Source organism: Arachis hypogaea, chromosome 14 (assembly GCF_003086295.3).
Source record: "Arachis hypogaea cultivar Tifrunner chromosome 14, arahy.Tifrunner.gnm2.J5K5, whole genome shotgun sequence".
Lineage (NCBI taxonomy): Eukaryota > Viridiplantae > Streptophyta > Magnoliopsida > Fabales > Fabaceae > Arachis > Arachis hypogaea.
In genome coordinates, this window is record NC_092049.1 from 24,057,998 (window position 1) to 24,130,086 (window position 72,089).

At 39.9% G+C, this 72,089-nt stretch overlaps 2 non-coding genes across 2 annotated transcripts; one reads left to right on the forward strand and one right to left on the reverse strand.

The window, feature by feature from the left end:
- The first annotated feature begins 45,864 nt into the window (after positions 1 to 45,864).
- Positions 45,865 to 45,972, forward strand: LOC112746701 (small nucleolar RNA R71). The gene has a single exon (XR_003174571.1). It is a non-coding gene; the product is annotated as a small nucleolar RNA R71 (small nucleolar RNA).
- An 8,264-nt stretch (positions 45,973 to 54,236) lies between these two features.
- Positions 54,237 to 54,340, reverse strand: LOC112746121 (small nucleolar RNA R71). The gene has a single exon (XR_003174019.1). It is a non-coding gene; the product is annotated as a small nucleolar RNA R71 (small nucleolar RNA).
- Positions 54,341 to 72,089: the final 17,749 nt, after the last annotated feature.

Genomic DNA, 72,089 nt, shown 5'->3' on the forward strand with positions numbered 1-72,089 from the left:
CTTGATCTGGTGGGTACATAGAGATTTGGTTGTATCCGGAATATGCGTCTATAAACGAGAGGTATCTATATCCGGAGAAAGCATCTACCAGAGCGTCGATACTTGGGAGTGGGTAAGGATCTTTTGGGCAGGCTTTGTTGATATCGGTGTAGTCAGTGCACATTCGCCACTTCCCATTTGATTTTTTCACCAAGACGACGTTATCTAGCCATAATGGGTACTTGACTTCTCTTATGAATCCTGCCTCTAGTAGTGCTTGTACCTATTCTTCCACAGCTTGGGATCGCTCTGGCCCGAGCATTCTTTGCCTCTGCTGTACCGCCGAGATCCTGGATAGACTGCCAACTTGTGACACATTAGCTCGGGGTCTATGCCTGGCATGTCTGCAGCCTTCCATGCGAAGAGATCGACATTATCTCGCAAGAACTGTACTAGTAATTCCTTTGCATCTCCTTTCAGGATCGTGACAATATTAGTCATTTTGTCCGAGGTATCTCCGATCTGAACTTTCTCTATTCCACCTTCGGGCTATGGACGGAGTTTTGCTCGTCTCTGAACTCTACCAAGCTCAATTGTATGGAACTCTTCTCCTCTGCCTCTGAGGTTTAGACTTTCGTTATAACAGCAGCGTGCCATCTTTTGATCTACTTTTATTGTAGCTATCCCTTCTGTAGTTGGGAATTTCATCCATAGATGTGAAGTTGAGACTATTACGCCGAGTTGGTTTAGTGTTGTCCGACCTATTAAGGCATTGTAGGCTGAACTCACGTCGACCACGATGTAGTCTATCTTGAGTGTTCTGGATTGGTTCCCTTTTCCGAAGGTTGTATGTAGTGACACATATCCCAGTGGTTGTACTGGGGTATCTCCCAGTCCGAATAGGCTATTCGGGTATGCTCTAAGCTCCTTTTCTTCTAAGCCGAGCTTGTCGAAGGCAGTTTTGAATAAGATGTCGGTGGAGCTCCCTTGGTCTATTAATGTGCGGTGGAGATTGGCGTTTGCTAGTATGATGGTGATTACCATGGGATCGTCGTGTCCTGAGATGATACCGGATGCGTCTTCTTTGGTGAATGTGATTGCAGGGATGTCGGGTGCTTCCTCCTTCCCCTCGACATGATATACTTCTTTGAGGTATCTTTTGCGGGATGATTTGGAGATTCCACCTCCTGTAAATCCTCCGTGTATCATGTGGACATGTCTTTCTGGCGTACGAGATAATCGCTCAGCTCGTCCGACATCTTCATCTCTTCGTCTTTTTCTTTGCTCATCATCTCGGGTGGCCAGATACCGATTTAGTTTTCCTTATCTAACTAATTTTTCTATGATGTTTTTTAAGTCGAAGCATTCGTTGGTAGAATGTCCTCGGACCCAATGATATTCACAGTATTCATTCCGATTTCCTCCTCCTCTTTTGCCTTTGAGTGGTCGAGCTGGGGGTATCTTTTCTGTATTACAGACTTCTTTGAAAATATCCACAAGGGACACCCGAAGAGGGGTGTAATTATGATACTTTTTGATTTTTTCCCCCGTTTGATCTTCCTTCTTCTTGGATTCTTTATCTCGGTAGGTGAAACTGGATTTCGAGGCTTCTCCGAGTCGGGAATTTTCTTCCATGTTGATGTACTTCTCTACCCGCTCTTGCACCTCATCTAGAGATGTGGGGTATTTCTTTGATATAGATTGGCTGAAAGGTCCCTCTTGTAGGCCGTTGATGATGCCCATGACGGCAGCCTCTGTTGGCAAGCTTTGTATGTCTAGGCATATTTTGTTGACTCTTTCCATGTAGTTGCGAAGACTTTCCCGATCTCCTTGCTTGATACCTAGTAGACTGGGGGCGTGCTTAGCCTTGTCTTCTTGGATGGAGAATCTGGCCAGGAACTTTTTAGCCAGGTCATCAAAGTTTGAGATGGACTTCGGAGGTAGGTTGTCGAACCATCTAATTGCTGCCTTTGTGAGAGTCGTTGGAAAATCTTTGCAGCGAATGGCATCTGGGGCGTCGGTGAGATACATTCTGCTTCTGAAGTTGCTGAGGTGATGGTTGGGATCTGTAGTGCCATCATAAAAAGTCATGTCCGGAAGTTTGAAGTCCTTAGGGATTTTAGTCTTCATGATTTCCCTAGTGAATGGATCTTGATCCTTGCGAGAGTTGTCCTCACGAGTGGTCCGGGTAGCTTTTGCTTTGAGATCGGCTTCAAGTTGTAGGAGTTTATCTTCTAATTCTCGACGTCGCCTTACCTCCCTTTGTAGATCCTTGCCGACTTCTTGCTGGTACTGGCTTTCTTTTTCGAGTTGTTTTAGGCGATCTTGAAGTGCTTCTATTACTCCCGGATGTGATGAGTTTTTGTCTCCGTTAGATTCCGGAGTATCCTTTGGTGTGGCATCCGTGTTTTTATGCGGCGTTCTGTCCTCTAGATCTGAATTGTGGTCGTTGTCATGGTCTTCTGCCATGGTGATGGGATGACTTCCAGGTTCCCCGGCAATGGCGCCAATGTTCCGTGGGTTACCTGAAACTGGAGGTCGATCTCGGTTGAGATCTTCTGTACGGGTCGGTACCGACGAGTTCGGCCGACGAGTTGCGACCGGAGTTGTTGTGTCCGACTTGTTGGACTGACTGCACTGCTGATCCTTGGTCATCGGACGGTGGGGGGTATGATAAACCACTATTTTATGGTTTGTCTTGTGCTCAATTGAGTGATTTTTATCAAATCTTTACCCACTTATTCATACTATTTGCATGGTTTTACATTTGCCTTCCTAATTATGTGCTTTGATTGAAAACATGCTTCTTTGGCCTTAAGTTCCCTATCTTTAATCCTCTCTTATTACCATTAGATGCCTTGATATGTGTGTTATGTGATTTCAGAGATTACAGGGTAGGAATGGCTCAGAGGATGGAAAGGAAGCATGCAAAAGTGGAAGGAATACAAGAAGTTGGAGAAACTGCTAAGCTGTCCAGCCTGACCTCTTCGCACTTAAACAGCTATAACTTTAGCTACAGAGGTCCAAACGATGCGGTTTTAGTTGCGTTGGAAAGCTAACGTCCGGGGCTTCGATTTGATATATAATTTGCCATAGCTGCTCTGAAGTTACGTGACGCGAACGCGTGAATGACGCGCCCGCGTTGCATCTACGAACTTCAATCCACGCCACTGCGTGGACGATGCCTCCGCGTCACCTTCCCGCGACCTGAACATAACAGAAATTACTGGGAGTGATTTCTGGGCTGTTTCTGACCCAGTTCTTGGCCCAGAAAGCACATATTAGAGGCTATAAAGTGGGGGAATGCATCCATTCATGATCATGCTCTCATAATTCACAATTTTAGGATTAGATGTGGTTTTTAGAGAAAGAGGTTCTCTCCTCTCTCTTAGGATTAAATTTAGGATTAGGATTAGGATTTCATCTTTTACAATCACAGGTTCAATATTCCTTTTATTTATTTTCTCAATTTAGTTTATGAACTCTTTATGTTTGGATTGATTTTCTTAATTAATGTTACTTGAGGTATTTCAGATTTAAGATTGCTTTGCTTATATTGATGCTTTTAATTCAATTTAGATATTTTTCCTTTTGGCTTTGGTTAAATAATTGGAGACACTTGAGTTATCAAACTCATTGTTGATTGAAAATTGGAAATCTTCAAGAATTAATTCAAGTTCCAATAACTCTAACTTTTCCTAAGGAAAGACTAGGATCTGAGGAATAAAAATTAATTCATCCACTAAAATTACCTTCATAGTTAGAGGTTAACAAAGTGGGAGAAAAATCCAATTCTTATTACAATTGATAAGGATAACCAGGATAGAACTTCCAGTTCTTATACCTTGCCAAAAGTTTATTTTACAGTTATTTATTTATTTTACTTGCCATTTAAATATACCTGTGCCCATTGCCCAAACTCCATAACCCCCAATTTACAACTCATAACCAATAATAAGAACATACCTCCCTGCAATTCCTTGAGAAGACGACCCAAGGTTTAAATACTCAGTTATCAATTTAAAAAGGGGTTTGTTACTTGTGACAACCAAAACGTTTGTAAGAAAGGTTGATTGCTTGGTTTAGTAACTATACTTGCAACGAGAGTTTACTATAACCTCTAAACCATCAATCTTCCGCTCTTTCAGGGTACCTGCAAGAGACTCCGATGCTTAAGTTAGCATGGGTATTTTTGTTACTTGTGACAACCAAAACGTTTGTAAGAAAGGTTGATTGCTTGGTTTAATAACTATACTTGCAACGAGAGTTTACTATAACCTCTAAACCATCAATCTTCCGCTCTTTCAGGGTACCTGCAAGAGACTCCGATGCTTAAGTTAGCATGTGTATTAAACAGGTTTTATGTATAATCAGAGTATGAGTTATACATGGGTGCTCCAGTGTATTTATAATGGTTGTAGAGTGACATTTCTAGATAAGATAAGTTAGTTATCTTATCTTATCTTATCTTTGGGTGAGGTTAGCTTATCTTCAATGGAACCGCCCTTCTCTCTGTAGGCTTGGGCTGCCTTTGGATTGGGCTGTGTTCCTTTGTTTGGGCCTTCTTGGGCCTTCCTGTCGATTTGGCCGACCTCTTTTGTAAAGAGGTCGGATAGTCTGACCTGAAGAGGTCGGTCGCTTTGTCTCCAATCATCCCAGGTCGGATAGCTCGACCCAGAGTATGAACACTATCCTATTAAGGTTAGGAGCTCTATCTATTTGTATGGATTGATTTTATTACTTTTTCTATTTTAATTCATGTATGGATTTATAATTTAAGAATTGTTTTCGTTCTTTATTTTATGAATTTGGGTGGAACGGAAGTATGACCCTCTTTCTAAATGCGTTCTTGTATAACTTAGAAAAGCTCTTTACTTGAACAATAGCTTGAAAACATATTCTCCTAAATTTTAATTATCTGTATTTAACGGGATATGTGACATATAATCCTTTTATTCTTGGGTAATTAGAGTTTTTGTGGCATATAAACTGGAATTCGATCATCACCCTCTAATTGGAATTAATTGACCAAGAAATTGGCAGTTGATGAAAATTAGATGAGACTAGAAAGGTCTAAGGAATTAGGGTCTAGTCACATATAGTTTGCCATAAATTAAATCTTACATGATTAAAATGGTTAGTAAGAAAAGTTAATCCGGAAAAATAGATAACTCTGGACCTTAACTGCCTTCTCCATATTTTATTCCCAAATTAATCATTTCCCTATCTTCTGTTTAATGCTCTTTGAATATTCAAACACTCTTTTCTGTTTGACTAACTAAGTAAATCATGTAACCATTGTTTCTTAGTCCTTCAATTCTCGTAGGATCGACCCTCACTCACCTGAGGTATTACTTGGTACGACCCGGTGCACTTGCCCGTTAGTTTGTGGGTTATAAATTTCCGCACCAGGGCTCACCAACATTAACACCAAAATCCCATGGGCACCCTTTGGAGGCAACAGAGCAGATTGCAGAAAAAGAAATGACGCAAAAAATCATCGCCCTAAAAAAAATTACGAAGAGGCAAACAGAAACCCAGACAGTAACACTTCTTCACAAAGATAGCAAAGCAAAAAGAACGCAACTTTGAAGAAACCAAGGCATACAATAAAGAAAGCTTCGACCTTTTCAAAGTAAGAGGCTCAGCAAAATCAAGACATTGTACAAAAAGAAAGCATGCAACAGTAAGGTACAAAGAACGACGACAAATAAAAGCATGAAAGAGAAAAAGAAAAGGGTATGTAGCAAAGCACCAACCTGAAAAAGAGAATGAGGAGTAACAACGGACATGTATCGAAAGCACGAACGATCCAATGAAAGCTTCGAAAACTCCAGGGAAAGAAGAAAAGCTTGGGGCAAGTGATAGTGGAGAAAGAAGATGTTCTTTTCAGAAGAAAGGAAACGAGGCAAACAAAAGAAGAAGAAAGAACTAAAGTTCAAATTCTTTTTGGTTTCAAAGCAAAGAGGAAAACGAAACGGTAAAAGATCAAAAACCTAATCAATGGGCTTTTAAAACAATCGCGCGTTCCCAAAGGAAGTTAAAACGCACCCCAACAGCACGCCGCAATTAAAGAAGCTGAAAACGCTTCGCATTAAAAGGCAATACCAGATCCGTACAAGAGCTACTCGAGGCCAACCAAGTCAATGCTTGAGCACGACTTCCTCAAAGGGGTCGAAGTTCAAAAAACACGACCTCAAGGGAAGATCGAAGCTCAAGCAGGGGCACTGTTCATACCCTGGGACCGAGCTATATGGTCCGGGTTGGACGAAGACAAAGCGACCGACTTCTTGCTGAGTCTGTCATCACCAACCTCTTCCTAAAGAGCTCGGCCAAATCGCCATAGAGGCCCAAAAAGGCCCAAAGCAGAGGATTACAGCCCACCTTCTAAAAGGCGGCTGGCCAGAAGATAGGCGACCTCACCCAAAGATAAGATAAGATAACTAACTCATCTCAAGGAAGGTCACTCAACACTACTATAAATACACTGGAACACACAGGTATAACTCATACTCAAATTCTACAAAAAAACCTGCTTAAAGACCGTGCTAACTTAAGCATCGGAGTCTCTTGCAGGTACCACAACCCTCCGGTGAACAAGGAGTAGCAACACCTCATACACCGACAAGTCAGACACAGCAGCTCCACTCACATCAAAAGATCTCATCCGAGATCAACCTTCAGTTTCAGGTAACCCTTGGAACAGATATGAAGTTCTAGGATTGCCTCTGGCATCCCGGAGTCTTATATCTTACATCACTGGGCACTGTTACCATACTAAGAACCTCCGGTTCTCATACCATATTCTGTTGTTATTTTTCAGATGCAGGTCGCAACCCACCTCGGTGAGTTGCTTTGATGGTGACAGAGCGGAGGATCCTGGATATGTTTTGGGAGTCTTTTTGATTATTTTGTATTAATCTCTCACTTTTGTATTTACTTTTTTCTAGAGGCTTACTTTGAGAGAAAAGCTTGTATAAGGTGTTTTAACTTTCAGAATTTTGTATTGTCTGTATATAGCTAGCTGGCTTAAACTCCGCGAGCCGTGGCTAGATCTTTATACTATTCTACTCTTGTATTTTGTTATATTATATCTATTTCTTGTGCGTTAAGTTTGTTGTTTTGTGTGTACGTTTTACATTTTTTGAACTCTATTTTTGAGCTGTATCCTTCATCGGACTTCTAGAATATATTAATTCTTTCTATATTATATGTATAAGCTTTAGAATTGTCGAAACCTTTGATTAACCTTCACTTTACGACGTGAGGTAAGGCTTAGGGTAGTTAGGGTGTTACATTTAGTGATATCAGAGCGATTCGTCCTCGTGAGCCTGAGGGATGGACCAATTTTGCTTTAATGCATACTCTGTGTGTGTCTTTTTCTTTGATGCTATTTAGGTTATCTCATTGATATTGCATAGCATGCTTGTTTGTGAATGCCTATTTGGGATAATTGAAGCACTAGGCTTTTGATATTGAGACTGATCACCTTGATATCGATTATTTGGTGTAGACAAGAACCCTAATGGCTACTCGCAGATGAGGTCGTACACGTTCACAAGGAGAGAGTAGAAATGAGAAACTGGCCAATAACCATGGTGAATTCATGGCGGCAACGGCTAACCTTGCAAATACCGTGGAGGCGAATGCTGTTGTGACTCTGCAAGCTGTGCAGAGGTTAGGCCAACTAGCTGGAAATGGAAATGGTGATGGAAACGCAAATGATAATGCGGAAGGAAATGATGATAACATGGGAGGTGCTCCGATGACCTTAGCTACTTTTCTCAAGGTTCATCCACCAAGTTTCAGAGGTTCAACCAATCACACGGAAGCGGACAATTGGTTTTAGGCCATGGAGCGTGCATTACAAGCACAGCATGTTCAACAACTAGTATGTAGAGTTTGCTGTGCATCAGCTTTTGCGAAAGACTCAGCATTGGTGGCAAGGAGAATGCCGTTTACTACAGCTTCAGAATGCCGATATCCCTTGGGATGTATTCCAGACGGCTTTTTATAAGAAGTACTTTCTTGAATCTGCTAGGGAAGCGAAGGAGATGGAGCTTATGCAACTGAAGCAAGGTTCTTTGTCTGTGGCGGACTATACTAGCCGATTTGAGGAGTTCTATAGGTTCTCTAGGATGTGTCAGTGCTCTAGAGACCTATCAAAGTTGGAAGTGCATTAAGTATCAAAGGGGCTTGAAGGATAACATCATGACTGTTGTGGCTCTGATGTATGGCAGAAGTTAACCAATTAAGAGATTCCAAATAAAAGAATAGCGTTGCACGTATAGCTCTTAACCAGCTAAGATCTGCCTCACCAATTTAAAAAGGGTTGTCACAAATTTTAGAAATAAAAATACTCGGAGTATGAGTCACAGGTCGTCTCCCAACGAGTTGCAGGAAAGAGTGCTAATTTATTAATCAGAAAAATTCCAGAAAGTTTAAGTTGGATGATGAGTAATTAAAAGTAATTGTAAATTAAAGCAATTAACTAAGAATTATTATTAATATTAAAAGGTCTTGACTAGGGGAATAATTAATTGAAAGTTCTATCCTTGTTGGAATCTTCTCAAGTATAGTGTAAAGAGGTTGTTGTTTCACTTGGTTAATGGTGCACGAATTGTAAATCACACTTTTCACAACTCGTAGCACTAACCAGCAAGTGCACTGGGTCGTCCAAGTAATACCTTACGTGAGTAAGGGTCGATCCCACGGAGATTGTCGGCTTGAAGCAAGCTATGGTTATTTTGTAATTCTTGGTCAGGAAATTAATAATAAAAGTGATTAGGTTTATGAAGAGTAAATAGCATAAATTAAATAATACTTGTTATGCAGTAATGGAGAACAGATTGAGGTTTTGGAGATGCTCTGTCTTCTGAATCTCTACTTTCCTACTGTCTTCTTCTTCACGAACGCAAGGCTCCTTCTATGGCAAGCTGTATGTTGGTGGGTCACCGTTGTCAATGGCTACCATCCATTCTCTCAGTGAAAATGGTCTAAATGTGCTGTCACCGCACGGCTAATCATCTGTCGGTTCTCACTCATGTTAGAATAGGATCCATTGATCCTTTTGCGTCTGTCACTACGCCCAGCACTCGTGAGTTTGAAGCTCGTCACAGTTATCCCATCCCAGATCCTACTCGGAATACCACAGACAAGGTTTAGTCTTTCCAGATCTCAGGAATGGCCGCCAATAGTCCTAGCCTATACCACGAAGACTATGATCATGAACCAAGAGGCTAAGAGATATACACTCAATCTAAGGTAGAACGGAAGTGGTTGTCAGGCACGCGTTTATAGGTTGAGAATAGTGATGAGTATCACGGATCATCACATTCATCACGGTTAAGTGCGAGTGAATATCTTAGAATAGAGACAAGCGTGAGTGAATGGAAAACAGAAGTAATTGCATTAATTCATCGAAACACAGCAGAGCTCCTCACCCCCAACCAGGGGGTTTAGAGACTCATGCTGTCAGAAATACAATATGGAACGTGTAAAATGTCATGAGGTACATAGTAAGTCTCTAAAAGTAGTATTTATACTAACTAGTAGCTAGGGTTACAGAAAATAAGTAACGAAGTGCAGATAGTGCAGAAATCCACTTCCGGGGCCCACTTGGTGTGTGCTTGGGCTAAGCATTGAGCCTTACACATGTAGAGGCTTTTCTTGGAGTTAAACGCCAAGTTGCAGCCTATTTGTGGCGTTTAACTCTGGTTTGTAACCTATTTCTGGCGTTTAACTTCAGAATAGGGCAGGAAGTTGATGTTTGAATGCCAGTTTGCATCATCAAAACTCGGGCAAAGTATGGACTATTATATAATTCTGGAAAGCCCTGGATGTCTACTTTCTAACGCAATTAAAAGCGTGCCAATTGGGTTTCTGTAGCTCCAGAAAATCCATTTCGAGTGCAGGGAGGTCAGAATCCAACAGCATCTGCAGTCCTTTTTCAACCTCTGAATCAGATTTTTGCTCAGGTCCCTCAATTTCAGCCAGAAAATACCTGAAATCATAGAAGAACATACAAACTCATAGTAAAGTCCAGAAATGTGATTTTTGTATAAAAACTAATAAAAGTATACTAAAAAGTAGCTAAATCCTACTAAAAACTATATGAAAATACCCCCAAAAAGCGTATAAATTATCCGCTCATCACAACACCAAACTTAAACTGTTGCTTGTCCTCAAGCAACTAGATAAATAAAATAGGATAGAAAGAAAATCGAGAGGCAATAACATCTCAGAGTTTTATATGAAGCTCAAATTCTCATTAGATGAGCGAGGCTAGTAGCTTTTTGCTTCTGAATAGTTTTGGCACCTCTATTTATCCTTTGAGGTTCAGAATGATTGGCATCTATAGGAATTCAGAATTCAGATAGTGTTATTAATTTTCCTATTTCAATATGTTGATTCTTGAAAACAGCTACTTTATGAGTCTTGGCCGTGGCCCTAAGCACTTTGTTTTCCAGTATTACCACCAGATACATAAATGCCACAGACACATAACTGGGTGAACCTTTTCAGAGTGTGACTTAGCTTTGCTAAAGCCCCCAGTTAGAGGTGTCTAGAGTTCTTAAGCACACTCGTTTTGCTTTGGATCACGACTTTAACCGCTCAGTCTCAAGATTTTCACTTGACACCTTCACGCCACAAGCACATGGTTAGGGACAGCTTGGTTTTAGCCGCTTAGGCCAAGATTTTATTCCTTTGGGCCCTCCTATCCACTGATGCTCAAAGCCTTGGATCCTTATTACCTTTTCCTTTTGGTTTAAAGGGCTATTGGCTTTTTGCTCTTGCCTTTTGGTTTAAAGAGCTTTTGGCTTTTTCTGCTTGCTTCTCTTTTTTTTTTTTTTAGGCCTTGTGCTTCATTGCTTTTTCTTGCTTCAAGAATCAATTTTATGATTTTTCAGATCATCAATAACATTTCTCCTTTTTCATTATTCTTTCAAGAGCCAACAATTTTAACATTCATGAACAACAATATCAAAAATTGTGCACTGTTTAAGCATTCATTCAGAAGACAAAAAGTATTGCCACCACATATAAATAATGCGAATTTTTCTTATTAAGAACTCGAAAATAAAACTGCCTCCTTATTCTAAAAATATGCTATTTTATTCATGTTTAATGATGATGATAAAAATAAATTATAACTTACTTGGAGATAATAAAATAAATACTAAAAAAAAAGAAAGATAAAAATAAAGGTACTAATTACTATTACTCATATAACTTCTAAGGCAGATTTCTAATAGTAAAAGTTATCACAGAGTTAAGACTAAGATTAGGACTCAACAACCTTTATTTTGGGAGATGGATACTCCTTTAGTCTGTGGGGTGCTTGGCCCTTCAAGAGACAGCTTCTGGCGCTTCAGCTCCTGTAGCTCATGCCCTTGCTTCTCATATTCCTTCAGCAGTTTGCAGAGCATGCTATTTTGAACTTGCTATTCTCCTTTCAGTTGATCCACAGCTTCTTACATCTTGGTGATAGAGGCTTCTAGCATGTCCAGTAGTCAATATGAGGGATTTCTAGGAGGAACTCCTATGCCCTCCTTTTGATGGAGTTATCTTGCACTTGTTGTCCCTCCATTGACTTTTTGGTGATTGGGTGCTCGACTGAGATATACTCATCCACCCCCCATCTTTACCCCAGCATCCTTGCATAGCAGAGATATTAAGCTTGGGTAAGCCAATTGGCTTCTTTGGAGTTCTTGTTTGCAATTGTGTAGAGCTCACACGAAATCAGATCTTGAAGCTCCACTTCGTTTCCCTGCATAATACAATGGATCATTATTGCTCTTTTGAGAGTAACCTCAGAGCGGTTACTGGTGGGAAATATGGAACGCCCAATGAAATCCAGCCAGCCCCTAGCGACTGGTTTGAGATCCCCTCTCTTGAGTTGATTTGAGACACCATTTGTGTTGGTTGTCCACTTGGTTCCAGGGATGCATATGTCCTTCCGAACTTAGTCCAAGCGCTTATCTGATCTCACCATTTTCTTACTGAAGGAGTCCGGGTCATCTTGTAGTTGTTGCAGCTTAAAGATCTCTCTTATTTTGTCAATGTGGAAGTAAATAGCTTTCCCTCTGACCATGGTTCGAAAGGTGTAAAAGGCGATTCCAGCCCTTCTCTGCCTATCTGTTTGCCACACATTTGCGTAGAATTCCTGAACCATGTTTCTTCCCACCTTTGTCTCAGGATTAGCTAGGATTTTCCAGCCCTTTTTTCGAATTTGCTCTTGGATCTCTGGATATTCGTCTTCTTTCAGATCGAATTTAACTTCCGGGATCACTGATCTTAGACCCATTATTTTATAGTAATGGTCTTCATGTTCTTTTGTTAAGAACTTCTCTTGATTCCAAAGTGGTTTTGGATTATTCTCTTTCTTCCCTCTAGGAGTGGTTCATTTTCCCTTGGGGGTCATGATCTTAGTGAGTCTTGGCTTAGTGATCACGGAAAAACACACCAAACTTAGAGGTTTGCTTGTCCTCAAGCTAAAGAAAGGAAAGGATAGGAATAGAAGGAGAGCCAAATTCGAATGGTGGAGGAGAGGGGGTGGCCGAATGGCAATTTAAAAGGGAGGGGGGTGGGCACGAAAATTTTGAAAAAGATATGATAGAAGATATGATTTGTAAAAGATAAGTATGATATTCAAAAGATGCACTTTTAAAATTGAAAAGAGATGAGAGATTTGAAAAAGATAAATTTGAATTTGAAAAGATAAGGAGTTAGAAAAGATTTTGAAATTGATTTTGAAAAAGATATGATTGAAAATCATTTTGAAAAAGATTTGAAAAGGAAATTGAAAAGAATTGATTTTTGAAATTAAAGTTGATTACTTGAATAACAAGAGACTAAAAGATATGATTTTAAAATTTAAAAATGCAACCGTTCTTAATAGGCAAGTAACAACTTGAGATCTTTGAATTAAAACATTAATTGTTAGTAAGTTTTCGAAAATCATGAAGCAAAATAAGAAAAATATTTTGAAAATCATCAAATTTTTTTTTTTTGAAATTGAAATTGAAGAATGATAATTTGAAACCTGTTTATGCAAGAAATTGTGGATGGAACCATGAAAATTTGAAAAAAATAGATTTGGAAAACAAAACTTCCTCTCCTCCACAATCCTGGCGTTAAACGCCCAACTGCTGCATGTTTTGGGCGTTTAACGCCCCTCTGTAGCCTCTTTTGGGCGTTTAACGCCCAGCTGTTGCTTCTGGCTGGCGTTAAACGCCAGAATTCCTTTGTCACTGGGCGTTTTTCTGAACGCCCAGAATGGTACCTATTCTGGCGTTTAACGCCCAGAAAGGTATCATTACTGGCGTTAAACGCCCAGTATATGCTTCTTTTGGGCGTTTAACGCCCAAATATACCTCTTACTGGTGTTTTCTTGCCAGTGAGCTCCTTTTCCCTGTTTTGTACTCTGAATTCTTCTATAACTCTGTGAACCTATGCAATTGATTCTTTACCTTGAACATTATTTATATTAAACTCATATAATTATTATTTAAATAACAAATAAGCTTTGCTAATGGCTGGGTTGCCTCCCAGCAAGCGCTTCTTTATTGTCTTTAGATGGACCTTGCTGAGCTTTTAATCTAGCCTCAGCTTTGAGCATTCTTGCTCAACATTGCCTTCAAGATAATGCTTGATTCTCTGTCCATTAACAATGAACTTCTTATTAGAATCAATGTCTTGAAGCTCCACAAAGTCATATGGTGACACACTTGTAATCACATATGGTCCCCTCCACCGGGATTTCAGTTTCCCGGGGAATAATCTGAGCCTAGAGTTAAGCAGCAGAACCTTCTATCCTGGGTCAAAGACTCTAGATGACAGCTTTCTGTCATGCCACCTTTTTGCTTTCTCTTTGTAAAGCTTGGCATTTTCCAAAGTAGTGAGTCTGAATTCCTCTAGCTCATTCAGCTGGAGCAATCATTTTTCTCCAGCTAATTTGGCAGCAAAGTTTAGGAATCTGGTTGCCCAGTAGGCCTTATGCTCCAGTTCCACGGGCTGATGACAGGCCTTACCATACACTAGCTGGTATGGAGAGGTCCCTATAGGAGTCTTGAATGCTGTTCTGTATGTCAACAGAGCGTCATCCAAGCTTCTTGCCCAATCCTTTCTACGGGTACTTACAGTCCATTCCAGGATTCTTTTTAGTTCTCTATTAGAGACTTCAACTTGCCCATTTGTCTGTGGATGATATGGAGTTGTCACCTTGTGGCTAATTTCATACCGGACCATAGCAGAGTAAAGCTGTTTGTTGCAGAAGTGAGTGCCCCCATCACTGATTAGTGCTCTAGGGACACCAAACCTGCTGAAGATATATTTCTGGAGGAACTTCAGCACTGTCTTAGTATCATTAGTGGGTGTTGCAATGGCCTCTACCCATTTGGATACATAGTCAACTGCCACCAGAATATAAGTGTTTGAGTATGATGGTGGGAAAGGCCCCATGAAGTCAATACCCCCATACGTCAAACAACTCAATCTCTAAGATCCCTTGCTGAGGCATGGCGTAACTATGAGGCAGATTACCAGCTCTCTGGCAACTATCACAGTTACGCACAAACTCTCGGGAGTCTTTATAGAGAGTGGGCCAGTAGAAGCCACATTGGAGGACTTTTGTGGCTGTTCGCTCACCTCCGAAATGTCCTCCATACTGGGATCCATGACAATGCCATAGGATCTTTTGTGCTTCTTTTCTAGGCACGCACCTACGGATTATTCCGTCTGTACATCTCTTAAAGAGATATGGTTCATCCCACAAGTAGTACTTTGCATCTGTAATTAATTTTTTCGTTTGTTGCCTGCTGTACTCCTTGGGTATGAATCTTGCAGCTTTATAGTTTGCAATGTCTGCAAACCATGGTGTTTTCTGAATAGCAAATAATTGCTCATCCGGAAAGGTTTCAGAGATCTCAATAGAGGGAAAGGACGCCCCTTCTACTGGTTCTATTCGGGACAGATGATCAGCCACTTGGTTCTCTGTCCCTTTTCTGTCTCTTATTTCTATATCGAACTCTTGCAGAAGCAACACCCATCTTATGAGCCTGGGTTTTTGAATCCTGCTTTGTGAGTAGATATTTAGGAGCAGCATGGTCAGTGTACACAATCACTTTTGATCCTACTAAGTATGATCTAAACTTGTCAATGGCATAGACCACTGCAAGCAACTCCTTTTCTGTGGTTGTGTAATTTTTCTGTGCATCATTTAAAATAAGGCTAGCGTAATAAATAACATGCAGAAGCTTGTTATGCCTCTATCCCAGTACTGCACCAATGGCATGGTCACTGGCATCACACATTAGTTCGAATGGTAATATCCAGTCTGGTGCAGAGATAACTGGTGCTGTGACCAGCTTAGCTTTCAGAGTTTCAAACGCCTGCAGACACTCTATGTCAAACACAAATGGCGTGTCAGCAGCCAGCAGATTGCTCAGAGGTTTTGTGATTTTTGAAAAATGATTTATAAACCTCCTATAGAATCCTGCATGCCCCAGAAAGCTTTTGATTGCCTTAACATTGGCAAGTGGTGATAATTTTTCAATTACCTCTACTTTAGCTTGATCCACCTCTATTCCCTTGTTTGAAATTTTATGCCCAAGGACAATTCCTTCAGTCACCATAAAGTGACATTTTTCCCAGTTTAAAATCAGGTTGCTGCCATCTTTTCAGAACAAGTGCTAAATGGTCAAGGCAGGAGCTGAATGAGTCTCCAAATACTGAAAAGTCATCCATGAAGACTTCCAAAAATTTCTTTACCATATCAGAGAAGATAGAGAGCATACACCTCTGAAAGGTTGCAGGTGCATTGCACAGACCAAAAGGCATCCTTCTATAGGCAAACACTCCAGAAGGACATGTGAATGCTGTTTTCTCTTGGTCCTGAGGATCTACTGCAATTTGGTTGTAACCTGATTAGCCATCCAAAAAGCAGTAGTATTCATGACCCGCTAGTCTTTCTAGCATCTGGTCTATGGATGGCAAAGGAAAGTGATCTTTCCTGGTGGCTGTATTGAGCCTTCTGTAATCAATACACATACGCCACCCTCTAACTGTTCTTGTAGGAACTAGTTCATTTTTTTCATTATGAACCACTGTCATGCCTCCCTTTTTGGGGACAACTTGGACAAGGCTCACCCAGGGGCTATCAGAAATAGGATAAATAATCCCAGCCTCCAGTAACTTGGTGACCTCTTTCTGCACCACCTCCTTCATGGCTGGATTTAGCCGCCTTTGTGGTTGAACCACTAGCTTAGCATCGTCCTTCAATAGGATCTTGTGCATGCATCTCGCTGGGCTGATGCACTTAAGATCACTTATGGACCACCCAAGAGCTGCTTTGTGTGTCCTTAGCACTTGAAGTAGTGCTTTCTCTTCCTGTGGATTTAAAGCAGAGCTTATGATCACCGAAAAAGTGTCACCTTATCCCAGAAATGCATATTTCAGGGATGGTGGTAGTGGTTTGAGCTCGGGTTTAGGAGGTTTCTAGTTACGCGAAATTATAATCTCTTGCAACGGCGCTAAAAACTTGGTGTGCGTGAATATGATCTCAATACTTCTTCACAACTACGTGTAACTAACCAGCAAGTGCACTGGTCGTCCAAGTAATAAAACTTACGTGAGTAAGGGTCGATCCCACGGAGATTGTTGGCTTGAAGTAAGCTATGGTCATCTTGCAAATCTCAGTCAGGCGGATTCAAATGGTTATGGTGAATTGATAATTAAAATATAAATAAAATATAAACTAGAATAGGGATACTTATGTAATTCATTGGTGAGAATTTCAGATAAGCGTATGGAGATGCTTTGTTCCTTGATGATTCTCTGCTTTCCTATTGTCTTCATCCAATCCTTCATACTCCTTTCAATGGAAAGCTGTATGTTGGGCATCACCGTTGTCAATGGCTACTTCCTGTCCTCTCAGTGATAATGGTCGAAGATGCGCTGTCACCGCACGGCTAATCATCTGTCGGTTCTCGATCCTGATGGAATAGGATTCAGTAATCCTTTTGCGTCTGTCACTACGCCCAGCACTCGCGAGTTTGAAGCTCGTCACAGCCATTCCTTCCCAGATCCTACTCGGAATACCACAGACAAGGTTTAGACTTTCTGGATCTCAAGAATGGCCGCCAATAATGCTAGCTTATACCACGAAGACTCTGATCGTAGATCAGGAGGCTAAGAGATACACATTCAAGCTTGTTTGCATGCAGAACGGAAGTGGTTGTCAGGCACGCGTTCATAGGTGAGAATGATGATGAGCGTCACATAATTATCACATTCATCATGTTCTTGTGTGCGAATGAATATCTTAGAGAAGAAATAGGCTTGAATTGAATAGAAAAACAATAGTACTTTGCATTAATTCATGAGGAACAGCAGAGCTCCACACCTTAATCTATGGTGTGTAGAAACTCTACCGTTGAAAATACATAAGAATAAGGTCCAGGCATGGCCGAATGGCCAGCCTCCCTAAAAGGCATCTGAATTCAAAAATAGGGAAAAAGGGACTCCGAATACAATAGTAAAAAGTTCTATTTATGCTAAACTAGTTACTAGGGTTTACAGAAATGAGTAAATGATGCAGAAATTCACTTCTGGGCCCACTTTGTGTGTGCTTGGGCTGAGAATTGAAGCTTTCATGTGTACAGGTCTTCCTTGGAGTTGAACGCCAGTTTGTAACCTGTTTCTGGCGTTTAACTCTGCTTTGCAACCTGTTTCTGGCGTTTGACTCCAGAATAGGGCAGAGAGCTGGCGTTGAATGCCAGTTTGCGTCATCTAAACTCGGACAAAGAATGGACTATTATATATTTCTGGAAAGCCCTGGATGTCTACTTTCCAACGCAATTGAGAACGCACCATTTGGACTTCTGTAGCTCCAGAAAATCTACTTTGAGTGCAGGGAGGTCAGAATCCAACAGCATCAGCAGTCCTTTGTCAGCCTCTGAATCAGATTTTTGCTCAAGTCCCTCAATTTCAGTCAAAAATTACCTGAAATCACAGAAAAATACACAAACTCATAGTAAAGTCTAGAAATGTGATTTTTAATTAAAAACTAATAAAAATATAATAAAAACTAACTAAATCATACTAAAACATACTAAAACTAATGCCAAAAAGTGTATAAATTATCCGCTCATCACAACACCAAACTTAAATTGTTACTTGTCCCCAAGCAACTGAAAATCAATTAGGATAAAAAGAAGAGAATATACTATAAATTTCAAAATATCAATGAAACTTAGCTCCAATCAGATGAGCGGGACTAGTAGCTTTTTGCCTCTTGAATAGTTTTGGCATCTCACTTTATCCTTTGAAGTTCAGAATGATTGGCCTCTATAGGAACTTAGAATTTAGATAGTTTTATTGATTCTCCTAGTTCAGTACATTGATTCTTGAACACAACTACTTTATGAGTCTTGGCTGTGGCCCTAAGCACTCTGTTTTTCAGTATTACCACCGGATACATACATGCCACAGACACATAACTGGGTGAACCTTTTCAGATTGTGACTCAGCTTTCCTAAAGTCCCCAATTAGAGGTGTCCAAGGTTCTTAAGCACACTCTTTTTTTTTGCTTTGGACCTTGACTTTAACCGCTCAGTCTCAAGTTTTCACTTGATACCTTCACGCCACAAGCACATGGTTAGGGATAGCTTGGTTTAGTCGCTTAGGCTAGGATTTTATTCCTTTAGGCCCTCCTATCCACTGATGCTCAAAGCCTTGGATCCTTTTTATTACCCTTGCCTTTTGGTTTTAAGGGCTATTGACTTTTTGCTCTTGCCTTTTGGTTTAAAGAGCTTTTGGCTTTTTCTGCTTGCTTTTTCTTTTTCTCTTTTTTTTTCGCAAAATTTTTTTTTTCTGCAAGCTTTTGTATTCACTGCTTTTTCTTGCTTCAAGAATCAATTTTATGATTTTTCAGTTTATCAATAACATTTCTCCTTTTCATCATTCTTTCAAGAGCCAACATATTTAACATTTATAAACAACAATATCAAAAGACATAAGCACTGTTCAAGTATTCATTCAGAAAACAAAAAGTATTGTCACCACATCAATATAAATAAACTAATTTCAAGGATGAATTCGAAATTCATGTACTTCTTGTTCTTTTTTTTTAGAACAATTTTCATTTATGAAAGGTGATGGATTCATAGTACATTCATAGCTTTAAGACATAGACACTTAAATACTAATGATCATATAGTAAAGACACAAACATAAATAAAACATAAAGCATAGTAAACGAAAAACAGGAAAATAAGAACAAGGAGATTAAGGAACGGGTCCACCTTAGTGAGGGTTGCGTCTTCCTCTTCTTGAAGAACTAATGGTGCTCTTGAGCTCCTCTATGTCTCTTCCTTGTCTTTGTTGATCCTCCCTCATAGCTCTTTGCTCTTCTCTAATTTCATGGATGTGAGTGGTGAAGAGGTGATGGGGAAGAGTGGGTGAGGTGATTGGTGAAGGGTATTTGGGGAAGAAAGTTATGAAAAGGTGTGAAGAGGAGAAAAGAAGTGGTGGGGATCCTGTGGGGTCCACAGATCCAGTGGGGTCAAGGACTTAACATCCCTGCTCCAATTAGGCGTGTAAAACGCCCTTAGCATGCATGTCTGGCGTTAAACGCCAGCTTGCTGCCTGTGTTTGGCGTTAAACGCCCAAATGTAGCCTGTTTCTGGCATTTAAACGCCAGAATGCTCCTCCTCCAGGGTGTGCTATTTTTACTGCTGTTTTTCATTTTGTTTTTTATTTTTCAGTAGTTTTTGTGACTCCACATGATCATCAACCTAATAAAACACGAAATAAAAATAAAATAGATATAATTAAATAACATTGGGTTGCCTCCCAACAAGCACTTCTTTAATGTCAATAGCTTGACAGTGAGCTCTCATGGAGCCTCACAGATGGTCAGAGCATTGTTGGGACCTCCCAACACCAAACTTAGAGTTTGAATGTGGGGTTTCAACACCAAACTTAGAGTTTGGTTGTGGCCTCCCAACACCAAACTTAGAGTTTGACTGTGGGGGCTTTGGTTGACTCTGTAGTGAGAGAAGCTCTTCATGCTTCCTTTCCATGGTTGCAGAAGGAGAACCTTGAGTCTTAAACACAAGGTAGTCCTCATTCAGTTGAAGGACCAACTCTCCTCTGTCCACATCAATCACAGCTTTTGCTGTGGCTAGGAAGGGTCTTCCAAGGATGATGGATTCATCCTTATCCTTCCCAGTGTCTAAGATTATGAAATCAGCAGGGATGTAAAGGCCTTCAACCTTTACTAACATGTCCTCTACTTGTCCATAAGCCTATTTTCTTGAGTTGTCTGCCATCTCTAATGAGATTCTGGCAGCTTACACCTCAAAGATCCCAAGTTTCTCTATTACAGAGAGTGGCATTAAGTTTATTCCTGACCCCAGGTCACACAGAGCCTTCTCAAAGGTCATGGTGCCTATGTTACAGGGAATTAGGAATTTACCAGGATCTTGTTTCTTTTGAGGTAAAGTGTGATGAATCCAGATATTCAATTCATTAATGAGCAATGGAGGTTCATCCTCCCAAGTCTCATTACCAAATAATTTGGCATTCAGCTTCATGATTACTCCTAAATATTGAGCAACTTGCTCTTCAGTAATGTCTCAATCTTCATCAGAAGATGAATAGTCATCAGAGCTCATGAATGGTAAAAGGAGGTTCAATGGAATCTCTATGGTCTCTAGATGAGCCTCAGATTTCTTTGGTTCCTCAAAGGGAAACTCCTTATTGGTCACTGAACGTCCCATGAGGTCTTCCTCACTAGGATTCACGTTCTCCTTCTCCTCTCTGGGTTTGGCCACACCAAGCAAGGTAATGGCCTTGCACTCTCTTTTTGGATTCTCTTCTGTATTGCTTGGGAGAGTACTAGGAGGAGTTTCAGTGACTCTTTTACTCAGCTGGCCCACTTGTGCCTCCAAATTTCTAATGGAGGACCTTGTTTCAATCATGAATGATAAACCACTATTTTATGGTTTATATTGTGTTTAATTATGTGGTTTTATCATGATCTTTACCCACTTCTTCATTAAATAAGCATGCATTTATAATTCCTTCCTAAAGTTATTGCATGATTGAAAACTTGCTTCCTAGAGACTTTTAATTATGTATTTTATTTCTCCTTTATTCCATTCGATGCCGTGATCTGTGCGTTAAGTGTTTCAGGCTTTATAAGGCATGAATGAGTTGGAGATTGGAAAGGAAGCTTGCAAAAATGGGAGGAACACAAGAAATTGAGGAGATGACCAGCGAGAAGTGACGCAGCCGCATGGATGACGCGACCGCGTGAAAGAGAGGAAATCGCAGTGACGCAGCCGCATAGTTGACGCGACCGCGCGGCATGGAATAGCACGAGTGATGCGGTCACATGGATGACGCGACCGCGTGGCAAAGCGAAACGCCGAATGACGCGTCCGCATGAATGACGCGTCCGCGTGACGTGCGCGATCTGCAGAATCGCTGGGGGCGATTTCGAGCCTTATTTTGACCCAGTTTTTGGCCCAGAAAAGTAGACTAGAGCCAGAGAACATGCAGAACCGAAAACAACATTCATTCTACACAAGTTTTAGTTTTTAGATCTAGTTTTACTCCTCCTCTAGGTTTTCTCTCTACACATTCATAGTTTTTAGGATTTGTTATGTTCATTGTTTTTGCGTTGGGATATTGAGAAGAGTTATTGCCTCATCAAGACTTCGACATTCTAGTTCGTTCTCTTTACTTGTCTCTTACTCTTCCATGTTCCTTATTTTACTTAATTTTACTATTGGATTATTTTAGTATTTATTAATACAAGAATTACTTTTATTTTTAATTAATCCTTTGTGTAACACCCTAATATTCAAATCCTTATGCTCGAGTCATAAGTTAATGATATTACGGTGGTACGACTCTCAGGTGGATTTTTAATAAATAAATATAGGTAATTTCGAAAGGAGTATTAATCGAGAAGCCTAAAAAGAGTAGAAATAAAATCGCGAAGATGTATCACTCACATTTCGACAACAAAAAATAAACCGTGAAGCCGAAAATGATATACGGACAAGGCGTAGAGGAGATTGAGAGATAGATAACAGATAGATATTTATAACATAAGTAAATAGCCACTAGTCGCGACCCGCGAAGTTTAGGCCGGCTAGGGTACAGTATGAAAGTAGTTGACAACAGTATATCCTAATCTCTCCCAAAGGAAACATGAGAGCCTCTATAGGCAAATTCAAAGAGTTCAATACATAATATAATCTTTCCAAAACAAAGGTGGAGAGATTTTAAACAAAACACCAAGTAGAGAAAATAAAGATCTTCGCCGTCTCTCAGACGACCCACAACTCACTTCTGAGCACCTGGACCTGTATCTGAAAAACAAGAGATATATACGGAATGAGAACCCCGGGCCCATGGGTTCCCAGTACGGTAAAAGTGCCAAATAAATTCAATGTACTGCAATAAAAACTCACTAAGCATCCTAAACTTCTTCACCAATTATTCATGAGGGAGTGCTAAATCTAATTCATGTTTCACATGTTTCCCAACTCGCTGACAATTCCACGAATCAGACTCAGAATCATAAGCAAAACCATCACCAGTTGTTCTGCCTCAGCAATTCTATATCAATACATCATACCCTCGCCTGGAGCTAGTGAAACCACGTCACTGTGTCTACCCAGGGAGCTCCAATTATCTCATTCAATAATCATCATCATCATGCAATCGCATCATCAATTCATCTCATCAAGAACAGCCCTCACACCCACCGACACCAGCATGAGAGGCCTATCAGTTGTACAAACACAAGCAATGCAGGCAAGTAATACACAAATATGGTACAAGTAGAACAAGTAGCATATAGTCAGGTAACATGGCATATATGATGTAGAAATCCAAAACAAATGGCAAACCCAAACAATTCAAACATATGCAAATGATGAATGCATGTCCTATGGCTGATGATATCATCTGTCGGTTATATAGCCAACCCGACATGTCCTGGTAGCTAACCATTGGACAGAAACACCCATTGCGGAGCAAGTAGGTTTGAGCTACAACCCCTTTGCTACTACCCGCTCAACCCAGAGCCAGTGGAATAACAACTACTGCGGCTACTACCCAGGCGGGTGTTTAAAAGCTCAACCTGGAGCGAGTGGATTCACCACTACTGCCGCTACTACCCAGGCGTCACAATCTCTGACCTAGAGCAAGTGGGACGAACCACAACCCTTGCTACTACCCAGGATCTCAAAACATACATTCGTTCAGTTTAGAAGCAATCATCACTGTTATCAAATCTCAAACATTAACCTGGAGCAAGCGGGACGAACCACCACCCTTACTACTACCCAGGTATCACAAATACACATTTATTCAAAACTCCATAATTAAACTCATTTATCATAAACATCCTTTCCCGTCTCATACCCGGAGCAAGTGGACAACGCCACTGCCTACTACCCGGAGTCACACATCATATTTCAGCATTTATCATTATTATCCATTCAACACATTCATTCATTAATCATATATGCATTTATACTCAGCCATAAACAGTAATGGCTTTGCCGTAACCCGGCAATAACTCAGCCATTCGGCTCATGGTTCAATCAAGAACCGGCCATTCATCAATAAATATAGCCCTTTGGCTCATGGCATACACGGTACTTCCACCGTCATCCTCCATATCTTAGATAATCATCTTTGATCGTAACCTTTCCCCTTGCTTCGCTCACAAGTTACCACTTCCTCTAGCTCCTTTCTCATTGCTAGGCATATCATAATGATATAATACATAAGGGGTGAGATCGGAGGCTTAGAAGTATGAGATTTGGCTTTAAAAACTCAAAAATCAACTTTGGCATGAAAACAGGGCCACGCGTATGTGCACTCCACGCGCACGCGTGGATGGACATAAAACTCATCGACGCATATGCGTCATGCACGCCGACGCGTGGATTGAAAATTAGCCAAACGACGCGCACGCGTCAGCCACGCGTATGCGCGGATACATTTGTGCCCCAGTCACAAAACTGGCACAACTCTCGGAAAAATGGCTGGGCATTTGGTGCAGCGCATCGACGCGCCCGCGCACACCACGCGCACGTGTGGATGGTATTTTCTTGAAGAACGGCGCGTATGCGCCAGGTGCGCCTACGCGCGGAGGGTCATTCTGCTAAAAATTTTCTAAGTTAAAAGCTGCACAGATTCAACCCCCAATCTTCCGACGAACATAACTTTCTCATTTTAAATCGCTTTTCGCCCGTTCTTCGAACGGCACGGACATCCCAGATCCAATTTCATTTTTAAACAAGTTTCGCACAAAACGGAAATCTGCAGTCCAAGTTATGTCCCGTCAAAGTATGCCCAAAAACCATATTTTCATACAAAACCACAAGGTGCCATTTTCAAAACTAGCCATTTTTAACTCTTTTCAAAATCAACCAAAACATGCCAATTTCATCCTTTTCTTTGAAATCAATCAAAATATACCAAAATCAACATCAAGCCTCCTCAACTCACACATTGACACTTTCTCAAACTCAAACACATTTACATATCATATACTCTTCCTCGTGCCAAATTTCAACAACACTATTTCCAATCAACCATCATTCTACATAATCAATATCATACTCACTATCACGTGGTTTCACCCACAAATCAACCTTAATCATTCCTCAAGCATATATCACAACATACATATCTCCAATGCATCATCATACCATCAAGGCATCAATAATCATAATCACATATATGACCACATAATATATCTCAACCAAAACCAAACATACCTCATTTATATAATTTCACCCAAATTTACCAAATTCCACACTTCAACTCCTCAAACCTTATTATTCAATAACCAACCGAATCATTCATATATTCATTATCTGAAATTCATCCAATCACTTGTGTCATCATACGATGCACACATCAACTTACCTTTTTTACCTTTTTCCGGCCTCCGGCCCAATTTCACAATTTAAATGCATAAACCACAAATCAATACTCATTACCCAGTACATCAAATTCTCAATACACCAAGCATACAAGGCTACACAATTCTCAATCCAATCATTAATTCACATTACATACCAACTATGCATATTAGCACCAACCATTTACGCAATCCAAACTTAATCCTATGGGCATCTAGCCTAGGAATTCTCATCACAACACACGGTACTTAAATAAAACTTAAACCGTACCTCTTGTAGCCAAACCAATTGAGCCTCTTCTTTGGAAGTCTTCACCAACCTTAGCTCCAAGCCTCACCAAAGCTCCTCAAGCAATACCAATCTCCCAATTGTGCACCAACATCACCAAATACACTAACATAATCAATATCACATACATACATCAACCTAGGGCTCATAAAAATGACAAATCACAAGGGTTTGAGCACTTCTTACCTTAGCCCATATGAAGTAGGGATAGAACCCACTTAGAATCCATGTTGGAGTATCCCTAAACACCCAAAATCACAAGATTTTAACACTAACTACCCAAAAACGTGTAACAGTGGGGAATTTCGAAAACTGGGCAGAGATGAATGGAATACTCACCACAAAACTTAGATAGAATTATAGAGGATGAGAAGAGTAACACATGGCCGTAAACGGCTCGTCAATCGGAGCTCCGTAGCTCAAGTTATGGTGGTTTGAAGATCAAAGAGAGTTAGGTTTTCTCTCTTCTCTTCTCTCTTCTCAAATCAGCGCCCCAACCCTTCTTTTTAGGGTAAAATGAGCTGAAATTCTCACAACTAATGTTTATATATGTTGGGTCTTGGGCCCACTTAGGCCCGGTTCACTTATTTTTGCCCATTGGCCTAATTTTGGGCCAAAACCTTTAAGATTAGCGCTCTAAATCGCACTTTAAATATTTCTACCTTCCCTAATTATAATTCCTCATTTCTTAATCTTATTTACCCATAATCAATTTTCTCAGCTGTAGTACCAGACAGATCTCAGCTGGTACTACTGGTCAAAATTCCACTGCGCGTTTTTACGCAGAAAACTATATTTTCTGACTCGGAAAAATTCACTGAATCTAAATGTCATATTTAGATGATCAAATTCCAATTGCCGAATCTTCCAACCATATTCGCTCCCATTTAGCTTATTATTTAATTAATTTCGATTAGACCAGGTATTACATTCTACCCCCCTAACAGAAATTTTCGCTCTCGAAAATTCCATCCATCACTGCGAGTACGCGAGCGTAGTCTGTCTCTATATCCAATGCATAACAGTCCCAAGGTCCTTTTACTCTGCGCGCTTCCATTGCCGCGCTCTAATTTCTCTATATTCGAGGTTCTCAGTCATTTGTCCAACGCCGACCAATAGTCTCGTTCCTTACTTTTATCGTCTCATCAACTCACACCCTATTAAATCTCAAATCTTCTCATCAATAATATTACCATCGTCGTTAATCACAGCCATCGTCCCACATCACTATAATCAATCAAAGATCATCACCACACCTTAATGATACTCCATCACTATCCTCTCTCTCTGCCAAGCCAATTACCACTAATCACAGCTCAACTCCAAGCATAACCTCCAAACTTACTTTCTTATTCTCAAACCCTCGAATTTCTACATGACTTGCTGTTATAAAGTCTCTGACTCATCAATCAAAAACCCCTTTCATTTCCAGAAAGCAAATGAGTTTGAAATAATAATTTAACAAAATCATAAGAATCCGCTTTCCTTTAATAATATATAAAAGCATTCGAGACACATCTCTTTTGTTAAAGTTACTCATATCAAAAATTATCCTCAAAACCATAACCAACGCTCTTTCAAATTTTTGGGGAATAATTTTCAACAGTACCTCCCTAAAATTGGAGTTTACCACCTGTCACGGGTTCCCCCAAACCAATCTCAGTACCGCATCAGCATTTCAATTTAGTGGTTTTCGCATTAGTCTTTCAAAACCAATCATTATAAATCTCAATCTAAATCCAAAGTCACTATGGCCAAACATCATGGTACTCATCTCTCAAACACGACAACTTGCACTCTCTCATCATCTAAATCCAATTATGCATCAATGATAATTTTCTCATCCGCTTTAAAACCATCATAGCTCGCAGCCGCAATCAATTCCAACTATTGGGGATCATTACTTGTAGTAACCCACTTAACCCTTCTAGTATTCAAACTTAAGATATTATAGTAAACTTTTATAGCTCCTATTCGTAGCTATCCTGTGTTACTGCTTCTGCAAGCTTCTGCTGCTTTATTCTGATCTCTCGTCTAGAATGAGCTCTATCACTTACTTCCTCAAGTACTCAACCACAACTTAGCATGACTGGCATTTCAAATCAACGTTTCCAAATCCCTCATTTAGGACCATTCTTTATCTATTTACAAAGGAACTAAAAGTCATGGGTTCAATCCGTTTCACTAAAGATCCAGAAATCAACCAACTACATAACAAACACAACACATCATTCTCAACAAAAAAAAAATCGTTTACATCACAGGCATTTATCCATTTGTATTAAGGCAAATCCTTACTCGGACCATCCGGGTTGCTCCTCAGTTTAATATTAAACTCGACATTCCTAGTTTTATTGTACAGGCGGTATTATAAAATCACGCACTGTCCTTTAAGCCTGATTATTGCAATTACCTCAATCTTACTGTCGCAATCGGCCCGCATCCTGACTCTCTCCTTGTTGGCAATTTCTTGATACATGCCCTGGTAACCCGCACTTGTAACATACACCTAACCCCAATCGGCACGGCCTATTTGGGTGATGACTCCCACATCTCTGACAGCTCGAAACATCAGAAGCAGCCGCTGCCCGTTTTCCCTTACCATTCCTTTGGGACTCCTCACTCATTGCAAAGTTATTCTGTCCTTGGGGAAAGTGTTGTACGTATCCTCTCTCCTTAAACTCTCGACCCCTTGGTGCGAATCCTTGGTTGTGCTCTCTATGACTTCCTTTCTCTGCAACCCTTCTTTTCACACACTCTTCAGCAATTCTGCTCTTATTCACTAACTCTGAAAAAGTTTGGATCTCCATTGGTCCCACTGAACTTAAGATGTCACTCCGGAGCCCTCCTTCATACTTAATGCATTTCCATTCCTCGAAGTCTCCCGGAGCTCCTTGACACATGCGGGAAAACCTGAATAGCTCCTCAAATTTGTCTATATACTTAGATACGGACATAGCACCTTGCTTCAGCTGCAGTAACTCTAATTCCTTGGCTGTCCTGGCAGAATTTGGAAAGTACTTCTTATAGAATTCCACCTGGAAGGCATCCCAAGTGATAAGATCATTCCCCTGTTGCAGAAGATGTCGAGCCCCTTGCCACCAATGCGATGCTTCCCCCGTGAGCAGATAGGTAGCAAATTTAACACACTGCTCTTCAGGAACCAACTGCGCTTGCAGTGCTCGCTCCATGGCCTGAAACCAAGTATCAGCTTCAGTCGGATTGGAGGCTCCCTTGAACTTAGGTGGATTAACCTTTAAGAAGGTTGCCAGTGTCATCGGGCCCTGAGCTTCCCTTCCGCCATTGCCATTATTGTTTATCTGTTGCCCAAGAGCCTCCGCAGTGGCCTACACAGCCACAGCCATATTCTCCAACGCCGCCATAAGGTTTACCGGGTTATTCGGGTTAATTTCTGGTTCCTGCGTATTAGTACGGTCTCTTTCACGTCCCCGACCGGATCCACGAGGCGCCATCTGGTTCCTATAAACACCAAACAATCGATATCAAGTTGATCAGTCTCAATATCGGAAGTATAGTGCTTCAAAGTACCAAAGGTACACTCATGGACTTCATGCTAGAAGTATCGATTTGATACCCTAACTAGCACAGGCACAGACTCAGAGTATGCATTGAAGCATAAGCAGTTCCATCCCTCAGGCTCACGAGGACGAACTGCTCTGATACCATAATGTAACACCCTAATATTCAAATCCTTATGCTCGAGTCATAAGTTAATGATATTACGGTGGTACGACTCTCAGGTGGATTTTTAATAAATAAATATAGGTAATTTCGAAAGGAGTATTAATCGATAAGCATGAAAAGAGTAGAAATAAAATCGCGAAGACGTATCACTCACGTTTCGACAACAAAAGATAAACCGTGAAGCCAAAAACGATATACGGACAAGGCGTAGAGGAGATTGAGAGATAGATAACAGATAGATATTTATAACATAAGTAAATAGCCACTAGTCGCGACCCGCGAAGTTTAGGCCGGCTAGGGTATAGTATGAAAGTAGTTGACAACAGTATATCCTAATCTCTCCCAAAGGAAACATGAGAGCCTCTATAGGCAAATTCAAAGAGTTCAATACATAATATAATCTTTCCAAAACAAAGGTGGAGATATTCTAAGCAAAACACCAAGTAGAGAAAATAAAGATCTTCGCCGTCTCTCAAACGACCCACAACTCACTTCTGAGCACCTGGACCTGTATCTGAAAAACAAGAGATATATACGGAATGAGAACCCCGGGCCCATGGGTTCCCAGTACAGTAAAAGTGCCAAATAAATTCAATGTACTGCAATAAAAACTCACTAAGCATCCTAAACTTCTTCACCAATTATTCATCCTAGGTTCTCGCTAAACCATGAATAGGCAACTGTCATGAGGGAGTGCTAAATCTAATTCATGTTTCACATGTTTCCCAACTCGCTGACTCTTCCACGAATCAGACTCAGAATCATAAGCAAAACCATCACCAGTTGTTCTGCCTCAGCAATTCTATATCAATACATCATACCCTCGCCTGGAGCTAGTGAAACCACGTCACTGCGTCTACCCAGGGAGCTCCAATTATCTCATTCAATAATCATCATCATCATGCAATCGCATCATCAATTCATCTCATCAAGAACAGCCCTCACACCCACCGACACCAGCATGATGGGCCTATCAGTTGTACAAACATAAGAAATACAGGCAAGTAATACACAAATATGGTACAAGTAGAACAAGTAGCATATAGTCAGGTAACATGGCATATATGATGTAGAAATCCAAAACAAATGGCAAACCGAAACAATTCAAGCATATGCAAATGATGAATGCCTGCCCTATGGCTGATGATATCATCTGTCGGTTATATAGCCAACCCGACATGTCCTGGTAGCTAACCATTGGACAGAAACACCCATTGCGGAGCAAGTAGGTTTGAGCTACAACCCCTTTGCTACTACCCGCTCAACCCAGAGCCAGTGGAATAACCACTACTGCGGCTACTACCCAGGCGGGTGTTTAAAAGCTCAACTTGGAGCGAGTGGATTCACCACTACTGCCGCTACTACCCAGGCGTCACAATCTCTGACCTGGAGCAAGTGGGACGAACCACAACCCTTGCTACTACCCAGGATCTCAAAACATACATTCGTTCAGTTTAGAAGCAATCATCACTGTTATCAAATCTCAAACATTAACCTGGAGCAAGCGGGACGAACCACCACCCTTACTACTATCCAGGTATCACAAATACACATTTATTCAAAACTACATAATTAAACTCATTTATCATAAACATCCTTTCCCGTCTCATACCCGGAGCAAGTGGACAACGCCACTGCCTACTACCCGGGGTCACACATCATATTTCAGCATTTATCATTATTATCCATTCAACACATTCATTCATTAATCATATATGCATTTATACTCAGCCATAAACAGTAATGGCTTTGCCGTAACCCGGCAATAACTCAGCCATTCGGCTCATGGTTCAATCAAGAACCGGCCATTCATCAATAAATATAGCCCTTTGGCTCATGGCATACACAGTACTTCCACCGTCATCCTCCATATCTCACATAATCATCTTTGATCATCATTGATCGTAACCTTTCCCCTTGCTTCACTCACAAGTTACCACTTCCTCTAGTTCCTTTCTCATTGCTAGGCATATCATAATGATATAATACATAAGGGGTGAGATCGGAGGCTTAGAAGTATGAGATTTGGCTTTAAAAACTCAAAAATCAACTTTGGCATGAAAACAGGGCCACGCGTACGCGCACTCCACGCGCACGCGTGGATGGACATAAAACTCATCGACGCATATGCATCATGCACGCGGACGCGTGGATTGAAAATTAGCCAAACGACGCGCACGCGTCAGTTACGGGTACGCGCGGATACATTTGTGCCCCAGGCACAAAAATAGCACAACTCTCGGAAAAATGGCTGGGCATTTAGTGCAGCGCATCGACGCACCCGTGCACACCACGCGCACGCGTGGATGGTGTTTTCTTGAAGAACGGCGCGTATGCGCTAGGTGCGCCTACGCGCGGAGGGTCTTTCTGCTAAAAATTTTCTAAGTTAAAAGCTGCACAGATTCAACCCCCAATCTTCTGATGGACATAACTTTCTCATTTTAAATCGTTTTTCGCTCGTTCTTCGAACGGCACGGACATCCTGGATCCAATTTCATTTTTAAACAGGTTTGGCATAAAACGGAAATCTGCAGTCCAAGTTATGTCCCGTCAAAGTATGCCCAAACACCATATTTTCATACAAAACCACAAGGTGCCATTTTCAAAACAAGCCATTTTCAACTCTTTTCAAAATCAACCAAAACATGCCAATTTCATCCCTTTCTTTGAAATCAATCAAAATATACCAAAATCAATATCAAGCCTCCTCAACTCACACATTGACACTTTCTCAAACTCAAACACATTTACATATCATATACTCTTCCTTGTGCCGAATTTCAACAACACTATTTCCAATCAACCATCATTCTACATAATCAATATCATACTCACTATCACGTGGTTTCACCCACAAATCAACCTTAATCATTCCTCAAGCATATATCACAACATACATATCTCTAATGCATCATCATACTATCAAGGCATCAATAATCATAATCACATATATGACCACATAATATATCTCAACCAAAACCAAACATACCTCATCTATATAATTTCACCCAAATTTACCAAATTCCACACTTCAACTCCTCAAACCTTATTATTCAATAACCAACCCAATCATTCATATATTCATTATCTGAAATTCATCCAATCACTTGTGTCATCATACGATGCACACATCAACTTACCTTTCTTACCTTTTTTCGGCCTCCGGCCCAATTTCACAATTTAAATGCATAAACCACAAATCAATACTCATTACCCAGTACATCAAATTCTCAATACACCAAGCATACAAGGCTACACAATTCTCAATCCAATCATTAATTCACATTACATACCAACTTTGCATATTAGCACCAACCATTTACGCAATCCAAACTTAATCCTAGGGGCATCTAGCCTAGGAATTCTAATCACAACACACAATACTTAAATGAAACTTAAACCGTACCTCTTGTAGCCAAACCAATTGAGCCTCTTCTTTGGAAGTCTTCACCAACCTTAGCTCCAAGCCTCACCAAAGCTCCTCAAGCAATACCAATCTCCCAATTGTGCACCAACATCACCAAATACACTAACATAACCAATATCACATACATACATCAACCTAGGGCTCATAAAAATGACAAATCACAAGGGTTTGAGCACTTCTTACCTCAGCCCATATGAAGTAGGGATAGAACCCACTTAGAATCCATGTTGGAGTATCCCTAAACACCCAAAATCACAAGATTTCAACACTAACTACCCAAAAACGTATAACAGTGGGGAATTTCAAAAACTGGACAGAGATGAATGGAATACTCACCACAAAGCTTAGATATAATTGTAGAGGATGAGAAGAGTAATGCGTGGCCGTAAACGGCTCGTCAATCGGAGCTCCGTAGCTCAAGTTATGGTGGTTTGATGATCAAAGAGAGTTAGATTTTCTCTCTTCTCTTCTCTCTTCTCAAATCAGCGCCCCAACCCTTCTTTTTAGGGTAAAATGTGCTGAAATGCTCACAACTAATATTTATATATGTTGGGTCTTGAGCCCACTTAGACCTGGTTCACTTATTTTTGCCCATTGGCCCAATTTTGGGCCAAAACCTTTAAGATTAGCGCTCTAAATCGCACTTTAAATATTTCTACCTTCCCTAATTATAATTCCTCATTTCTTAATCTTATTTACCCATAATCAATTTCCTCAGCTGTAGTACCAGACAGATCTCAGCCGGTACTACTGGTCAAAATTCCACTGCGCGTTTTTACGCAGAAAACTATATTTTTCAACTCGGAAAAATTCACTGAATCTAAATGTCATATTTAGATGATCAAATTCCAATTGTCGAATCTTCCAACCATATTCGCTCCCATTTAACTTATTATTTAATTAATTTCGGTTAGACTGGGTATTACACTTTGATCATTATTTATCATGTCTTTCTTTAATTCCCTTTCTTATGTTATGAATTTTTCATTTACCATGAGCGAGTAGTTCCCTAACTTGATGGGGGGTTTATTGAAAGGAACCCTTGAGTTGGGATGCTCAAGAGAAAGATTGTAATTGGGTTTATTGTTGGATTGCTCTCTAGTCACTAACACCAATCCTCCCAAGAGCGGATTGGAACTTGTGGATAGAAACAGCATTCCAACTTGTTTGACTTTCCCTTACTTAGTAAGAGACAAGTAAACATAATAACCCTCAATTGTCAATTAATCTTGAGAGTACTGCAACAAGAATAGGGCTTCCAGCTAATCAACTCCCAGTCAAGACTTTTATTTAAATTTATATAAATTCTCTAATTTAATTTTCTGCCATTCAAATCAAACCTTTTTGAAAACATCTAATTAATAAAATAGCACACTTTCTTGCAACTCGTTGGGAGATGACCTGGGATTCATACTCCCAGTATTTTAATTTTAATTTTGTGACACCCTTCTAAATTGATAAAGCGGATTTTTGGTTAGTTGAGAACTATACTTGCAACGCATATTTTATAATCATTCTTGATTAGCCAATTTCCACCCACGTCAATTTTTGGCACCGTTGCCGAGGAGTTGCAATAGAGTGCTAAAGTTATTAATTGGATTTTTATTTATTTATTTGCATTTTATTTTATTTTGCTACTATGAGCTGCTTGTTTCTTTCGCTAGATGACGCGTTCACTTCCTTATCCAAGCTTGCCAGTATTCGATCCTGAGATTGAAAGAACCATCTCACGAATAAGGCGAACTCGGCGTCGGTTAGTCCTCTCTGAGGGCGGATCTGAAACGTCATTTGAGGAAGAAACCAGCCCCCGTTCTACTGATTCGGTTGTTTTACGTGTAGACGACATGGCAGCACCTAGGAGAGTTACTATCCAGGAGGAAGGAGCCCCTAATTTTACAATGCAACCGTTTCAAGCGCATCACCCAGCGGTGGCTACAGACTTTGAAATAAAAACCGCACTGCTCAATTTGATGCCCAAGTTTCATGGCTTACCTGCTCAAGAGCCTATCAGGCACCTGAGAGATTTTCAAGCAGCCTGTTCTACTGTCAGGCGTGACGGTGCAAATGAAACTTCAATTTTGCTGAAAGCTTTCCCGTTTTCTCTTGAGGGAAAGGCGAAAGAGTGGTACTACACTCAATCCGCAGCAACTGTATCCGACTGGGATACACTCAGAAAAGAATTTTTGGAAAAATTCTTCCCAGCTGAAGTTACTGATAAACTGAGGAAAGACATTTCCATGATTGTTCAGGATGAATCCAAGATTCTCTATGAATACTGGGAGCGCTTCAATAATCTTCTGGAAGCATGCCGCCACCACATGATTGACAAGATAGTGTTACTCAGTTATGTCACACAGGGCATGAGGCCCCAAGATAAAACCACATTGGAAAGTGCTAGCATTGGGTCTATGAAGAAGTACAAGACCACTGATGAGGCATGGCAATTGATTAGCGACTTAGCTGAATCCACTCGGAATCATAGGCAGAAACAAGGCCGTTCAAAAGCCGTTGCGGAAGTATCCTCTAGCAGAGAGACTGCTGCTCTAACTCAGAGTATTTGTGAAATGACCAACTTGCTGAAGCAAATACAATTAAATCAACAAATTCAGCAAGCTCAACCTTCTCCAGCACAGCAAAATCAACAGTTAGTCCCACAGAGAGTCTGCGGAATTTGTGCTGATTATAGCCATTATACTGATGAATGTCCGCAGCTTCAGCAGGAAGATAACACCGTGGCAGCCACTCATAACTTCTATGACCGCCCCAACCAAGGGTACAATCAAGGTGGCAATTACAACCATGGATGGCAGGATAATTCTAACCAGAATTGGAGGGACAACAACAACAGAGGAGGCAGAGATAATCAGAGAAATCAGAGGTGGACAACAACAGGCAGCAGAATCAGAATCAGCCTTACAGAGCACCTCACCTGAGGCAATCCCAAGGACCACAGAATACCCAACAGCAGACTTCTCAAATTACTTATCCTTCTTCGTCTTCTAATGATGACTTACTACAATCTATTGATCAGAGACAATAGACCATAGAAAATAACATTCAAACCACTCTGAATGGTCTGAACGCTACTTTGCAAGCTCTTGTCTCACAGATTGGATCAATGAATAACTCCAATAATCAGTCTTTAAGCTCCAGTGGAATCCTCTCTCAACCATTATCCAATCCAAAGGGTGGTATTAATGCCATCACCCTCAGGTCCGGAACCACACTGCAGGAGAGGAACCAGGAGGAGCCAAACCCACCAGAACACGCCTCAGCTGAAGAGGTAGTGGAAATAGAAGATGTTGAAGAGGAAGAGGATATACAGGACATGGCTGAAGAAGAAGAAGTGCAACCACAAGAGGAAGCACTGAAAGGCGCAAACACTGCAGAAGACACCACTCCTATTCCATTTCCACAACTTGCAAGGAAGCCCAGGAAGCAGCTGGAACCCGATCCAAAAATGGTAGAGATATTCAAAAAGGTTGAGGTAACTGTTTCTTTATTTGATGTTATTCAACATGTACCTAAATATGCAAAGTTTCTAAAAGATTTATGTATACATAAAGACAAAATTAATGAATTAGAAACTATTCCTTTAGGTAGTTCCATATCTGCTTTAATGGGAGGTTTACCTGAAAAGTGTAGTGACCCAGGTCCTTGTATGGTTAATTGTACTATTGGTGGTGTAATAATTTCTGACTGCATGTGTGATCTAGGAGCATGTGTTAGTATAATGCCTTTGTCTATATATGATATTTTGAGGCTCCCTCCCTTAAAAAGGTCGGCAGCTCGTTTTGTGTTAGCAGATAAAAGCATTATTACAGTGGCTGGAGTTGTTGAAGATGTTTTAGTGGGCATTAAGGGACTCACATTCCCCACTAATTTTTATATTCTGGAGATGCCCCTAAATAACTCAGAGAAGCCATCATCAGTCCTACTCGGAAGACCATTCCTGAAGACCTCAAAGTTTAAATTAGATGCTTTTTCAGGAACATACTCTTTTGAAATAGATGGCCGAGTAGTAATCTTCAATTTGAATGGAGTTGTGAAGCATCCTCTGGAGGATCATTCTATCCTCCAGTGCGACATCATTGATGAAACTGTAGCTGAAGTTCACTAGGAGGAGTTAGAAAAGAAGCACACAGGACAAGGTCCGAGTGTGGGGACACTCGTGAACGACAATGAGGGCACTTCGGCATTTTCACTAGCTTCAGATAATCCAGAGCCTGACCATGAGCAGAAGCTAGAGTTGAAACCCCTTCCCCCACACCTCAAGTATGCCTACCTTGAGGACAAGCAGAAGTTTCCAGTTATCATTGCACGGGAACTCACTTCTCAACAAGAAGAGCAATTACTTAGTATGTTGAGGAAGCACAAAAAGGCAATAGGTTGGAGTTTAGCAGATATAGTAGGCATCAACCCTCAAGTCTGTGAGCACAGAATATTTTTAGAAGAGGGAGCAAGACCTGTCCGTCAACCTCAGAGAAGACTAAACCCCACTATCTTAGAGGTTGTTAAGAAGGAAGTGACCAGACTACTGGAGGCAGATATCATCTATCCCATCTCAGACAGTGAATGGGTGAGCCCAGTACAAGTAGTGCCAAAGAAGTCTGGCGTCACTGCAGTGAAGAATGAGCATGGAGAGCTCCTGATAACCAGAGTTCAGAATGCCTGGAGGGTATGCATTGATTACAGGCGTCTCAACCAAGCAACCCGTAAGGATCACTATCCTCTTCCATTCATTGATCAAATGCTGGATCGCCTGTCAGGTAAATCACATTATTGCTTTTTAGATGGTTACACAGGTTATTTCCAGATTCATATAGCTGCTGAGGATCAGGAAAAGATCACTTTTACATGTCCTTTTGGGACTTATGCTTACAAGAGAATGCCCTTTGGCTTGTGCAATGCACCAGCTACTTTCCAAAGGTGCATGATGAGTCTTTTCTCTGATCTTATTGAGGACTGTATGGAAGTTTTTATGGACGATTTTAGCATTTATGGTGATTCCTTTGGCCTTTGCTTAGATGGACTATCTAGAGTATTAGATAGATGTGTCAGTACAAACCTTGTATTAAATTTTAAAAAATGTCACTTTATGGTTAAACAAGGGATTGTACTAGGACATGTTGTGTCTAATACTGGCATATCTGTAGATCCAGCAAAGGTGGATGTTATTTCTAGTTTACCTTACCCCTCTTCTGTGAGAGAGGTCCGTTCTTTCCTTGGCCATGCAGGTTTTTACAGAAGGTTCATTAAGGACTTCAGTAAGGTAGCACTTCCCTTATCCAGATTTTTGCAAAAAGATATTGAGTTCGAGTTCAGTGAAAATTGCAAACAAGCGTTTGATAAGCTGAAGACCGCACTGACTCAAGCCCCAATTGTGAGAGGACCAGATTGGAGCTAACCATTTGAAATAATGTGTGATGCTTCCAACCATGCAGTAGGAGCAGCACTGGCTCAGCGTGAAGGTAAGGATCCTTTTGTTATTGCTTATGCGTCTAAAACTTTAGATGCTGCTCAGTCCAATTACACTACTACTGAGAAAGAGCTTCTTGCTATTGTTTTTGCTCTGGATAAATTTTGAGCCTATTTACTTGGTGCGAAGGTAGTAGTGTATTCAGACCACGCAGCTCTAAAGTATTTATTATCTAAAAAGGAGTCCAAACCAAGGCTTATACGTTGAATACTGCTATTACAAGAATTTGATTTAGAAATTAAGGATAGGAGTGGAAACCAGAATTTAGTGGCAGACCATTTGAGTTGCCTTGAGCACATTACAGATGACTCCACTCCTATAGCTGATAATTTCCCATTTGACAACCTGCAAGCAGTATCTGAGATAGTCCCTTGGTATGCGCCTGTAGCTAATTATCTAGTTAGCCGCACTTTTCCTCCAAAATTTTCTAAGCATCAAAGAGACAAGCTGAAAAGCGAGTCTAAATATTATATATGGGATGACCCATATTTATGGAGATGTGGCGCTGACCAGGTAATTAGACGGTGTGTGCCTCAATCAGAATTCCAGTCTATCTTAGAGGCCTGTCACTCATCTGAGAGTGGAGGACATTTTGGCCCTCAAAGAACTGCTAGAAAAATCTTAGACTGTGGATTCTGGTGGCCTACTCTTTTTAAGGACGCTGCTGAATTTTGTAGTTCTTGTTTTCCATGCCAGAAATTCGGTAATATATCCAGGAGGGACGAGATGCCTTAACAAATTATGCTTTTCTGTGAAATTTTTGATGTTTGGGGCATTGACTTCATGGGTCCATTTCCAAATTCTAATGGTTATTTTTATATATTGTTAGCTGTGGATTACGTTTCCAAATGGGTGGAAGCAATTCCTACCCGCACTGTGTGATGCTAACACTGTTGTTTCCTTTGTGAGAAACCATATTATTTGTCGCTTTGGATCACCACGAGCAATCGTGAGTGATCAAGGCACCCATTTTTGTAACAGGAGACTAACAGAACTAATGAAGAAGCATGAGATAATTCATAAAGTTGCAATAGCCTACCATTCTTAGACTAATGGGCAAGCCGAGGTGTCAAATAGAGAGATAAAGCGTATCTTCCAGAAGATAGTCAAACCTCATAGAAGAGACTGGAGCACCAGGCTACAAGATACACTTTGGGCGTACAGAACCGCATACAAAACACCCATTGGGATGAGTCCTTTTCACTTAGTTTATGGAAAAGCTTGTCATCTCCCTGTTGAAGTGGAGCACAAAGCCTTTTGGGCAGTAAAGGAATGTAACATGGGAATTAAAAAAGCCGGAGCTGAAAGGAAGTTGCAACTGCAAGAACTGGAGAGCCTTCGCCTAGAAGCTTATGAGAAATAAAGACTATACAAGGAGAAGATGAAGGCTGTACATGATCAGCACATCAAGAGGAAAGAGTTCCAACCTGGGGACTTAGTCCTCCTTTATAAATCTCGACTGAGGCTCATGCCAGGCAAGTTGAGATCAAGATGAGAAGGTCCATACAGAGTAGAGAAGGCCGAACCGTACGGAGTCTATCACCTAAGCCATCCTTCAAGCTCTGAACTTATCAAAGTTAATGGACATCGTTTAAAGTTGTACCATGGCGAGAAACTGAAGAAAAACAAGGAGCTTGAGATCTTCCTCTTGGAAGATCCCCACATAGCCGAAGACTGAGCTAGTGGAGCATCCAACTTACGGACGTTAAAGCAAAGTGCTAGGTGGGAGACAACCCACCATGGTATGATCGTTCTTTTCTTTATTTTTAGTTTTCTTATTCAATAACTCTTCTCTTTATTAGTACATTTCGTGCATCTGCATTTACATACTTTTATTTAAAAAAAAAAGAGCACGCGACGCGACCGCATCAGCGACGCGTCCGCGTCGCAAGGAGATGGGAGACAATATTAATATGAACAGAGAGTTACGCAGGAGCAGCGCTGGAGGCGTGCCAATGGCACAAATCATCCCACGCGACCGCGTCATATGGGAATAATGGCCTCCCACGCGACTGCGTGCCCCACGCGGCCGCGTGACCAGGATTTCGACGTCAAAGTGGTGCACACCCGAAAGTTGTGCGAGAGTGGTGCTGGATTGGTGCTGAATGCATAATCCTTCCCATGCGGCCGCGTGACCCACGCGAATGCGTCACATTCTTCTAAAGCCCACTCACGCGATCGCATGCCCCATGCGATCGCGTCAGTTCAAATTTGGCACTAATAATAATTTGAACAGAGAGTTGTGCGAGCGCAAGGCTGCCCTCGCGCCAGTAGCACGAATTTTGTCACGCGACCGCGTCGATCAACTTACAGCACAAGTCACGCGAACGCGTCACCCACGCGGCCGCGTCGCTTGCGCCGCGCAGCTCACCCTAAATTGCCAACCTATCTTATCTTTCTCTTCTCCAAATCCTATTTTTTCCTTTTCCCTCCTTATTTCTTCTTCCTCCCTTCTTCCATTCTTCCTTCTTTCTCACTTTTTACTCTCTCTCACCCCCCATTAACAAGGTTTTTCTTTTACTTCTTCCCTCATTACTTTTCTATTATTCTTCTTATTTTTATATGTTATCTTCTTTTCTTTTCTTTTTCCCTTCATTATTCATATTTTCTTTTTCTTTCTTTTTCCTTTTTACTTGGTGTTGTCAATTTATGTGAGTCATTATTTATTGCTTGTGGGTTGTTGTAAATTTTTTTGACAATTATATATCACTTTTTAAGGGATTACTTGCATGTTCAAATTCTTACTTTCAAGAGCTTCTTCTACAGGCATGCTATGTGTTTGTGAAAAAGCCCATATGGCATTATGAACTTCTCTACATCTTTCTACTCTAATATTCAATGCTTGCTTTTCACAGATTCCCTTTACTGTTTTATTCATTAAATTTAATTGTCAATACAAATGTGATGGTTAGTTACGAGTGATAACATATTTAAATTGGACATTGAATGCTTGATCTATGCTACTCATGCCTTTGCCTGCATGCCAATAAACCTCTTGCGTTTCATTGTCCTACATGCACTTGCTATATTTCCATTGATGAACTTTTCACATGTAATCCGGACCATGTGTTAACGTCATTCTTCTTTATTGTGCATTGATTATCACTTACATCACTCTCTTCCTTGCTTTACCCCTTTAAATTTAATTTACTTTCTCTTCCCTTTTTCAGGATGGCCACCAAGAAAGGAAAGGAGAAAGCTACTCCTAAACAACCAGCAAGAAGAGGAACAAAAAGAGCATTAGTGGCAGAACCCTCTTCAGCTGCAGTCAAGCCCTCAACAAAAAGGATTAAGAGGATTATAAAGGTTGATGAAAAAGAAAAAGCCTTCCCAGCAAAGGACACTGTGCGATTTCCCAATCGCTGCTGTGAGCAGACGTTCCCCATCCTGGCTGAAAGGAGTTACAACAACGAACACCTTCTTATCCTCCCGCCCAATATTGCTACTTTTGTTGAGCCGCAAATTGCACGAAGACAATGGAGATTCCTACAGAGACAGCCAAGGCAGGTCAATCTTTCTTGGGTAGTCGAGTTCTACTCCAACTTCCACCTGCCAACCCTGCAGTCTGTCCATGTCCGTCAAAAGTAAGTCCCCATTACAGAAGAGGCCATTTAAGAAGCTTTAGGTCTTTCCCCTATTCCAGAAGGATTGGACGCCTTTTAAGAAGCCGCACTCAAGCGCCAGATGTACCAATTTGACTGGGAAGCTGTTCTCAGAGTTATCGCACTACCTGGCAGCCGTTGGATCTACGAATACCATCGTACCCGCCCTAAGGGAATCTCGGCTTCAGCACTTACCTTGGAGTCTCGCGTATGGGCACAGATCATGTCCCATTACGTCTTTCTGAGCACTCACGAGTCCTCCTTCACTGCAGACATGGCCATTCTACTATGGTGCATCCTTACAGACCAGCCTCTGAATCTACCAAGACATATCCGGAATGCCATGGGACACGTACAAATTGCGGGCAACCTACCTTTTCCCGCCTTGGTCTCAGATCTTATCTCAGCCGCCGGAGTTTCCTACAGAGCTGGAGATACCAAAGCCATGCTTCCACGGGATGATCAGTATGTCCCCAACGGGAAGTACCTTAGACTTCCAGCAGCCACTATTAGCCAGCATACTGAACCAGTTGAAGATATTCCTTCTTCAACACCACAAGCACCTACAACAGATCAATTGCTCCATCAAATACTCGAAAGATTGGATCGGCAGGAACACAAAGCTAAGATGAGAGAGCGCCATAACGAGCGCCGATTCAAACACCTCAAGGAGCTACTTAAGGGACACTTCAAGGTCTCAGACACCCCGGACTCCACTTCCTTTACCAGCACAGGGAGCCATGATGGTCCCGACTGTGGAGATACTGCTACCAGCCCACCTTTGTTCCTGACAGATGGCACCGAGGATGGTGCAAAGCCTTAAGTGTGGGGAGGTCGGTCAGTACCTGACTTCCGGAGGTAATTTCTCTTCTCTAACACCAATAAATTAGGATATTTAGTTAGTTTTTCTTTTGTAGAATAGGATAAAATGCATAGAAATAGATTAGTTGCATGCATGTTCTACTTGATTGAAAAGACAATAAGTTTCTTCTAAGACCCTATTTTTGGAACAAAATTTCACTAATTTTAATTAAAACTTTTATGTTAAATTTGCTTGAAGTTGTATTTGGAACATGATTTTTGAGTTAAAGAACATACAACCTGTGAGATTTGAGCCTCTATGAATGGTTACATTATTTAACCATAATTATTTTATTCTTGTGTGTTTACTTCTCTATGATTGTAATCTATATTTTGTTTCATCTTATATGTCCAATATTTATTATATTTATATGTTTGCATATGATTGAGGCCATTATTTGTTTAGCTTACTTATCCAAATTAAGCCTACCCTTTCAATTACCTTTGTTAACCACTTTGAGCCTTTAAATCCCATCTGTTCTATATTTTACCACATTACTAGCCTTAAGCAGAAAAACAAGTATATATCCCAAATTGAATCTTTGGTTAGCTTAAGATAGAATTGTGTGTGCTAATTAAGTATGGGAAATTGTGGGAACAAAAGATAATAAGGGAATGTGTCATGATAATATAATGGGAATTTAGATACCTACTCATGTGAAACTGTAAGAATTAAAAAAAAAAATCTATGTGCATTGATAAGCTATGTTTATTTTTATGTCTCTGAAAAAAATAAAAAAAAAGAAAAAAAATAAAAAATAAAAAATCCAAAAATATTCAAAAAAATAAATAAGGGGACAAAATTACCCTAATGCTAAGTTAAGAATTCAAAAGAGCAATGCATGTATAATAAAATCAAAATAAAAGGTTGATACATGAGTATGGATGTGAAAGAGATTTCTGGGTAGCTAGGTATGAATTCTAAAGTTATATAGAATATATATAGGTTATGTTAAAGCTTGGGTTAATTAAAGATTCAATTTATAAGCTTACTTAGCCATATATATCCTTACCCTTACCTTGGCCCCATTACAACCCTGAAAAGACCTCATGATGTTTGCATTGGTATATTAAATGTTGTTGATTGGTTAGGAGAAGAACAAAAAAATTAGAAAGCATGATTAGAGAAGGATAGAGTGATGACTCTATACACTAGAGAGATTAGAGTGTACATACATCATCAGTGAGGGTTCCATGCTTGAATTTCTATGTTCTCTGCTTTCATGAGCTATCTTCTTGCATTTTTATTTGTTCTTACTCTATAAGAATTGAATTAGTGGAATTTGAATTGTAATTGTTTTGAAGAGCTTACTTACTTTTGATCAAGTGGACAAAAATCATATAGTTGCATTCATATATAGGTTGCATTGCATTGCATGGGTTTTACATGTTCCTACTCATTTATTTTATCTCCTTCAACTAAGCATGAGGACATGCTAATGTTAAGTGTGGGGAGGTTGATAAACCACTATTTTATGGTTTATATTGTGTTTAATTATGTGGTTTTATCATGATCTTTACCCACTTATTCATTAAATAAGCATGCATTTATAATTCCTTCCTAAAGTTATTGCATGATTGAAAACTTGCTTCCTAGAGACTTTTAATTATGTATTTTATTTCTCCTTTATTTCATTCGATGCCGTGATCTGTGCGTTAAGTGTTTCAGGCTTAATAAGGAATGAATGAGTTGGAGATTGGAAAGGAAGCTTGCAAAAATGGAAGGAACACAAGAAATTGAGGAGATGACCAGCGAGAAGCGACGCGGCTGCATGGATGACGCGACCGCGCGAAAGAGAGGAAATCGCAGTGACGCGACCGCATGGATGACGCGACCGCGCGACATGGAATAGCACGAGTGATGCGGTCGCATGGATGACGCGACCGCGTGGCAAAGCGAAACACCGAATGACGCGTCCGCATGAATGACGCGTCCGCGTGATGTGCGCGATCTGCATAATCTGCAGAATCACTGGGGGCGATTTCGAGCCTTATTTTGACCCAGTTTTCGGCCCAGAAAAGCAGACTAGAGCCAGAGAATATGCAGAACCGAAAACAACATTCATTCTACACAAGTTTTAGTTTTTAGATCTAGTTTTACTCCTCCTCTAGGTTTTCTCTCTACACATTCATAGTTTTTAGGATTTGTTATGTTCATTGTTTTTGCATTGGGATATTGAGAAGAGTTATTGCCTCATCAAGACTTCGACATTCTAGTTCGTTCTCTTTACTTGTCTCTTACTCTTCCATGTTCCTTATTTTACTTAATTTTACTATTGGATTATTTTAGTATTTATTAATACAAGAATTACTTTTATTTTTAATTAATCCTTTGATCATTATTTATCATGTCTTTCTTTAATTCCCTTTCTTATGTTATGAATTTTTCATTTACCATGAGCGAGTAGTTCCCTAACTTGATAGGGGGTTGATTGAAAGGAACCCTTGAGTTGGGATGCTCAAGAGAAAGATTGTAATTGGGTTTATTGTTGGATTGCTCTCTAGTCACTAACACCAATTCTCCCAAGAGCGGATTGGAACTTGTGGATAGAAACAGCATTCCAACTTGTTTGACTTTCCCTTACTTAGTAAGGGACAACTAAACATAATAACCCTCAATTGTCAATTAATCTTGAGAGTACTGCAACAAGAATAGGGCTTCCAGCTAATCAACTCCCAGTCAAGGCTTTTATTTAAATTTATATAAATTCTCTAATTTAATTTTCTGCCATTCAAATCAAACCTTTTTGAAAACATCTAATTAATAAAATAGCACACTTTCCTGCAACTCGTTGGGAGACGACCTGGGATTCATACTCCCAGTATTTTAATTTTAATTTTGTGACACCCTTCTAAATTGATAAAGCGGATTTTTGGTTAGTTGAGAACTATACTTGCAACGCATATTTTATAATCATTCTTGATTAGCCAATTTCCGCCCACGTCAATGAAACTCAAAGTGGCCTTAGATAGATCAGAGATTATATTTGCTAAGCTAGATGGATTCTGCTCAGAATTTTCTGTTTGTTATTGAGTGGATGATGGAAAAGACTTGCTATTGCTGAACCTGTTTCTTCCACCATTATTAAAGCCTTGTTGAGGCTTTTGTTGATCCTTCCATGAAGAATTTGGATGATTTCTGCATGAGGGATTATAGGTGTTTCCATAGGGTTCACCCATGTAATTCATCTCTGCTATTGCAGGGTTCTCAGGATCATAAGCTTCTTCTTCAGAAGATGCTTCTTTAGTACTGTTGGAGGCAGCTTGCACTCCATTCAGACTCTGAGAAATCATATTGACTTGCTAGGTCAATATTTTGTTCTGAGCCAATATGGCATTCGGAGCATCAATTTCAAGAACTCCCTTCCTTTGAGGCGTCCCATTACTTACAGGATTCCTCTCAGAAGTGTACATGAACTGGTTATTTGCAACCATGTCAATAAGTTCCTGAGCTTCTACAGGCGTTTTCTTCAAGTGAATGGATCCACCTGCAGAATGGTCCAGTGACATTTTTGATAACTCAGACAGACCATCATAGAATATATCCAGGGTGGTCCATTCTGAAAGCATGTCAGAAGGACACTTTTTGGTCAGTTGCTTGTATCTCTCCCAAGCTTCATAGAGGGATTCACCTTCATTTTGTTTGAAGGTTTAAACATCCACTCTAAGCTTACTAAGCTTTTGAGGAGGAAAAAACTTAGCTAAGAAAGTCGTGACCAGCTTATCCCAAGAGATCAGGCTATCTTTAGGTTGAGAGTCCAACCATATTCTAGCTCTGTCTCTTACAGCAAACAAGAAAAGCATGAGCCTGTAGACCTCGGGATCAACCCCATTGGTCTTAACAGTATCACAGATCTGCAAGAATTCAGTTAAGAACTGAAAAGGATCTTCAGATGGAAGTCCATGAAACTTGCAATTCTGTTGCATCAGAGAAACTAGTTGAGGTTTAAGCTCAAAATTGTTTGCTCCAATGGCAGGGATTGAGATGCTTCTTCCATGTAAATTGGAATTTGGTGCAGTAAAGTCACCAAGCATCTTCCTTGCATTGTTATTATTTTTGGCCATGTCTCCTTCTTTTTCAAAAATTTCTGTCAGATTTTCTCCAGAGAGTTGTGCTTTAGCTTCCCTTAGCTTCCTCTTCAGAGTCCTTTCAGGTTCAGGATCAGCTTCAATAAGAATGTTCTTATCCTTGTTCCTACTCATATGAAAAAGAAGAGAACAGAAAATAATAGCGATCCTCTTTGCCACAGTAGAGAGGTTCCTTTATGTGAGTAGAAGAGAAGAATAAAAGAAGGGGAAGAGAAAAACTCGAACACAGAGGGGAAGAGTGGGTTCGAATTCTTGAGTGAAAGAGGGGTGTTAGTAGATAAATAAATAAATAGAAGGAGATGAGAGATGAGAGAATAATTCGAAAATTAAACAAAAAAATTTTTGTTTTTAATTTAAAAATTAAAGTTAAAATTCAAAAATTTTAAAATAAAATAAAATTAAATTAAAATTTAAAACAATTAGTTAATTAAAAAGGAATTTTGAAAAAGAGGGAAGGGATTTTCGAAAATTAGAGAGAGAGAGAGTTAGTTAGGTAGTTTTGAAAAAGATAAGAATCAAACAAAAAGTTAAGTGGTTAATTGAAAAAGATTTGAAAATCAAATTTTGAAAAGATAAGAAGTTAGAAAAGATTTTGAAAAAGATTTGAAAAAGAAATTTAAAAATATTTGATTTTGAAAATTAGAGTTAATTACTTGATTAACAAGAAACTAAAAGTTATGATTTTAAAATTTAAAGATTGAAGCTTTCTTGATAGGCAAGTAACAAACTTTAAAATTTTTGAATCAATCACATTAATTTCGAAAATATGAAATAGAAATAGGAAAAAGATTTTGAAATTAAAGTTTGCAAATTTCGAAATTATGAAAGAAAAAATGAAAAAGATTTGATTTTTGAAAAAGGTTTGAAAAAGAAAGAATTTTTAAATTGAAAATTTGATTTGATTAATAAGAAACAATTGAATTTTAAAAATTTTTGAAAAAGTCAACTCAAATTTTCGAATTTTATGAGAAGAAAAAGGGAAAGATATTTTTTTATTTTTGAATTTTTAATGATGAAAGAGAAAAACAATGAAAAGACTCAAAACATGAAAATTATGAGTTAAAACAAAAGATGCATGCAAGAACACTTCGAATGTCAAGATGAACACCAAGAACACTTTGAATGTCAAGATGAACATCAAGAACATGTTTTTGAAAATTTTTAAGAAAAGAAAAACATGCAAGACACCAAACTTAGAAATTTTCAATGTTTAGATACTAACAAATTAAAAATGCACATGAAAAACAAGAAAAGACACAAAACATGAAAAATTAAAGATCAAACAAAGAAGATCATCAAGAACAACTTGAAGATCATGAAGAACACATGTATGATTTTCGAAATTTTAAAGAAAAATTAAAAGCATGCAATTGACACCAAACTTAAAAATTGACACTAGACTCAAACAAGAAACATAAAATATTTTTGGTTTTATGATTTTATAAATTTTTTTGTAATTTTTCTAAAATTACTTGGGAAAAGAAAAATAAGGATTTCAAAATTTCTAATGAGAATTACAGGAATCATGCAATGTTAGTCTATAGCTCCGGTCCAGGAATTAGACATGGCTCACTAGCCAGCCACGCTTTCAGTGAAAGCTCCATCCAAAACACTAGACATAGCCAATGGCCAGCCAAGCTTCAGCATGCATATCAGACATACAACAGCTGATACTTCATTCAACCTGCTTCTGTGCTGATGAGTGGAAGCCTCGGTCCAAAAGAATTTAGACATGACTTTACAACTAGCCAGGCTTCAACATATCTCATGAAACTCTAGAATTCATTCTTAAAAATTTTGAAGAACATAGAATAATTTATTTATTTTTTTTAATTTTTCGAAAATAAAAAGAATAAAAACAAAAACTTTAAATTAAAACAAAATTACCTAATCTGAGCAACAAGATGAACCGTCGGTTGTCCAAACTCAAACAATCCCCGACAACGGCACCAAAAACTTGGTACGCGAAATTGTGATCTCTTACAACGGCGCTAAAAACTTAGTGCGCGCGAATATGATCTCAACACTTCTTCACAACTTCGTGTAACTAACCAGCAAGTGCACTGGGTCGTCCAAGTAATAAACCTTACGTGAGTAAGGGTCGATCCCACGGAGAAGATAGCTGCCTTAAATTCTGCTAACTGCCTTGTTATAGAAGATAGCTGCTAATTGAGTTCAGCAACTTGTTCCTGAGGACTAAAGTCAGTTGATACTGCCTTAGCTTCTTCTTTCATGGAGGACTCATTACTTATGTACAGATGCTGATTTCTAGCAACTATATCGATAAGCTCTTGAGCCTCTTCAATAGTCTTTCTCATGTGTATAGATCCACCAGCTGAGTGGTCTAGAGATACCTGAGCTTTCTCTGTAAGCCCGTAGTAGAAGATGTCTAACTGCACCCACTCTGAAAACATTTCAGAGGGGCACTTCCTTAGCATCCCTCTGTACCTCTCCCAGGCGTTATAAAGGGATTCATCATCCTCTTGTTTAAAGCCTTGGATGTCCAGCCTTAGCTGTGTCATCCTTTTTGGAGGGAAATATTGATTCAGGAATTTGCCTGATAACTGTTTCCATGTTCTTATGCTTGCTGTGGATTGGTTATTTAACCACCTCTTAGCTTGATCTTTTACAGCAAACGAAAACAGTAACAGCCTATATACGTCCTGATCTACCTCCTTGTCACACACTGTGTCAGCAATTTGCAAGAACTGCGCCAGAAACTCAGTAGGTTCTTCCTGTGGAAGACCGGAATACTGGCAATTTTGCTGCACCATTACAATGAGGTGAGGATTTAGCTCAAAACTGCTTGCTTTGATGGGAAGTATACAGATGCTACTCCCATATGCAGCAGTAATAGGGTTAGCATATGACCCCAGAGTCCTTCTGGACTGTTCATTTCCATTTAGGCCCATGATGGATAAAATGGAATTGATATGAATTGCAAACAAAATATAGATTTTTATTATTTTTTTCGAAAAAAAATAAAATAAAATAAATGAAAAATGGGTGAAGATTTTCGAAAAATGAAGAGAGAGAAAGTGGTTAGTAAGTTTTGAAAAAGATATCATTTCAAAATTTTAAATGTTGAAACTACCTCAATAAGGAAACACCAAACTTAAAATTTTTAAATCACAATAAGAGAATAAGATTAAATTTTCGAAAATTATGAGCAATTAAAGGAAAGGATATATAATTTTTTTGAATTTAAATTTTATGAGGAAAGAAAAAAAAGTAAAAATGACACCAAACTTAAATTTTTAGATCAAAACAAAAGAAACAAACAGGAAAACTTTGAATATCATGATGAACGCTAAGAACAACTTTTGAAAATTTTTTTTAAGAAAACAGAAACACAAAGGACACCAAACTTAAAAATTGAAACTAAACTCAAACAGAAAAACATAATTATTAGTTTATAAAAATTTTTGAAAAAGAAAAAATTTGAAAAAGAAAATAAGGATTTAAAAAATTTTTTAACCAAAACAAAAATGGAAGACTATAAACCAAAAAGAAAAATTTTTCCTAATCTAAGCAACAAAATAAACTGTCAGTTGTCCAAACTCGAACAATCCCCGACAACGGTGCCAAAAACTTGGTGCACGAATTGTAAATCACACTTTTCACAACTCGTACCACTAACCAGCAAGTGCACTGGGTCGTCCAAGTAATACCTTACGTGCGTAAGGGTCGATCCCACGGAGATTGTCGGCTTGAAGCAAGCTATGGTTATTTTGTAATTCTTAGTCAGGAAATTAATAATAAAAGTGATTAGGTTTATGAAGAGTAAATAGCATAAATTAAATAATACTTGTTATGCAGTAATGGAGAACAGATTGAGGTTTTAGAGATGCTCTGTCTTCTGAATCTCTGCTTTCCTACTATCTTCTTCTTCACGCACGCAAGGCTCCTTCTATGGCAAGCTGTATGTTGGTGGGTCACCGTTGTCAATAGCTACCATCCGTCCTCTCAGTGAAAATGGTCCAAATGCGCTATCACCACACGGCTAATCATCTGTCGGTTCTCACTCATGTTGGAATAGGATCCATTGATCCTTTTGCATCTGTCACTACGCCCAGCACTCGTGAGTTTGAAGCTCATCACAGTCATCCCATCCCAGATCCTACTCGGAATACCACAGACAAGGTTTAGACTTTCTGGATCTCAGGAATGGCCGCCAATAGTCCTAGCCTATACCACGAAGACTCTGATCATGAACCAAGAGGCTAAGAGATATACACTCAATCTAAGGTAGAACGAAAGTGGTTGTCAGTCACGCGTTCATAGGTTGAGAATGGTGATGAGTATCACGGATCATCACATTCATCATGGTTAAGTGCGAGTGAATATCTTAGAATAGAGACAAGCGTGATTGAATAGAAAACAGAAGTAATTGCATTAATTCATCGAAACACAGCAGAGCTCCTCACCCCCAACCATAGGGTTTAGAGACTCATGCCGTCAGAAATACAATATGGAATGTGTAAAATGTCATGAGGTACATAGTAAGTCTCTAAAAGTAGTATTTATACTAACTAGTAGCTAGGGTTACAGAAAAATAAGCAACTAAGTGCAGATAGTGCAGAAATCCACTTCCGGAGCCTACTTGGTGTGTGCTTGGACTGAGCATTGAGCCTTACACATGTAGAGGCTTCTCTTGGAGTTAAACGCCAAGTTGCAGCCTGTTTGTGGCATTTAACTCTGGTTTGTAACCTGTTTCTGGCGTTTAACTTCAGAATAGGGCAGGAAGTTGGTGTTTGAATGCCTGTTTGCATCGTCAAAACTCGGGCAAAGAATGGACTATTATATAGTGCTGGAAAGCCTTGGATGTCTACTTTCCAACGCAATTGAAAGCGCGCCAATTGGGTTTCAGTAGCTCCAGAAAATCCATTTCGAGTGCAGGGAGGTCAGAATCAAACAGCATCTGCAGTCTTTTTTCAGCCTCTGAATCAGATTTTTGCTCAGGTCCCTCAATTTCAGCCAGAAAATACCTGAAATCACAGAAAAACACACAAACTCATAGTAAATCCTATTCCAGTATGATCGAGAACCGACAGATGATTAGCCATGCAGTGACAACGCATTGGACCATTTTCACTGAGAGGACAGGATGTAGCCATTGACAACGGTGATGCCTAACATATAGCTTGCCATAGAAAGGAGTAGGACTAATTGGATGGAGACAACAGGAAAGCAGAGGTTCAGGAGGAATGAAAGCATCTCTGTATGCTTATCTGAAATTCTCACCAATGAATTACATAAGTATCTCTATCTTTATTTTGTGTTTTATTTATCTTTTAATTATTAAATCTCCATAACCATTTGAATCCGCCTGACTGAGATTTACAAGGTGACCATAGCTTGCTTCAAGCCGACAATCTCCGTGGGATCGACCCTTACTCACGTAAGGTTTATTACTTGGACGACCCAGTGCACTTGCTGGTTAGTTGTGCGAAGTTGTGACAAAGAGTTAATATTATGAACGTGCGTATTGAGTTTTTAGCGCCGTTACCAAGGAAAGAATGATCACGATTTCGTGCACCAAGTTTTTGGCGCCGTTGCCGGGGATTGTTCGAGTTTGGACAACTGACGGTTCATCTTGTTACTCAGATTGGGTAAATTTATTTTAATTTTAAGCTTTTTGTTTTTATTATTAATTTCAAAAAAAATAAAAATAAATATTTTCAAAAATATATTTTTCTTCAGAATTTTTAAGAATGAATCCTAGAGTTTCATGAAGCATGTTGAAGCCTGACTGGCTGTAAAGCCATGTCTAATTCATTTGGACTGGGGCTTCCACCTATCAGCATATGAAGTTGGATGAAGTATCAGCTGTTATATGTCTGATTTGTATCTGCTGAAGCTTGGCTGGCCATTGGCCATGTCTAGTGTTTTGGACCAGAGCTTTCACTGAAAGCTTGGCTGGCTAGTAAGCCATGTCTAATTCTTGGACTGGAGCTTTAGACTAACAGTGCAAGATTCCTGGAATTCTTATTAAAAATTTTGGAATCCTTATTTTCCTTTTTCAAATTAATTTTCGAAAAATCCAAAAAATTTTTATAAAATCATAAAATCAAAAATATTTTTTATGTTTCTTGTTTGAGTCTAGAGTCAAATTTTAAGTTTGGTGTCAATTGCATGTTTATCTCTTTCTTGCATTTTTCGAAAATTCATGCATTGCATTCTTCATGATCTTCAAGTTGTTCTTGATGAATCTCTTTGTTTGATCTTTGCATTTTCATGTTTTGCATCTTTTCTTGTTTTTCATGTGCATTCTTGCATTCATAGTGTCTAAAAATTAAAAATTTCTAAGTTTGGTGTCTTGCATGTTTTTCTTTTCTTAAAAATTTTTCAAAAATAAGTTCTTGATGTTCATCTTGACATTCAAAGTGTTCTTGGTGTTCATCTTAACATTCATAGTCTTCTTGCATGCATCATTTATTTTGATCCAAAACTTTCATGTGAGTCTTTTCATTGTTTTTCTCTTTCTTCATTAAAAATTCAAAAATCAAAAAAATATCTTTCCCTTATTCTCTCATAAAATTTCAAAAATTTGGTTTGATTTAGTCAAAAAGTTTTTAAATTTAATTATTTCTTATGAGTCAAATCAAATTTTCAATTTAAAAATCCTATCTTTTTCAAAAATCAAACCTTTTTCATTTTTCTTTCATAATTTCAAAAATTTCAAATTAATTTTCAAAATATTTTTCTTATTTTTATTTCATATTTTCGAATTCAATGCTAACAATTAATGTGATTGATTCAAAAATATTAAGTTTGTTACTTGCCTAATAAGAAAGGTTCAATCTTTAAATTTTAAAATCATATCTTTTGTTTCTTGTTAGTCAAGTAATCAACTTTAATTTTCAAAATCAAATCTTTTTAAACTTCTTTTTCAAATCTTTTTCAAAATAAATTTCAATCACATCTTTTTCAAAATTTAATTTTAAAATTTTTCTAACTTCTTATCTTTTCAAATTTGATTTTCAAATCTTTTTCAATTAACCACTTTACTTTTTGTTTGATTCTTATCTTTTTCAAAACTACCTAACTAACTCTCTCTCTAATTTTTGAAAATTCCTTCCCTCTTTTTCAAATTTCCTTTTTAATTAACTAATTGTTTTTATTTTAATTTAATTTGATTTCAATTTTAATTTTTGAATTTTAAGTTTAATTTTAAAATATTTTTATTTTATTTTGTTTAATTCTCAAATTTTCCTCTTCTCCTTCTTATATTCTTCTCTTCTTATACTTGCATAAGGAATCTCTATACTGTGACATAGAGGATTCTATATTTTCTTTTGTGTTCTCTTCTTTTTCATATGAGCAGGAGCAAGGACAAGAACATTCTTGTTGAAGCAGACCCTAAACCTGAAAGGACTCTGAAGAAGAAACTAAGAGAAGCCAAAATACAACAATCCAGAAAAAACCTTACAGAGAATCTTGAAAAAGAAGACATGGCCGAAAATAACAACAATGCAAGGAAGATGCTTGGTGACTTTACTGCACCAAATTCCAACTTACATGGAAGAAGCATCTCCATCCCTACCATTGGAGCAAACAATTTTGAGCTTAAACCTCAACTAGTTTCTCTGATGCAACAAAACTGCAAGTTTTATGGACTTCCATCTAAAGATCCTTTTCAGTTCTTAACTGAATTCTTGCAGATCTGTGATACTGTTAAGACCAATGGGGTTGATCCCGAGGTCTACAGGCTCATGCTTTTCCCGTTTGCTGTGAGAGACAGAGCTAGAATATGGTTGGACTCTCAACCGAAAGATAGCCTGAACTCTTGGGATAAGCTAGTCACGGCTTTCTTAGCCAAGTTCTTTCCTCCTCAAAAGCATAGTAAGCTTAGAGTGGATGTTCAAACCTTCAGACAGAAAGAAGGTGAATCCCTCTATGAAGCTTGGGAGAGATATAAGCAACTGACCAAAAAGTGTCCATCTGACATGCTTTCAGAATGGACCATCCTGGATATATTCTATGATGGTCTGTCTAAGTTATCAAAGATGTCACTGGACCATTCTGCAGGTGGATCCATTCACCTAAAGAAAATGCCTGCAGAAGCTCAGGAACTCATTGACATGGTTGCTAACAACCAGTTTATGTACACTTTTGAGAGGAATCCTGTAAGTAATGGGACGCCTCAGAGGAAGGGAGTTCTTGAAATTGATGCTCTGAATGCCATATTGGCTCAGAACAATATATTGACTCAGCAAGTCAATATGATTTCTCAGAGTCTGAATGGAATGCAAGCTGCATCCAACAGTACTCAAGAGGCATCTTCTGAAGAAGAAGCTTATGATCCTGAGAACCCTGCAATAGCAGAGGTGAATTACACGGGTGAACCTTATGGAAACACCTATAACCCCTCATGGAGAAATCATCCAAATTTCTCATGTAAGGATCAACAAAAGCCTCAACAAGGCTTTAATAATGGTGGAAGAAACAGGTTTAACAATAGCAAACCTTTTCCATCATCCACTCAGCAACAGACAGAGAATTCTGAGCAGAATCTATCTAGCTTAGCAAATATAGTCTCTGATCTATCTAAGGCCACTTTAAGTTTCATGAATGAAACAAGGTCCTCCATTAGAAATTTGGAGGCACAAGTAGGCCAGCTGAGTAAAAAGGTCACTGAAACTCCTCCTAGTACTCTCCCAAGCAATATAGAAGAAAATCCAAAGAGAGAGTGCAAGGCCATTGATATAAACAAAATGGCCGAACCCACAAAAGAGGAGGAGGACGTGAATCCTAGTGAGGAAGACCTCTTGGGACGTTCAGTGAACAATAAGGAGTTTCCCTTAGAGGAACCAAAGGAATCTGAAGCTCATCTAGAGACCATAGAGATTCCAATGAACCTCCTTCTGCCCTTCATGAGCTCTGATAAGTATTCTTCTTCTGAAGAGAATGAAGATGTTACTGAAGAGCAAGTTGCCAAGTACCTTGGTGCAATCATGAAGTTGAATGCCAAATTATTTGGTAATGAGACTTGGGAAGATGAACCTCCCTTGCTCACCAATGAACTGAATGCATTGGATAGGCAGAAATTACCTCAAAAGAAGCAAAATCCTGGTAAATTCTTAATACCCTGTAACATAGGCACCATGACCTTTGAAAAGGATTTGTGTGACCTGGGGTCAGGAATAAATTTAATGCCACTCTCTGTAATAGAAAAACTTGGGATCTTTGAGGTGCAAGCTGCGAAAATCTCATTAGAGATGGCAGACAACTCAAGAAAAGAGGCTTATAGATAAGTAGAGGACGTGTTAGTAAAGGTTGAAGGCCTTTACATCCCTGCTGATTTCATAATCCTAGACACTGGGAAGGATGAGGATGAATCCATCATCCTTGGAAGACCCTTCCTAGCCACAGCAAAGGCTGTGATTGATGTGGACAGAGGAGAGTTGGTCCTTCAACTGAATGAAGACTACCTTGTGTTCAAGACTCAATGTTCTCCCTCTGTAACCATGGAGAGGAAGCATGAAAAGCTTCTCTCACTGCAGAGTCAACCAAAGTCCCCACAGTCAAACTCTAAGTTTGGTATTGAAATCCCATATCCAAACTCTAAGTTTGGTGTTGGGAGGTCTCAATAATGCTCTGAACTTCTGTGAGACTCCATGAGAGCTCACTGTCAAGCTATTGACATTAAAGAAGCGCTTGTTGGGAGGCAACCCAATGTTAATTAATTATATTATTTTCATGTTTATTTCATGTTTCTTTAGGTTGATGATCATGTGGAGTCACAAAAACTACAAAAAAATCAAAAACAGAATGAAAAATAGCTCACCTTGGAGGAAGAGCTTACTGGCGTTTAAATGCCAGTAAGGCTAGCAGAATGGGCGTTAAACGCCCAGTCTGGCACCATTCTGGGCGTTTAACGCCAGAAATGGGCACCAAACTGGCGTTTAACGCCAGAACAGAGCATGAAGCTGGCGTTAAACGCCAGAAACAAGCAACAGTCTGGCATTTAAACGCCAGGATTACACAGCAAGGGCGTTTTACACGCCTAATTGGAGCAGGGATGTTAAGTCCTTGACCCCACTGGATCTGTGGACCCCACAGGATCCCCACCATTCTTCTCTCCTCTTCACACCTTTTCATAACTCTCTTCCCCAAATACCCTTCACCAATCACCTCACTTATTACTCCCCTAAAACCATCATACAACCCACCTACACCCACCCACTCAAATTCAAACCATCAACACACCTCCGTCTCTTCTTCTTCTCATCCTTTCTTTCTTCTTTTGCTCGAGGACGAGCAAACACTTTAAGTTTGGTGTGAAAAAAGCATTGTTTTTTTTTTCATAACCACTAATGCCTCAAGGGATACACTTCCCTCCACAGAATTTTTGGGAACAAATCAACACCTCCGTAGGAGAATTAAGTTCCAACATGGGACAACTAAGGATGGAGCACCAAGAGCACTCCATCACCCTCCATGAAATTAGAGAAGATCAAAGAGCTATGAGGGAGGAGCAACAAAGACAAGGAAGAGACATAGAGGAGCTCAAAAGCACCATTGGTTCTTCAAGAAGAGGAAGACGCCACCCTCACTAAGGTGGACCCGTTCCTTAATCTCCTTGTTCTTATTTTCCTGTTTTTCGGTTTTTGAGCCTTATATTTTATTTATGTTTGTGTCTTTATTACATGATCATTAGTATTTAAGTGTCTATGCCTTAAAGTTATGAATGTCCTATGAATCCATCACCTCTCTTAAAGGAAAAATGTTTTAATTACAAAAGAACAAGAAGTACATGGTTTCTAATTCATCCTTGAAACTAGTTTAATTATTTTGATGTGGTGACAATACTTTTTATTTTCTGAATGAATGCTTGAACAGTGCATATGTCTTTTGAATTTGTTGTTTATGAATGTTAAATATGTTGGCTCTTGAAAGAATGATGAAAAGGAGACATGTTATTTGATGATCTGAAAAATCATAAAAATGATTCTTGAAGCAAGAAAAAGCAGTGAATACAAAGCTTGCAGAAAAAAAAATATGCGAAAAAAAAAGAAAAAAAAGAAGAAGAAAGAAAAAGAAAAAGCAAGCAGAAAAAGCCAATAGCCCTTAAAACCAAAAGGCAGGGGTAATAAAAAGGATCCAAGGCTTTGAGCATCAGTGGATAGGAGGGCCTAAAGGAATAAAATTCTAGCCTAAGCGGCTAAACCAAGCTGTCCCTAACCATGTGATTGTGGCGTGAAGGTATCAAGTGAAAACTTGAGACTGAGCGGTTAAAGTCAAGGTCCAAAGCAAAAAAAAAAAGAGTGTGCTTAAGAACCCTGGATACCTCTAATTGGGGACTTTAGGAAAGCTGAGTCACAATCTGAAAAGGTTCACCCAGTTATGTGTCTGTGGCATGTATGTATCCGGTGGTAATATTGGAAAACAGAGTGCTTAGGGCCACGGCCAAGACTCATAAAGTAACTGTGTTCAAGAATCAACATACTGAACTAGGAGAATCAATAACACTATCTGAACTCTGAATTCCTATAGATGCCAATCATTCTGAACTTCAATGGATAAAGTGAGATGCCAAAACTATTCAAGAGGCAAAAAGCTACTAGTCCCGCTCATCTGATTGGAGCTAAGTTTCACTGATATTTTGGAATTTATAGTATATTCTCTTCTTTTTATCCTATCTGATTTTTAGTTGCTTGGGGACAAGCAACAATTTAAGTTTGGTGTTGTGATGAGCGGATAATTTATACGCTTTTTGGCATTGTTTTTAGTATGTTTTTAGTATAAATTAGTTAGTTTTTATTATATTTTTATTAGTTTTTAATTAAAAATCACATTTCTGGACTTTACTATGAGTTTGTGTATTTTTCTGTGATTTCAGGTATTTTCTGGCTGAAATTGAGGGACTTGAGCAAAAATCAGATTCAGAGGTTGAAGAAGGACTGCAGATGCTGTTGGATTCTGACCTTCCTACACTCTAAGTAGATTTTCGGGAGCTTCAGAACTCCAAATGGTGCGATCTCAATTGCGTTGGAAAGTAGACATCCAGGGCTTTCTAGCAATATATAATTGTCCATACTTTGCCCAAGTTTAGATGACGCAAACTGGTGTTCAACGCCAGCTCTCTACCCAATTCTGGAGTCAAACGCCAGAAACAGGTTGCAAAGCAGAGTTAAATGCCCAAACTGGCACCAAAACTGGCGTTCAACTCCAAGAAAGACCTCTACACATGAAAGTTTCAATGCTCAGCCCAAGCACACACCAAGTGGGCCCCGGAAGTGGATTTCTGCATCATTTACTCATTTCTGTAAACCCTAGTAACTAGTTTAGTATAAATAGGACTTTTTACTATTGTATTTACATCTTTGGATTATCTCCTGATCCTTTGATCACGTTTTGGAGGCTGGCCTCTCGGCCATGCCTAGACCTTGTTCTTATGTATTTTCAACGGTAGAGTTTCTACACACCATAGATTAAGGTGTGGAGCTCTGCTGTTCCTCATGAATTAAGACAAAGTACTATTGTTTTTCTATTCAATTCAAGCTTATTCCGATTCTAAGATATTCATTTGCACCTCAATATGAATGTGATGATCGTGACACTCATCATCATTCCCTATGAACGCGTGTCTGACAACCACTTCCGTTCTACCTTAGATTGAATAAGTATCTCTGAGATTCCTTAATCAGAGTCTTCGTGGTATAAGTTAGAACCCATGGACAGCCATTCTTGAGATCCGAAAAGTCTAAACCTTGTCTATGGTATTCCGAGTAGGATCTGGGAAGGGATGGCTGTGACAAGCTTCAAACTCGCGAGTGCTGGGCGTAGTGACAGACGCAAAAGGATAGTAAATCCTATTCTAGTATGATCGAGAATCGACAGATGATTAGCCATGCAGTGAAAGTGCATTGGACCATTTTCACTGAGAGGACAGGATGTAGCCATTGACAACGGTGATGCCTAACATACAGCTTGCCATAGAAAGGAGTAGGACTGATTGGATGGAGACAGCAGGAAAGCAGAGGTTCAGGAGGAACGAAAGCATCTCTATACGCTTATCTGAAATTCTCACCAATGAATTACATAAGTATCTCTATCTTTATTTTGCATTTTATTTATCTTTTAATTATTAAATCTCCATAACCATTTGAATCCGCCTGACTGAGATTTACAAGGTGACCATAGCTTGCTTCAAGCCGACAATCTCCGTGGGATCGACCCTTACTCACGTAAGGTTTATTACTTGGACGACCCAGTGCACTTGCTGGTTAGTTGTGTGAAGTTGTGACAAAGAGTTAATATTATGAACGTGCGTATTGAGTTTTTAGCGCCGTTACCAAGGAAAGAATGATCACAATTTCGTGCACCACTCGCCCAGCCCTGGTCGTAGTGCTCCTTGCCTCTCTCTGTCGTGGTTCTGCTCAGCCTCATCTTCTCGAACCCAGCCCTGGTCGTGGTGCTGCTCGCCTCTCTCTGTGTGAGGTGCGGCCACCGCAGCTTTCACCTCCAGAAGAGTCGCTGCTCCGCCTGTGCTTCCCCCACTGCATGCAAGATGAAATGTAAACCCTAATTTCTTCCATTTTCATTCACGATTTCTGATTCTACGCATTTTAGTTTTAATCCTCACTTCATTCACCGATTCTCTCTTTTTCCTCATATTCCGATTCATCACTTTTTGCTTGCTTCATTCATTGCAGTACGAGAAGGTTGAGAAGATTAGGGAAGGAACCTACGGCATCGTTTACAAGGCTCACGACCGCGTTACCAATGAGACCATCGCTCTCAAGAAGATTTGCCTTGAGCAGGAGGATGAAGGCGTTCCTAGCACTGCATTTCGCGAGATTTCTCTCCTCAAGGAAATACAGCAAAGGAATATTGTTAGGTATTTTTTTCTTCATCCTAATCTCACTTCTTGCTATTATTATTTGAATGCGTGTATCTCTGATGAATGCTGCTTTTTAGTAATTTGTGTTTGTGGTTTCAATTGGTGAAATTCATGTGCTTTTTCAAATCGTGATTCTATCAGCTTGTTTTTGGAGTAAAATTTTCAAATTTGTACTCGATACATGTTATGTTCTGAAAGGTACAAGGGGGAAGGTCCTGGTTCTCTGGATCTGAAAGGTGATAGAAAAGAGCAAATAATATAAGCTCGTGATATGTAACATTAAAAATGTGTCAATATGCAACATTCATAAGTAAAACCCTCCATTTCAATTGTTATTGTGGTTTCTCACCCTCTTGCTGCTATTTTTATGATTAACTGCTATGTGCACAACATCACTGTTGGTCCAACTTGAAACCTCTTAATTTGTAGTGTACTTATTTGTATGTTTGATGTCCTATTTATTATTCTAAAAGTATCTTAAGAGACCCTTATTTTTCTGCTTAGGTCCATCCTTATGTTGCCACTGGAAATAAGAACTCTAAATTTGGCATTAGAAATGAGAAGTTGCAGCGGTTTTTAGATGCTATAAAGGAGCATTCTAATGAGGTTAAGCTTGTAGGTGTCTGATAAACCACTATTTTATGGTTTATATTGTGTTTAATTGCGTGGTTTTGTCATGATCCTTGCCCACTTATTCATCAATTTAGCATGCAATTAGATTTCCTTCCTAAATTCAGTACATGTTTGAAAATTGCTTCCTAGAGACTTTAATTATTTATTTTTAATTCTCCTTTATTCCATTCAATGCCATGATCTGTGTGTCAAGTGTTTCAGGCTTTATAGGGCATGAATGAGATGGAGATTGGAGAGGAAGCTAGCAAAAATGGAAGGAACAAAAGAATTTGAGGAGATAACCAGCGAGAAGTGACGCGGTCGCATGGTTCACGCGACCACGCGAAGGAGCACAAATCGCAGTGACGCGGCCGCATGGCTTACGCGGCCGCGCGGATTGGAAAGCGCGAGCGACGCGGTAGCGTGGACGACGCGAACGCGTGGAGAGGAAAAAGCGCAAGCGACGCGTCCGCATGGACGACGCGATCACGTGACATGTGCGATCTGCATAATCTGCAGAATCCGCTGGGGGCGATTTTGGACCTTATTCCGGCCCAGTTTTCGGCCCGGGACAGCAGACTAGAGTCAGAGAATATGCAGAAACAACACAGACATTCATTCAGTAGTTTTAGATCTAGTTTTTCACTCTCTTAGGTTTTTCTCTCTAGTTTTAGGATTTTAATTTTCAATTGATCTTAGCACTGGAACATTGAGAAGAGTTATTTCCTCATCAAGACATCATCATTCTAGTTTGTTCTCTTAACTTGGTTCTAATCTTCCATGTTCTTTGTTATGTTCAAATTTTGTCATTCAGATACTTTTATGATTATTTAATGCAAGGATTATTTCTTTTTAATTCAATTTCAATATCAATAATCATGTCTTCTTTTAATTTCCTTTCATGTGCCATGGATTCTTTATTTACAATGCGTGAGTAGTTCCCTTACTTGATGGGGAGTTGATTAAAAGGAACTCTTGAGTTGCAAGAATTGAAAGAAAATTTGTAATTGGGTTAAATGTTGGATTGCTATCTTGTCACCGACGCCAATCCCTTTGAACTAAGTGGGTTGCAACTTGTGAACAGATCTGGCATTTCCACTCGTTTGACTTTCCTTTACCTAGTAAAGGATAACCAAACAGAACAACCATTAATTATAAATTAATCTTACAATCACACCATCAATGATAGAGATTCCAACCAATCAATTCCCAGTCAAGGCTTTTATTTATATTACTTAAAATTCCTCAATTTAATTCCCAATTTACCTAGCTCAACTTCTTGGAACATCTGATTAATAAAACATCACACTTTTCTGCAACTCGTTGGGAGACGACCTGGGACTTAAAACTCCCAGAAATTTTAATTTAAACTCTCTGTGACATATTTCTAAATTGATAGGCAGATTTTCGGTGAGTTAAGAACTATACTCGCAACGTAACCATTTTAATAAATTTTTAATTCACCAGCTTCTGCTTCCCATCAATTTTTGGCGCCGTTGCCGGGGAGTTGCAATAGAGTGCTAATTTTATTAATTAGAATTTATTTATTTGCATTTTACTTAATTTTGCTACTATGAGCTGCATGTTTCTTCCGTCAAATGACACGTTCACTTCTTGATCCGCGCTTGCTAATATTCGATCCTGAAATTGAAAGGACAATTTCACGAATAAGGCGAGAACAGCGTAGGTTAGCCCGCTCTGAGGGCGGATCTGAAAGTGAATTTGAGGAAGAAACCAGCCCCCGTTCTACTGATTCGGTTGTTTTACGTGCAGAAAACATGGCAGCTAGAAGAGTTACCATTCAGGAGGAAGGAGCTCCTGATTTTACAATGCAACCGTTTCAAGCACATCATCCAGCGGTAGCCATGGATTTTGAAATAAAGATCGCACTGCTAAATTTGATGCCCAAGTTTCATGGCCTACCTGCTTAAGAGCCTATCAAGCACTTGAGAGATTTCCAGGCAGCCTGTTCTACTGTCAAGCATGATGGCACTGATGAAACTTCAATTCTGCTGAAAGCTTTTCCGTTCTCTCTTGAGGGAAAAGCAAGAGAGTAGTACTACACTCAACCTCTAGCAAATGTATCCAACTGGGATACACTCAGAAAGGAGTTTCTGGAGAAATTCTTTCCATCTGAAGTTACTGATAAACTAAGGAAGGATATCTCTACGATTGTTCAGGATGACAATGAGACTCTCTTTGTATACTGGGAGCACTTCAATAATCTTCTGGAAGCATGCCCCCACCACATGATTGACAAGATCGTGCTACTCAGCTATGTCACACAAGGAATGAGGCCCCAGGATAAGACCACATTAGAAAGTGCCAGCAATGGGTCTATGAAGAAGTACAAGACCACTGATGAAGCTTGGCAATTGATTAGTGATTTAGCTGAATCTACTCGGAACCACAGACAGAAGCAAGGCCATTCAAGGGCCGTTGCAGAAGTATCTTCTGGCATAGAGACTGCTGCTCTAAATCGAAGCATCTGTGAGATGACCAACCTGCTGAAGCAAATGCAGTTGAATCAACAAGCTCAGCAAACTCAACCGCAGCACAACCAACAACTTGTCCCACAAAGAATTTACGGAATTTGTGCTGATTACAGTCATTACACTGATGAATGCCCGCAGCTCCAACAAGAAGACAACATGGTGGCATCCACTCACAACCTCTATGACCGCTCCAACCAAGGGTACAATCAAATTGGAAATAATAACCATGGATGGCAGGACAATTCAAACCAGAATTGGAGGGACAACAATAATAGAGGAGGCAGAGATAATCAGGGAAATCAGAGGTGGAATAATAACAACAACAGGCAGCAAAATCAACCTTACCGAGCACCTCATCTGAGGCAAAACCAAGGACCACCGAACAATCAGCAGCAGACCTCTCAATTTACTCATTCTTCTGTATCTTCTAATGAAGATTTATTACAAGCTTTTGAGAAAAGACAATTGGCCATGGAAAATACCATCGTGAACAATATTAATGCCAGTCTGAATGGTTTCACCTCTACTCTGCAAGCTTTTATGTCACAGCTTAGTTCAGCACAAAATTCCAGTAACCAACCTTCAAGCACCACTGGAATCCCCTCTCAACCATTACCCAATCCAAAGGGAGGCATTAATGCCATCACCCTGAGATCTGGGACCACACTGCAGGAGAGGAATCAGGAGGAACTAAGCTCACCAGAATATGCCTCAGCTGAAGAGGTGGTAGAAATCGAAGACGTTGAAGAGGAAGAGGATATACAGGACATAGCCAAAGAAGAGATAGCTCAACCACAGGAAGAAGCACAAAAAGGCGCAGGCACCACAGAAAATACTACTCCCATTCCATTTCTACAACTTGCAAGGAAGCCTAGGAAGCAGCTGGAACCTGATCCTAAAATGGTAGAAATATTCAAAAAGGTTGAGGTAACTGTTCCCCTTTTTGATGTTATTCAGCAGGTACCTAAATATGCAAAGTTTCTAAAAGATTTATGTATTCATAAAGACAAAATTAACGAATTAGAAACTATTCCTTTAGGTAGTTCTATATCTGCTTTAATGGGAGGATTACCTGAAAAATGTAGTAATCCAGGTCCTTGCATAATTAGTTGTACTATTGGTGGTGTAGTAATTTATGACTGCATGTGTGATTTAGGAGCATGTGTCAGTATAATGCCTTTGTCTATATATGATGTTTTAAGGCTCCCTCCCTTAAAAAGGTTGGCAGCTCGTTTTGTGTTAGCAGATAAAAGCATTATTACAGTGGCTGGAGTTGCTGAAGATGTTTTGGTGAACATTAAAGGGCTCACATTTCCCACTAATTTTTATATCTTGGAGATGCCCCATAATGATTCAGATAAGCCATCATCAATCCTACTTGGAAGACCATTCCTGAAGACATCAAAATTCAAATTGAATGCTTTTTCAGGAACATAATCCTTTGAAATAGATGGCCGCATAGTGATCTTCAATCTGAATAGAGTCATTGACAACCCCCCAGAAGATCATTCTATCTTTCAGTGTGATGTCATAGACGAAAGTGTGGCTGAAGTTCAAAAAGAAGAGTTTGAAGTGAGGCACACTTGACAAGGTCCAAGTGTGGGGACTTTCTTAACTGACAATGAGGACACTTCGCCATTTTCGCAAGTCCCAGATAATCCAGAGCCTACCCATGATCAAAAGTTAGAATTGAAACCTCTCCTTCCACATCTCAAATATGCTTATCTTGAGGATGAGCAGAAGCTTCCGGTTATTATTGCTAGGGAACTGACTTCTCAACAAGAAGAGCAGTTACTTGATGTACTGAGGAAGCATAAGAAGGCCATTGGGTGGAGTTTGGCAGACATAGTGGGAATTAACCCTCAAGTATGCGAGCACAGAATATTTTTAGAAGAGGGAGCAAGACCTGTTCGTCAACCACAAAGAAGATTGAATCCCACCATCTTGGAAGTTGTCAAAAAGGAAGTGACCAAACTATTGGAAGCCGGTATCATATATCCCATTACAGACAGTGAATGGGTAAGCCCAGTACAAGTGGTGTGATGAGCGGATATTTTATACGCTTTTTGGGGTTAATTTCATATAGTTTTTAGTATATTCTAGTTAGTTTTTAGTTTATTTCCATTAGTTTTTAGAAAAAATTCATATTTCTGGACTTTACTATGAGTTGTGTGTGTTTCTGTAATTTCAGGTATTTTTCTGGCTGAAATTGAGGGAGCTGAGCAAAAATCTGATTCAGGCTGAAAAAGGACTGCTGATGCTGTTGGATTCTGACCTCCCTGCACTCAAAGTGAATTTTCTGGAGCTACAAAACTTAAAATGGCGCAATTCTAATTGCGTTGGAAAGTAGACATCCAGGGCTTTCCAGAAATATATAATAGTCCATACTTTGCTCAAGGATAGATGATGTAAACTGGCGTTCAACGCCAGTTCTCTGCCCAATTCTGGCGTCCAGCGCTAGAAAAGGATTAAAAGTTGGAGTTCAACGCCAGAAATGGATCCAAACCTGGCGTTGAATGCCCAAAACAGCCTTATACACGTGAATTACTTAAGTCTCAGCCCCAGCACACACCAAGTGGGCCCCAGAAGTGGATCTCTGCACCACCCATCATAGTTTACTCATTCTTTGTAAACCTAGGCTACTAGTTTAGTATTTAAACAACTTTTAGAGACTTATTTTGTATCTCATGACATTTTAGATCTGAACTTTGTACTCTTTGACGGCATGAGTCTCTAAACTACATTGGTGGGGGTGAGGAGCTCTGCTGTGTCTCGATGAAGTAATACAAGTATTTTTGTTTTCCATTCAAACATGCGTGTTCCTACCTAAGATATCCATTCGCGCCTAACTATGGAGAAGGTGATGATCAGTGACACTCATCACCTTCCTCAATCCATGAACGTGTGTCTGACAATCACTTCCGTTCTACATCAGATTGAATGAATATCTCTTAGATTCCTTAATCAGAATCTCCGTGGTATAAGCTAGATTGATGGCAGCATTCATGAGAATCCGGAAAGTCTAAACCTTGTCTGTGGTATTCCGAGTAGGATTCTGGGATTGGATGGCTGTGACGAACTTCAAACTCGCGAGTGCTGGGCGTAGTGACAGACGCAAAAGGATAGTAAATCCTATTCCGGTACGACTGAGGACCTGCAGATGATTAGCCGTGCGGTGACAGCGCACCTGGACCCTTTTCACTGGAAGGATGGATGGTAGCCATTGACAACGGTGATCCACCTACACACAACTTGCCATAGGAGGACGTGCGTGCGTGAATCAGAAGACAGAGGAAAGCAGAGATTCAGAAGACAAAGCATCTCCAAAACTCCAACATATTCTCCATTACTGCAAAACAAGTAACCTTTAATCCATGCTCTCTTGTTTATTCGAAATTCAACTGATAAATATAATTGACTTCCTGACTAAGAATTGCAAGATAACCATAGATTGCTTCAAACCAACAATCTCTATGGGATTCGACCCTTACTCACGTAAGGTATTACTTGGACGATCCAGTGCACTTGCTGGTTAGTGGTACGAGTTGTGAAAAGTGTGATTCACAATTCGTGCACCATGGTGCCCATGAAGTCCGGAGTCACTACAGTGAAGAATGAGCATGGAGAGCTCATAGCAACTAGAGTTCAGAATGCTTGGAGAGTCTGCATTGATTACAGACGTCTCAACCAAGCTACCCGTAAGGATCACTACCCACTTCCATTCATTGATCAAATGCTGGATCACCTGTCAAGTAAATCACATTATTATTTTTTAGATGGTTACACAGGTTATTTCCAGATTCATATAGCTCCTGAGGATCAGGAAAAGACTACTTTTACATGTCCTTTTGGGACTTATGCTTATAAGAGAATGCCTTTTGGCTTGTGCAATGCACCAGCTACTTTCCAAAGGTGCATGATGAGCCTTTTCTCTGATCTTATTGAGGACTGTATGGAAGTTTTTATGGACGATTTTAGCGTTTATGGTGATTCTTTTAACCTTTGCTTAGATGGATTATCTAGATTATTAGATAGATGTGTTGATACAAACCTTGTATTGAATTTCGAAAAATGCCACTTTATGGTAAAGCAAGGGATTGTATTAGGACATGTGATATCTAATAATGGCATTTCTGTAGACCCAGCAAAGGTGAATGTTATTTGTAGTTTACCTTACCCCTCTTCTGTGAGGGAAGTTCATTCGTTCCTTGGCCATGCAGGTTTCTACAGGAGATTTATTAAGGACTTTAGTAAGGTGGCACTTCCCTTATCCAGATTACTGCAGAAGGACATTGAGTTCGAGTTCAGTGAAGATTGCAAACAAGCATTTGATAAGCTGAAGACTGCTCTAACTCAAGCCCCAATTGTTCGAGGACCCGACTGGAGCCAGCCGTTTGAAATCATGTGCGATTCTTCCAACCATGCAGTAGGAGCAGCGCTGGCTCAGCGTGAAGGTAAGGATCCTTTTGTTATTGCCTATGCGTCTAAGACTTTAGACACTGCCCAGTCCAATTATACTACTACTGAGAAAGAGCTACTTGCTATTGTTTTCGCTCTGGATAAATTCTGAGCTTATTTACTTGGTACTAGAGTAGTAGTGTATTCGGACCATGCAGCTCTAAAGTATTTATTAGCTAAAAAGGAATCCAAACCAAGACTTATACGTTGGATACTGCTGCTACAAGAATTTGATTTAGAAATAAAGGACAGGAGTGGTAATCAGAATTTAGTAGACCACTTGAGTCGCCTTGAACATATTAAGGATGATTCTACTCCTATAGATGATAATTTTCCTTTTGACAACCTGCAAGCAGTATTTGAGGTAGTCCCTTGGTACGCACCTGTTGCTAATTATTTAGTTAGCCGCACATTTCCTCCACATTTCTCTAAACATCAAAGAGACAAGCTGAAAAGCGAGTCTAAATATTATATATGGGATGACCCATATTTATGGAGATGTGGCACTGACCAAATAATTAGACGATGTGCACCTCAATCAGAATTCCAGTCCATTTTAGAGGCCTGTCACTCATCTGAGAGTGGAAGACACTTTGGCCCTCAAAGAACAGCTAGAAAGATCTTAGACTGCGGATTCTGGTGGCCTACTCTTTTTAGAGATGCTGCTGAGTTCTGTAAATCTTGTCACCCATGCCGGAAATTTGGTAACATATCCAGGAGGGATGATATGCCTCAACAATATATGCTTTTCTGTGAAATTTTTGATGTATGGGGCATTGACTTCATAGGTCCATTTCCAAATTCTAGTGGATATTTTTATATATTGTTAGCTATGGATTATGTTTCCAAATGGGTGGAAGCAATTCCTACCCGCACTGATGATGCTAACATTGTTGTTTCTTTTGTGAGAAACCATATTATATGCCGCTTTGGATCACCATGAGCGATCGTGAGCGATCAAGGCACCCATTTTTGTAATAGGAGACTAACAGGATTGATGAAGAAGCATGGGATAATCCATAAAGTTGCAACAGCTTACCATCCCCAAACTAATGGGCAAGCCGAGGTGTCAAACAGAGAAATTAAGCGTATTTTACAGAAGATAGTAAAGCCTCATAGAAAAGACTGGAGCACCAGACTACAAGACACACTGTGGGCATACAGAACAGCATACAAGACACCCATTGGGATGAGCCCCTTCCGCTTGGTTTATGGAAAAGCTTGCCATCTCCCAGTTGAAATAGAACACAGAGCCTTCTGGGCAGTTAAGGAGTGCAACATGGGAATTGAGAGTGCTGGAGCTGAAAGAAAGTTGCAACTGCAGGAACTGGAGAACCTTTGCCTGGAAGCTTATGAGAACTCCAGAATATACAAGGAAAAGATGAAAGCTGTGCATGATCAAAACATCAAGAAGAGAGAGTTCCAACCTGGAGATTTTGTTCTCCTTTACAAATCTCGACTGAGGCTCATGCCCGGTAAGTTGAGATCAAAATGGGAAGGTCCATATAGAATAGAGAAGGCTGAACCGTACGGAGTTTATCACCTAAGCCATCCTTCAAGCTCTGAACTTATTAAGGTTAATGGACACCGCCTGAAACTATACCATGGTGAGAAGGTGCAGAAAATTAAGGAGCTTGAGATCTTCCGCCTGGAAGATCCCCACATCGCAGCAGATTGAGCTATAGGAGCGTCCAACTTACGGATGTAAAAGCAAAGTGCTTGGTGGGAGACAACCCACCGCGGTATGATCGTTCTTTTCTTCACTTTTAGTTTTTCTTCTTTAATAACTCTTCTCTTTATTAGTACTTCCGTGCTCTTTCATATGCATGTTTTTATATTTCTTATTAAAAAAAAAATTCGCCGCGCGACACGATCGCACCAACGACGCGTCCGCGTGGCAGGAGGAGTAAAGAAAAATAAAAATGAACAGAAAGTTACGCAGGAGGAGCGCTGGAATTGTGCCAATGGCACAAATTACCCCACGCGACCGCGTCGCTTGGACATCATGACCTCCCACGCGACCGCGTGCCTCACGCGACCGCATGCCCTGCATTTTCGACATAAAAGAGTGCACAATGCTATATTGTGTGAGAGTGGTGCTGGATTGGTGCTGGAAGCACAATCCTTGTCACGCGACCGGATCGCTGACGCGGCCGCGCGACTATTCTCCGACGCACACGCACGCGATCGCATGACCCACGCGATCGTGTCACCCAATTTTGGCAAATAAAATGAATCGAACAGAGAGTTGTGCTGGAGCGAGGCTGCACTCGCGCCAGTAGCGCCACACGGGTCACGCGACCGCGTGACTGACGCGATCGCGTCATCTTATCTGATGCGCACCCACGCGAACGCGTGCCTTCCGCGGCCACGTCGCATGCTCCGCACTGCTAAATCTCAATTGCCAAATTATGTTATCTTTCTTTCCTCCAAATCCTAATTTTTTCTTTTCCCTCCTTCTTTCTTCTTTCCCCCCTCCCCCTTCTATTTCACCTTTCACTCTCTCTCTCCCCCCATTAACAAGGTTTTACCTTCTTCTTCGTTCTTCTCTTTCCTATCATTCTTATTATATTATGTATATATTATTGTTTTCTTTTTCTTTTCTTTTTCTTTTCAAACTTCTATTTTTCTTTATCCTTCTTTTCCCTTTTTACATGGTGTTAGAAATTTTTTGAGTCATTGTCCCTCATTATATGTTTGTGACTTGTTACAATTCAATTGACAATTATTACCTTTATGGGATTGCTTGCATGTTCAATTTCATACTTTTTATATCTTGTTTAACATGCACGCCATGTGTTTGTAAAAATGCCCATATAGCATTATGCACTTCTCTATGTTACTATACTATTCAATGCTTGCTTTTCACAACTTTTCCTTATTATTTTATTAATTGAATTCAATTGTCAATACAAACGTGATGGTTTGTTACAAAGTAATGCTTCGTCTACGCTACTCATGCCTTTGCCTGCATGCCAATAAACCTCTTGCATTCCTTTGTCCTACATGCACTTGCTATATTTCCATTGATGAGCTTTTCACATGTAATCCGGACCATGTGTTAATGCCATTTATCTTTATCGTGCATTGACTGTCACTTACAATACCCTCTCCCTTGCTCTATCTCTTTGAATTTAATTTCCTTTCTCTTCCCTTCTTTCAGGATGGCCACCAAGAAAGGAAAAGAGAAAGCTACTTCCAAACCACTAGCAGGAAGAGGAACTAAAAGAGCATTAGTGGCAGAGCCTTCTTCTACCGCAGTCAAGCCCTCGACAAAAAGAGTTAAGAGGATAATAAAGGTTGATGACAAGGAGAAAGCCTTTCCAGCAAAGGATTCTGCGCGATTTTCCAATCGCTACTGTGAGCAGATGTTCCCTATCCTAGCAGAAAGGAACTATAACAATGAATACCTTCTTATCCTCCCGTCCAATATTGCCACCTTTGTTGAGCTGCAAATTGAGCGAAGACAATGGGGTTTCCTACAGAAACAGCCAAGGCAGGTCAATCTTTCTTGGGTAGTTGAGTTCTACTCCAACTTCTACATACCGACCCTACAGTCTGTTTATGTCCGGCAGAAACAAGTCCCCATCACAGAAGAGGCTATTCAGCAAGTTCTGAGTCTTCCCCCTATTCCTGCAGGAATGGACGCTTTTCAAGAAGCCACTCTTCAGCGCCAGAGATACCAATTTGACTGGGACTCCGTTCTCGGAGTCATTGCATTACCTGGCAGCCGTTGGATCTACAGATACCACCGTACCCACCCTAAGGGAATCTTGGCTTCCGCACTCACCTTGGAGGCTCGCGTATGGGCACAGATCATGTCCCATTACGTCTTTCCGAGCACTCATGAGTCATCTTTCACTGCAGACATGGCTGTTCTACTATGGTGCATCCTTACAGACCAACCTCTGAATCTCTCAAGACATATCCGGAATGCTATGGAACACGTACAAATCGCGGGCAACCTACCTTTTCCCGCCCTGGTCTCAGATCTTATCTTAGCAGCCGATTCAAACACCTCAAGGAGCTACTCAAGGGACGCTTCAGAGACTCAGACACCCTGGACTCCACTTCCTTCACTAGCACTGGGAGCCATGACGGTCCCGAAGATGGAGATACTGCTACCAGCCCACCCCTGTTCCTGACAGATGGCACCGAGGACGGTGCAAAGCTTTAAGTGTGGGGAGGTCGGTCAGTACCTGACTTTCGGAGGTAAATTCTCTTCTCTGGCACCAATAATTAGGATATTTTAGTTAGATTTTCTTTCTTTTATAGAATAGAATAAA